Here is a 70,371-nt window from a genome sequence, read left to right as displayed (position 1 = left end):
ATATACAGCCTTGACGTACTCCTTTTCCTATTTGGAACCAGTCTGTTGTTCCATGTCCAGTTCTAACTGTTGCTTCCTGACCTGCATACAGGTTTCTCAAGAGGCAGGTCAGGTGGTCTGGTATTCCCGTCTCTTTCAGGATTTTCCACAGTTTATTGTGATCCACACAGTCAAAGGCTGTGGCATAGTCAATGAAGCAGAAATAGATGTTTTTCTGCTACTCTCTTGCTTTTTCTATGATCCAGCGGATGTTGGCAATTTGATCTCTGATTCCTCTGCCTTTTCTAAAACCAGCTTGAACATCTGAAAGTTCACAGTTCACGTATTGCTGAAGCCTCGCTTGGAGAATTTTAGGCATCACTTTACTTGCGTGTGAGATGAGTGCAATTGTGCGGTTGTTTGAGCATTCTTGACATTGCCTTTCTTTGGGATTGGAATGAAAACTGACCTTTTTCAGTCCTCTGGCCACTGCTGAGCTTTCCATATTTGCTGGCATATTGAGTGCAGCACTTTCACAGCATCATCTTTCAGGCTTTGAAATAGCTCAACTGGAATTCCATCACCTCTACTAGCTTTGTTCGTTGTGATGCTTTCTAAGGCCCACTTGACTTCACATTCCAGGATGTCTGGCTCTAGGTGAGTGATCACACCATCGTGATTGTCTGGGTCATGAAGAACTTTTTTGTACAATTCTTCTGTGTATTCTTGCCACCTCTTCTTAATATCTTCTGCTTCTGTTAGGTCCCTACCATTTCTGTCCTTTATTGAGCCCATCTTTGCATGAAATGTTCCCTTGGTATCTCTAATTTTCTTGAAAAGATCTCGTCTTTCCCATTCTATTGTTTTCCTCTATTTCTTTGCATTGATTGCTGAGGAAGGCTTTCTTATCTCTCCTTGCTATTCTTGGGAACTCTGCATTCAAATGGGTATATCTTTCCTTTTCTCCTTTGCTTTTCACTTCCTGTTTTTTCACAGCTATTTGTACGGCCTCCTTAGACAGCCATTTTGCCTTTTTGCATTTCTTTTTCTTGGGGATGGTCTTGATTCCTGTTTCCTGTACAATGTCATGAACCTCCATTCATAGTTCATCAGGTATTCTGTCTATCAGATCTAGTCCTCTAAATCTATTTCTCACTTCCACTGTATAGTCATAGGGGATTTGATTTAGGTCATAACTGAATGGTCTAGTGGTTTTCCCCACTTTCTTCCATTTCAGTCTGAATTTGGCAATAAAGAGTTCATGATCTGAGCCACAGTCAGCTCTCGGTCTTGTTTTTGCTGACTGTATAGAGCTTCTCCATCTTTGGCTGCATAGCATATAATCAATCTCATTTCGGTGTTGACCATCTGGTGATGTCCATGTGTAGAGTCTTCTCTTGTGTTGTTGGAAGAGGGTGTTATTGAATTCAGCTTGCTAATATTTTGTTCAAGGTTTTTGCGTCTATGTTCATCAGTGATATCTGCCTGTAATTTTCTCTTTTTGTGATATCTTTGTTGGGTTTTGATATCAGGGTGATGCTGCTGGTCTCATAGAATGTGTTCAGAAGTATTCCTTCCTTTTCAATATTTTGGAATAGTTTAAGAAGGATAAGTACTAAGTCTTCTATGAATGTTTGGTAGAGTTCACCTGTGAAACTATCTGGTCTTGGCAATTTGACAGACGAATTTTATATTCATTGATCAAATAGTAGAACATTTGGGTTTTTATTTTGTAACTGTTTTATTTTGTGAAAGTAGTAATCTGAGCAGATCAAAGACCAAAAGGTCTGGTCTTTCACCAAAGATAGTTTGGGAGGCACCGGATTTGACTAAGGACTGGCATGCTTTTCCTGCAGAAGGCCACACATTGTCTGTTGCAGCTCTTCAACTATGCAGTTGTAACATCTAAGCAGCCATATGAAATGAATTTTGGACAAAATGAAACCAATGAAACCATTTATTGCCACTAAAATTTAAATTTTATATCATTTTAATGTATCACAAATATTATTCTTCTTTTGATGTTTTTTCGACCATTTAAAAATGTAAAAACCATTCTTTGCTTGCAAGCTGTACAAAAATAGGCAGTAGATAGATTTGGCCAGGCTGTTTTCCAATCCCTGGATTAGACTGTATTGTCTCTAATAATTGGTGTTTGTCTTAGGGAGAGAAATGTTTGTATGTGTTTGATGATGCTAATTTTTAAATGGGAAATACTTTCATACTGCTAAAAAACAAAACAATATGAAACATTATTTATCGAGAGGTCGCTCCCCTCTGTGCCAACCACATTTCCCTCCCTGACAGCACTGATCTTTATAGGCAAGCATTGAAATTAACGTCTGGTCTTTTCTTTAAATGTTTGTGTCAATATTAGCAAACACATATTCATATTCCCACCTTTTCCTACGTAAATGTAGCACACCATTTATATTCCTCCACTCTGCTCTTTTTGCCTGCCACCATATCGTGGAGATTTTCTGTATTGTAACAGAGGAAATGTCTCTCATTAAACAGGTATATTGTATTCCATTTGAAGTTGTACCCTTGTTTATCTAAATCTTCCTATCTACATGGACACTTGAGGGTATTTCCATCCCAATTAAGAACAATGTAACAATGGAGAAGGAAATGGCAACCCACTCCAGTGTTCTTGCCTGGAGAATCCCAGGGACGAGGGAGCCTGGTGGGCTGCCGTCTATGGGGTCGCACAGAGTCGGACACGACTGAAGCGACTTAGCAGCAGCGATGACAAAAGTTGCTCACATTACTGCGCATGTGCTTGTGTACCTTCTTAGGGTATATTTCCAGAGGTTCTTTGCTGAGAAAGAGAATAACTGCATATCTAATTTTGATAGATATCAGCAACTTAGTCTCTGTAGGCATTGCCCTCTCCCACCAGCCATCAAGAGAGGCTGACTCCCCACACAGCCTTGCCAATAGAGCACTGTCATACTTTTGGATTTTTATCCATTCTAATAAATAAAAGTAGACCTCAGTATGGCATAAGCCCTCTTGGAGGAGGTCACCATTAACCCCGCCATAGAGCCTCCAGAATGCACACAGGCCTGCGGGAACACACTCTTGGAGGGCACAGACAAAAGTTTCTGCGCACCAGGACCCAGGAGAGAGGAGCAGTGACCCCATGAGACACTGACCCAGACTTGCCTGTGAGTGTTCAGGAGTCTCCAGCGAGGCGTGGGTCGGCACTGGCCTGCTGCAGGGTCGGGGGCACTGAGTGTAGCAGTGCCTGCGTGGGACCTTTTGAAGGAGGTCACCATTATCTTCATCACCTCCACCATAGTTTAGCCTCAGGTCAAACAACAGGGAGGGAACACAGCTCCGCCCATCAACAGAAAATTGGATTAAAGATTTACTGAGCATGGCCTTGCCCATCAGAACAAGACCCAGTTTCCCCCTCAGTCAGTCTCTCCCATCAGGAAGCTTCCATAAGCCTCTTATCCTTCTCCATCAGAGGGCAGACAGACTGAAAACCACAATCACAGAAAACTAACCAATCTGATCACATGGACCACAGCCTTGTCTAACTCAATGAAACTATGAGCCATGCTGTGTAGGGCCACCCAAGATGGATGGGTCATGGTGGAGAGTTCTGACAAAACGTGGTCCACTGGAGAAGGGAATGGTAAACCACTTCAGTATTCTTGCCTTGAGAACCCCATGAACAGTTCAAAAGGCAAAAAGATAGGACAATGAAAGATGAACTCCCCAGGTCGGTAGGTGCCCAGTATGCTATGGGAGGTCGGTGGAGAAATAACTCCAGAAAGAATAAAGCAACAGAACCAAAGCAAAAACAACACCTAATTGTGGATGTGACTGGTGATGGAAGTAAAGTCTGATGCTGTAAAGAACAATACTGCATAGAAACCTGGAATGTTAGGTTCATGAATCAAGGAAAATTGGAAGTGGTCAAACAGGAGATGGCAAGAGTGAACATCGACACTTTCAGAATCAAAGAACTAAAATGGACTGGAATGGGTGATTAACTCAGATGACCATTATATCTGTGGGCAAGAATGCCTTAGAAGAAATAGAATAGCCATCATAGTCAACAAAAAAGTCTGAAATGCAGTACTTGGATGCAATCTCAATAACGACAGAACGATCTCTGTTCATTTCCAAGCTAAGCCATTCAACGTCATGGTAATCCAAGTCTATGCCCCAACCAGTAATGCTGAAGACGCTGAAGTTGAATGGTTCGATGAAGACTTACAAGACCTTCTAGAACTAACACAGAAAAAAGGTGTCCTTTTCATTATAGGGGACTGGAATGCAAAAGTAGAAAGTCAAGAGATACCTGGAGGAACAGGCAAATTAGCCCTTGGAGTACAGAATGAAGCAGGGCAAAGACTAACAGAGTTTTGCCAAGAGAATGCACTGGTCATAGCAAACACCCTCTTCCAACAACACAAGAGAAGACTCTACACATGGACATCACCAGATGGTCAACACCAAAATCAGATTGATTATATTATTTGCAGCCAAAGATGGAGAAGCTCTATACAGTCAGCAAAAACAAGACCAGGAGTGGACTGTGGCTCAGATCATGAACACCTTATTGCCAAATTCAGACTGAAATGGAAGAAAGTGGGGAAAACCACTAGACCATTCAGGTATGACCTAAATCAAGTCCCTTACAATTATAGAGTGGAAGTGAGAAATAGATTTAAGGGATTAGATATGATAGAGTGTCTGACGAAATAAGGACGGAGGTTCGTGACATTGTACAGGAGGCAGTGATCAAGACCATCCCCAAGAAAAAGAAATGCAAAAAGGCAAAATGGTTGTCTGAGGAGGCTTTACAAATGGCTGAGAAAAGAAGAGAAACTAAAGGCAAAGGAGAAAAGGAAAGATATACCCATTTGAATGCAGAGTTCCAAAGAATAGCAAGGAGAGATAAGAAAGCTTTCCTCAGTGATCAATGCAAAAAAATAGAGGGAAACAATAGAATGGGAAAGACTAGAGAGCTCTTCAAGAAAATTAGAGATACCAAGGGAACATTTCATGCAAAGATGGTCTCGATAAAGGACAGAAATGTTATGGACCTAGCAGAAGCAGAAGATATTAAGAAGAGGTGGCAAGAACACACAGAAGAACTATATAAAAAAGATCTTCATGACCCATATAATCACAGTGGTGTAATCACTCACCTAGAGCCAGACATCCTGAAATGCAAAGTCAAGAGGGCCTTAGGAAGCATCACTATGAACAAAGCTAGTGGAGGTGATGGAATTCCAGTTGAGCTATTTCAAATCCTAAAATATGATGCTGTGAAAGTGCTGCACTCAATATGCCAGCAAATTTGGAAAACTCAGCAGTGGCCACAGGACTGAAAAATGTCAGTTTTCATTCCAATTCCAAAGAAAGACAATGCCAAGAATGCTCAAACTACCGCACAATTGCACTCATCTTGCATGGTAGCAAAGTAATGCTCAAAATTCTCCAAGCCAGGCTTCAACAGTACATGAACTCTGAAATTTCAGATGTTCAACCTGGATTGAGAAAAGGCAGAGAACCAGAGATCAAATTGTCAACATCTGCTGGATCATTGAAAAATTAACAGAGCCCCAGAAAAACATCTACTTCTGCTTTATTGACCACGCCAGAGCCTTTGACTGTGTGGATCACAATAAACTTTGGGAAATTCTTCACGAGATGGGAATACCAGACCACCTGACCTGCCTCTTGTATGCAGGTCAAGAAACAACAGTTAGAACTGGACATGGAATGATAGACTGGTTCCAAATAGGGAAAGGAGTACATCAAGGCTGTATATTGTCACCCTGCTTATTTAACAGTTGCAGAGTACATCATGTGAAATGCCAGGCTCGATGAGTCACAAGCTGGAATCAAATCGCCAGGAGAAATATCAATAACCTCATGCAGATGACACCATCCTATGGCAGAAAGCAAGGAACTAAAGAGCCTGTTGATGAAAGTGAAAGAGGAGAGTGAAAACGTTGGCTTAAAACTCAACATTTGGAAAACTAAGATCATGGCATCTGGTCCCACCTTCATGGCAAATAGATGGGGAAACAATGGAAACAGGGAGAGACTTGGTTTTTTGGAGGCTCCAAAATCACTGCACTTGGTGACTGCAGCATGAGATTAAAAGATGCTTGCTCCTTAGAAAAAAACTAGGACCAACCTAGACAGCATATTAAAAAGCGGAGACATTACTTTGCCAGACTTCCCTGGTGGCTCAGACTGTAAAGCATCTGCCTACCATGCAGGAGACCTGGGCTCAATCCCTGGGTCGGGAAGATCCCCTGGAGAAGGAAATGCCAACCCACTCCATTACTCTTGCCTGGAAAATCCCATGGATGGAGGAGCCTGGTGGGCTACAGTCCATGGGATTGCAAAGAGTCAGACATGACTGAGCGACTTCACTTTCACTTTACTTTGCCAACAAAGGTCTGTCTAGTCAAAGCTATGGTTTTTCCAGTAGTCATATACGGATGTGAGAGTTAGACTATAAAGAAAGCTGAGCACCGAAGAATTGATGCTTTTGAACTGTGGTGTTGGAGAAGACTCTTGAGAGTTCCTTGGACCGCAATAGATCCAACCAGTCCACCCTATAGGAAATCAGTCCTGAATATTCATTGGAAGGACAGATATTGAAGCTGAAACTCCAATACTTTGGCCATCTGATGCGAAGAACTGACTCATTGGAAAAGACCCTGATGCTGGGAAAGATTGAAGGCAGGAGGAGAAGGGTACGACAGAGGATGAGATGTTTGGATGGCATCACTGACTTGATGGACATGAGTTTGAGTAAGCTCTGGGAGTTCGTGATGGACAGGGAGGCCTGGCGTGCTGCAATCTATGGGGTCGCAAAGAGTCAGACGTGACTGAGTGATTGAACTGAACTGAATAAACAAAAATGGTATCCCAGTGGAGATTTCATTTGCAAGTCTCTTATTATGAGTGAGAGTAAATATGATCAGGGCTACCACTAGCAAAGGTAGCCTTTTTCTGCAGAATTACAAAAAGGCTCCCAGCTTTAGAAGATGAATTACAGAAAGGCACTCTCTCTGGCTGAATGCAGAACTTGCTAAACGTCAGCTCCCATCCATGCTCCATAAACCCGGTGCCTTTGTGGGACCCACAAAGGAATAATAAGGACAGATGGAGACAAGCTATACCTGGTACTTTACATCCATTATCCCTTTTGCTTCTCCATCAAGCCCATGAACTTGGGACCAAAGTCATCTCCATTTAGATGAGGGTGTTAACGCTTAGAGAAGTGGTGGTGTTGGGGATTTGACTCCACACACATACACATTTTGTCAAATGAATTGCTTTATTCAGAAGAGCCAACCAGAAATGTAGCTGCTACAGTTAAACATGACGTTGGACTTAATTCAAGAGTAGGAGTTGAGTAAAGTCTCTGGCTGCCCAAGGAAGCGGGGGGAAGGGGCCAGCATACATGCCAGAACTTTGAGCTTCTCATTCTGGACTGAAAACTTTAGTCAGGGAGGAGAAGGGTTCCTGGCTGGTCTCTAGGGTGGGCGAGGGGTTTTCCGTCATGTGCTGGCGACCATGGCTAGGGTAGGAAGTGGGGTGCAGAGAAGGAGACTCAGCACTGGTTGGCAGGGCTTCCAGGATGAGGGCCTGTCAGCATTGGGGGGCGCTCCCAGTGCACAGAAGGTTGTTGTAGTATTGGAGGTTTTTATTGTAGGTCCTCAGGTTTCTATCAAAACAATCGGCAGCTGCTTTATCACATTGACACAGTCCACGCTTACAGTAGTCCTGATCACCTGAAATCACAATAAAATAAATGTAGGATGGGGGGTTGTTAAAATTCTATGGATTCTTGTGTGAATTCTGGGGGAGAAGACACAGCCCCTGTTCTCCCAGGGTTTCTAGTCTGGGACAAGCACTGATGTCCAGATATTTCTGACTGATGGGGAGACAGAATTCCTGCCCTCAGGAAGCCCACACCCCGTCTCATGGGGACACAGCAGTCATGCACTGGGATTCTGTGAAAAGCCTTGCTGTTAGACACTGTCTCTTTCTTCTCCCCAGCAGATGTGTTCAGGTGCAAAGCCCCTGGCCCCTGGGGTCTGGGAGTGGGTCTTGATAGCTGTAAGCCAGTCATGGTCATCCCTGCTTCCTTTGTAGTGATTAGTGTAGGGGAAGCACGTGACCTTGCCCTGACCAATGAGCCACAAGGAAAGTCTGCTGGGGGCTTCCAGGAAGGATGAATTTCCTCTCTCAGGAAGAGAGAGGTGCGAAGGGAAAGCCTCTTCTCTAGAGTGAAGCCACAACTCTTGGAGCTCTAAGTGTGCCTTGGAATCACGTTGCTAACGTGGCAGAGCAGAAGGTTGGGAAAGGACTGGATCCTTCGCAACACAGCTGAGAAGCTGCCCCCACCCTGGCACTGCCCTCTTCCAGACTGTGTTTCAGGAGAGTCAGACTTCCTCACTCTCTGAGCCTCTGTTAGGTGGGCATCTTGTTGCTTGTCACCTAGAGCCTGCTAAAGACGCAGGACCTTATGGAAGATCATGATGGGAAGACATACTTCCTGATCTTAGAGACCTCAGGTGGTTGAGGAATAGTCCATGGTTTCTCAAAAGTTCCCCCATGGGGCAGCTGTCTGGGGCACCAGGCAATTCCTGCCAGCCAGCACCCATCCCTCTCCTCCCCTACACGGCCAAACTTGCTCCAGAACATCGTCTACACCTGAAACCTCTCTTCACCCCCCCCCCCACCTTCCAACCCATGCTAATCTGACTTTGCCCTCACAGATACATGGAGACAGCTCCCACTGAGGTCCTCAGTGGTCTTTCTGCCTCTAAACCCAAGGAGCCCGGTCAGCCCTTATCCTGGAGGTCTCCTTTCTTAAACCGGCTGCTGTTCATCCTCTCCTCCCGGCCAATTCCTCGGCCTTCTTGTCTCTTCCCCTCCTTCTCTGACTGTCCCTCCTCTGTCTCCTTTCTGGGCCTTTAAACACCGAATGGGTGGGTACCGCCAGCTCGCTCCTCTCTGCGGCCACCTCCTGAATCTGTGTCCAGACTCTCCCTTGAGCTGCCAGCTCCTTCATCCAGCTGCCTTCTGCCCATCTCCCTGGGTGTTCTGGAAGCTTCCAAACTCAACATGCTCTGAATGGAATTCCTCCTACCCTCTCCTACCAGGCCCTTCTCAGTAGAACCATCCCCACAATGGTATAGCCAATCCAGCAGCTCCCAGGCACCGTAACCAGTCCACCACCGAGCTCTACCGATCCGATCTCAAATGCTTCTTGATGGCACTCTCCACCCCTCGCATCCTGATCCACCATTGCTAAAGCTCAAGGGCTTCCTGTCTCTCCTCTGCCTCCCCTCCCCGCCTGCCCCACCCCTGTCAGCATCTACCCTCAGACAGAGCAAATGTGAAATGCAAGCATGATTATACCACTCCTTTTGTTAAGAGCTCCCTAATTCTTTAGGACTTAATCTAAATACAATATGGCCTGGAGACTTGACCTAGCCCCTTCCTGTCTCTCCAGCATCATCACTCACCACCCTGTCTCATCCTCACCTTTGCCTTCAGCAGCACAGAACTGTTGCAGTTCCCTCTGGACCCTTGTCCCTGATGTATCCTCATGCTCCTTCCCCTGACCCCTCTCAGCCTTGAAGACTCAGCTTGGGGATCACCACTTTCAGGAAGCTTCCAGACCTCCATGACCCTCAGGCTATGTTCAGAGCCCTGACCTTTTTCTTACTTCCTCTCTGAGACTATCATGTTAGATTTTGATTTTCTTTTCTTCTCAGTCCACAATGAACTCCTTGAGGTGGGGACACGGTCCCTTTTTTCTAGCTCGGATGCCCAGCACAGTGTCTGGCCCAGCGGACACGCAGTAAAATGAACAGAGGCGGCCGGGTGGTGTTGTAGGTCTCTTTTCTTACCACAAACGATGCGGCCCCGTTGGAAAACAAAGTTGTAGCTCTGGAAGCTGGTGCGGCATCCACGTTTTTGTAGGTTTACGTAGCAACAGTCATGTGCCCTGCAACACCTGTGACAAGGCTGAGCTATTGGGGCTGCCTCCCAGAAGCTCCAGGGAGCCCAGCGCCCTGTGGTCTCATCCCCTTGGCTCTGGGACATTGGAATAGTCTACAGCGGAGTTTCCAACAAGCTGGCTGCTTTTTAGGCCAGGATCTCCTGGGTTCTATGCTGATGGGACTAAAGCAGGAGGCTTCAGCTCCCACCCGCATTGGGGCTACAAGTGGGCAGAGGGCAGGGAGGGCTGAGGGTGGCCTCACCAATCTGTTGCATCCTTGGGGGTTCCTCTGCCACCCACACCACAGTAGCAACCATAGAAGCCATAACTGGTCACAGGTTCCTTTCCTGTCGTGAACTTGATCATTTTCCGGAAATCCAGCAAAGCTCCATGGACCTGCAGCAGGCCTGGAAGGACATCAGCTGGTGATGGCGCCTGGGGCCCTACGACCTCCCTCTGCCTCCCCCTGCCAGCCCCTCGCCCCCACTTCTGAGAGAGGGCCAGATGCGGTGGGAAGCGAAGCTGGGGATGAGGGTGCCTCCCTCCCTGGGCTGTCCCCCTCGTGGCCAGAGGTCAGGGTCAACTCTTACCGATGGCCATGGTCACTGCCAGCAGCAGGAGGGTCTTCATCTTGAGGGTTCTGTGGGGGAGAAATACAGACAGACCAGCCTAGATCCTCTGACAGGTGGTCCAGCTTCTGCTCCGGCCCCTGCTGTCCTGTTCACATTCAACGATGTTGATGAAGAGAGTCTTTGAAGGAGATCACAGACGTGCCCTTCCATCCCAGGCGGGTCCAGCATGGCTGCCTTCACTGGACACACAGGACATGTGGAGGGGGCACTTCCCAGCTTTGTCACACGAGTCACTGCTGAGACCGCCACGCTCCTCACCCTCCTGAGAGTTCCTGGGAGGGTGTGACCAGGCCATCCCAATAAACAACCGGGAGATCCCCGAGGTCATAGGCTGTGTGTCCCCCAGTATGTGTAGCTTGCTCACCCCCACACTGGAGTCAAGGCTTAGGAATTCTGCTCATGGGCCCATTTGCAGTGTTTTTCTCCAGAACTAAAGCAGCACCATCTCTTTCACCCTTACACTTGTATATGCACAAACACACACTCACACACACTTCATGCACACTCACACACACTTCTTGCACACCCACACCCACACCTACTCTGTGCTCATCTACTAGTGTGGACATCCTTTTATAGAATATATTCAAGTTCCAACACCACACACTTGTGCACACATACCCTCTTGTCATACCAAATCAGGCACGTGCAGGCTTGTGCTCATGGGTGCCCGCATGTGCATACACACACCTGTACACACGCACACACACTCACACACACACACACACACACTATAGCCACTCTTGAAGTCAGCCAGTGATCAGGGACTGGGTATTCATTTCTGGCTATTTACTTCTCAGAGGATCCCAAGTTAAAATCTCCAAGTGACCGCCTTGTTTATTCTGAACTCCAGTTAAATAGCTGATCCCTCTGGAAGCTTGGGGGTTGGTGAGATGGGAAATAGGGTGGCTGTATGGCCAGTTTTTGGTCTCAGAGTTTGGCATGCGCCTCCTCCTAGGTGATCCTCTCTTTTTCCTCTCAGCTGGCCTTATAGAGCTGAGGTTTTTCCATCCTTATGTGCCATTAGCTGATGGCAAAATTGTAGATTATTTTGTCATCTTTCCTGTGGGTCTTCCTCCTGAGTGAATAAATTCCCATAATCGGGTCCAGGTGTGACCCTCCTGAACCCACTTCCAGAAGGCAAGGGTCATCTGCTGCTGACCAAGGATTTCTCCTTTCTGCTGCTAAGCAGGTCCTTTGGGGATAAGAAACAAGGTATGTACTGGTATTCATTCATTCCATAAACCAGTCATTCACAGGAAGTATGCACTAAGGCTCTCCAAAGTGGCAGGAATCATGTAAGCGTCTCAGGAGGTGATGAGAGCTTGTCCTGTGACCCGGGACCCCGGCAGGGAAAGGACTGCAGGGAGCAGGTGGTCCCTTCCTCTGACTGGGACCAGCGCCTCCACCCTCTCTTCCTGCTCCTCTATCGTCTCCTCTCCTCACTGACACCCGCCCCCCCCAATCTGGAAAAAGCAGAGACTGCCCTGGAATTTCCCCTCCACGCACAGCTGCCCCTTTGTCTCCTGTCCTCACCTGTTTGGAGATGGAGCTGGTTGAGTCTCCTTGGATCTATTGCTTTTTCTTTTTCAGTCTCAGGGAGACAGTGACTCTAGTTTTCTTTCTAAAACTCTTCTCTGGCCCTTTAACCGTGCTCAAATTCAGCTCCCAAGGCCTTCAGTTAACACGTTCCAACACCCGTCCCCCAAAAGCGGGTGTGGCAGTGGCTATGTTGCCCCTCACCATTCTGCCTGCTCCTCCCTCCCCCACATTCTCCAGGGCCCCCTCCAGCTTAGGCCCAGAAGACTGAATCCGGCTAAGAAAATACGGGCATCGGTGCTGAGGGCCACTGCCAGGCTGCAATGAGGCAAACACGTGTGCCATGCCCCAGTCTTTCTCTGTCCCACAGGACGGGACCAGAAGATGGAGGCAGCTTGGATCCCTGAGTCACAGCGTGGAGGACACCCATCGGAGAAAGTCCCGCACACCCTCATTGGTCTTTGTCTGGGTGAGAAATACAAATTTCTTGTGTTAAACCACTGATCATTGAGATCAGTGATGAGCAAAACTGTTGCATGGTGATCTCAACCCTCAATAGTCAGAGTTGTAGCCAGACAAGACCATAGGGTTGTTACTACTGCAAGATGCCCTTCAGCAATAATCATCAGAAAACTTGGAAAGAATAAAGGTCTATTACTTACAGGATCTGAAAGTTACACGGCGTACCTGGGACCCTACAGGGAGGTCAGAGGTAGAGAGAAAGCTGGAGATCACTGGTCTGTGGTTCTGCTTTTATTGGGGTCGAAGGCGGGGCCTAGGGTTTTGTGTGGTCACCCTTTATTGGTGAATCTAAACTATGTGAGCATCAGTGTAAAGCATGGGAAGAGGATCAACAGGTGGCCCCAAAGAACCCAAATCTCCAATACAAAGGAGCCTTAGTGAGGGGAGGCGATAGAGCCCTGGCAAGGTCGCTGTAGGCATGTGGCTGGCAAGGTGTGTTTATTCTAGATAGTGGTCTTTGGAGTGGGTGGCTGGCAATCAGAGGGTATCAATCTCTAATCTAAGGTTATCAGGAACTTACTTTACCAAAAACTAAACAAACCCCAAACAACTGTCAGGATGTTATGGAACCAAGGTCCGGCTGCTCGCCACTTAAAAGGCAATAAAGAGGAGAGGTTGGTGGAAAGGAAAGTTTGTTTTATGTTGGATGCCGGCAAATGGGTGGGACAGGGTTGCGGAGGACAGCTGCCTGTCCAAAGCCAGACCCCTGAGAACAATCAGGTACAGGCTTTTACAGAAAGGAAAAGCGTTACATGTGTAAACATGTATGTCAGCTTTCAGAATCATCTTGAAACTGGTCATCAGTGGTTTAACCAGCATCATCTTGATTGTTTTAGGAACATTTTATCTTTACTGTTTTAGGAGCCCACAAGGGCTTCCCTTGTGGCTCAGATGGTAAAGAATCTGCCTGCAATATGGGAGACCTGGGTTCGATCCCTGGGTTGGGAAGATGCCCTGGAGAAGGGAAAGGCTACCGACTCCAGTATTCTGGCCTGGAGAATTCCATGGACTCTGTAGTCCATGGGGTCGCAAAGAGTCGGACACGACTGAGCGGCTTTCTTCTTTATTTTCTATAGTCAAAGCTATGGTTTTTCCAGTAGTCATATACAAATGTGAGAGCTGGACCATAAAGAAGGCTGAGAGCTGAAAAATTGATACTTTCAAATTGTGGTGCTGAGAGTCCCTTGGACTGCAAGGAGATCAAATCAGTCAATTCTAAAGGAAATCAACCCTGAATATTTACTGCAAACACTGATCCTGAAGCTGAAGCTTTGACCAACTGGTGGGAAGAGCTGTCTCATTGGAAAAGATCCTGATGCTGGGAAAGACTGAAGGCAGGAAGAGAAGGGGACGACAGAGGATGGGATGGTTAGATGGCATCACTGACTGAATGGACATGAATTTGAGCAAGTTCCGGGAGACAGTGAGGGACAGGGAAGGCTGGCGTGCTGCAGGCCACAGTATCACAGAGCTGGACATGACTTAGTGACTGAACCACCACAAGCGGCTCATCTTCAGTTCCCTGGTCGGTTTATTTCCCTTTCTGTGAAGCCAGATCTCGGAATTGTGGCGGCTTATGTCATAGGTACAGTCTGGTCATCGTGCAGGTAACTTCTCCCGCCTGGTGGGGTCTCAGTGTCTGTCAGAGCTCTCAGGAGATGACAGAGTGTTCACTACAGCCCTGGAGGAGGGACTAAAGACCCTTGACTTGCTTAATGACTACATTGTTATTATTTGGTCTCCTTTGACTGTTTTCCTTTGTTTCTGCACATTCTCCCTTCTCTGATTAAACTCATTTTTGGCTAAGATTTTTCCACAGACAAAAAGCAGGTAGAATACATAGAGGGGGCAAGGACCATAGGTTCCTTCTTGGGTTCAAGGCTTTACACTACAGTAACCTATCTACACTAACTCACAACCACCTCAGGCAGTATTCATCTTGAAAACACAGTTTGCTTGAAGAGCCAAACCTGTATTAAGCATTGACTTGTGTCCCTGCCAAATTCCTGTGTTGAAGGAATTTGTTTACTGGGTTTACTCTCCTCTGTCACCTTCATCAAGAGGCTCTTCAGTTCCCTCTTTGCTTTCTGCCATAAGGGTGGTGTCTTCTGCATACCTGAGGTTATTGATATTTCTCCTGGCAATCTTGATTCCAGCTTATGCTTCATCCAGCCTGGCATTTCACATGATGTACTCTGCAAATAAGTAAAATAAGCAGGGTGACAATATACAGCCTTGATGGACTCCTTTCCCAATTTGGAACCAGTCCATTGTTCCATGTCTGATTGTTGCTTCTTGACCTGCATACAGGTTTCTCAGGAGGCAGGTCAGGTGGTCTGGTATTCCAATCTCTTTAAGAATTTCCCACAGTTTGTTGTGGTCCACACAGTCAAAACCATCTGGGCGGTGGTCAAAACCATCCCCAGGAAAAAGAAATGCAAAAGGAAAAATGGAGGTCTGAGGAGGTCTTACAAATAGCTGAGAAAAGAAGAGAAGCGAAAGGCAAAGGAGAAAAGGGTAAGGTTTTATGGTGGGCCTAATGTGGTATGCCCTTCACAGATCACTGCCTTGTGGCAAAGGGGCTCATGTAATTCGAGGAAGCTATGAGCCATGTCATGCAGGGTCATCCCCGATGGACGGGTCATGGTGGAGAGTCCTGACGAAACGTGATCCTCTGGAGGAGGGAATGGCAAACCACCCCAGTACACTTGCTGTGAGAACCTCATGAACGGACAGAAAGATTTGACACCAAAAGATGAGTTCCCCAGGTCAGAAGCTGTCCAATATGCTACTGGGGAAGTGGAGAACAATTACTCATGGTCCCAGAAAGAATGAAGTGGCCAAAGCGGAAATGATGCTCAGTTGTGGGTGAGGCTGGTGATGAAAGTAAAACCCAATGCTGCAGAGAACAGTATCACATAGGAACCTGGAATGTTAGGTTCATGAATCAAGGTAAATTGGACGTGGTCAAGCAGGAGATGGTAAGAATAAACATTGTCATCTTAGGAATCAGTGAACTAAAATGGACGGGAATGGGTGAATTTAATTCAGATGACCGTTATATCTAATACTGTGGGCGAGAGTCCCATAGAAGAAATGGAGTAGCCCTTATAATCGACAAAAGAGACCAAAATGCAGTACTTGGGTGCAACTTCAAAAATGACAGAAGGAGATTGGTTCATTTTCAAGGCAAGCTATTCAACATCACAGTAATCCAAGTCCCCTTCCACCAATGCCGAAGAAGCTGAAGTTGATCAGTTCTATGAAGACCTAGAAGACCTCCTAGAACTAATACCAAAAAAAAGATATTTTATTCATCTCTGGGGATTGGTATGCAAAAATAGGGAGTCAAGAGATGCCTGGAGTAACAGGCAAGTTTGGCCTTGGAGAACAAAATGAAGCAGAGCAAAGGCTAACTGAATTCTGCCAAGAGAATGTATTGTCAGAGCAAATACCCTTTTTCAACAACGCGAGAGAAGGCTTTACACGTGGACATCACCAAATGGCCAATACCGAAATCAAATTGACTAGATTCTTTGTAGCTGAAGATGGAGAAGTTGTATACAGTCAGCAAAAACAAGGCCTGGAGCCGACTGTGGCTCAGATCATCAACTTCTCATAGCAAAATTCAGGCTTGAACTAAAGAAAGAGGGGAAAACCACTAGGCCAGCCAGGGATGACTTAAATCAGATCCCCTATGAATATGCAGCAGAGGTAGTGAATAGACTGAAGGGATTGGATCTGGTAGACAGAGTGCCTGAAGGACTGTGGGTGGAGGTCTGTAATATTGTACAGGAGGCAGCAAACAAAGCCGTCCCAAAGAAAAAGAAAAGCAAGGAGGCAGAGTGGTTACCTGAGGCTCCTCTGTCCATGGGATTCTCCAGGCAAGAACACTGGAGTGATTGCCATCCCCTTCTCCAGAGGATTGTCTTGACCCAGGGATCGAACCCAGGTCTCCCGCATTGCAGGAAGATTCTTAACCGACTGAGCTACAGGGAAGTCCTAGCCAAAGAAAGAAGAGAATTGAAAAGCAAGGGAGAAAGGGAAAGGTATATGCAACTAAATGCAGATTTCCAAAGAGCAGCATGGAGAGACAAGAAGGCCTTCAATGAACAGTGTATAAAACTAGAGGAAAACAACAGAAGGGGAAGGACTAGAGATCTCTTGGGGAAAATTGGAGACATCAAGGGAATATTCTGCCCAAAGATGGTCACAATAAAGGACATAAATGGCGGAAACCTAGTAGACACTGAAGAGATCAAGAAAAGATGGAAAGAATATACGGAAGAACCGTATAAAAAGGATCCAAATGAACCGGATTGCTACGATGGTGTGTTCAGTCACCCAGAGCCAGACATTCTGGAGAGCAAAGTCAAGCGGGCCTTAGGAAGCACTGCTGTTAATAAAGTTAGGGGATGAGACAGAATTCTAGTAGAACTATTCAAAGCCCTAAAGGATGATGCCATCAAGGTGTTGCATTCATTGTGTCAGCAAATCTGGAAGACCCAGCAGTGGCCCCAGAACTGGAAAAGGTCAGTTCTCATCCCAGTCCCCAAGAAGGGTAGTACTAAAGAATGTGCTAACCATCGGACAATTGCACTCATCTCCCATGCTAATAAGGTCATGCTTACAATCTTGTGTGCTAGGCTTCAACCTTATGCAAACCAAGAACTTCCAGATGTCCAAGCTGGCTTTAGAAAAGGACGAGGAACCAGATATCAAACTGCCAACATTCGCTGGATCACAGAGAAAACTAGGGAATTCTAGAGAGACATCTACCTGTTTCTTGACTACGCCAAAGCCTTTGACTGTGTGGATCATAATAAACTGTGGAAAGCTCTTATGGAGAGATGGCAATACCAGACTATCTTACCTTCTCCTGATAAACCTGTATGCAGGTCAAGATGCAACAGTCAGAACCCTGCATGGAACAACTGATTGATTTAAGGTTGGGAAAGGAGTATGACAGGGCTGTCTGCTGTCACCCTGTTTGTTTAACCTATAAGCTGAGCACATCATGAGAAATGCCAGGCTGGATGAATTACAAGCTGGAATCAAGATAGGTTGGAGAAATATCAACAATCTCAGATATGCAGATGATATCATCCTAATGGCAGAAAGCGATGAGGAACTAAAGAGCATCTTGATTAGGGTGAAGGAGGAGAGTGAAAGAGCTGGCTTAAAACTAAATATTAGAAAAACTAAGATCAGGGCATTTGGTCCCATTACTTCATGGCAAATAGAGGGGGAAAAGGTAGAAGCAGTGTCAGACTTCCTCTTCTTGGGCTCTAAAATCACTGCAGGTGGTGACTGCAGCCATGAAGTCAGAAGATGTTTGCTTCTTGGCAGGAAAGCTGCAACAAGCCTAGACAGTGTGTTGAAAAGCAGAGATATTTCTCTGCCAACAAAGGCCTGTACAGTCCTTTGTTGTGAGAGCTGGACTGGAAGGAAGGCGGAGCACTGAAGAATTGATGCCTTTGAACTGTGGTGCTGGAGAAGACTCCTGAGAGTCCCTTGGACTGCAGGGAGATCAAACCAGTCAATCTTAAGGGAAATCGACCCTGAATACACGTTGGAAAGACTGATGCTGAAACTCCAGTACTCTGGTCATCTGATGCTCACCGCTGACTCATTGGAAAAGACCCTGATGCTGGCAAAGATTGAGGGCAGAAGGAGAAGAGGACTTAAGAGGATGAGATGGCTGGACGGCATCACCGATGCAACGGACGTGAACTTGGACAAACTTCGGCAGATGGTGAGGGATAGAAAGGCCTGGTGTGCTGCAGTCCACGAGGTCACAAAGAGCTGGACACGACTGGGTGACTGAACAACAACAATGCGGGATGACTGGTGTCTCTAGAAAGAGGAGAAATTTGGACACACACACACATCTTCGCTGGGAGAATTCCAGGTGAAGGTGAAGGCAGAGATCGAGGTGGGGATGTTTTATAAACCAAGGAACCCTAAAGATGGACAGGACACCACCAGAGCCTGGGGAGAGGAAGGAACAGAGCCTCCCCCACAGACCTCAGAAGACACCAACCTCGCTGGCACCTTCTTCTGAGACTCCTGGCCTCCAGAACTGAGAGACCAGAAATTTCTATTGTAGCTTTCTATTAAGCTACTCAGGTTGTGGTACCTGGTACAAATTCCTACCAAACAAAAAAACCTCAGGTCATCTCTGTGGGTCTTTGCAATCTAGGATATGGTTGTGGCCATCAAACCATCAGCCGCCCCTGACAGTGCACCCTGAGGGGATTCAGGGTGGAGGAAAAAAGAGAGTGCCTGCCCTACCAGGTGAGGGGCGGATCACAGGAGTGATTGCATTAGGCCCAGACTCTTGCATCTTCCCACACATAGAAAAGTGCCAAATTCATTAATTTGAGATATCTGGTTCTCCTTTAGTTGGCAGTAATCTTTTGATGTTTGACTACCTGGGCTTTTTTGTTTGTTTGCTTGTTTTGCAAAAACTCCTACGTATCCTGGCTCCTCCGTTACCCCTGAGGACAGTCCTCAGACCTACCCGAGAGGCTGTATCCAGGCTGAAGTCCTCCGTAAGGCCCCAAATGAAACATAATTCTCAACATTTAGGTTCTGCATTTTTTTCCATCAACATATTTTTGCTTTTCATATCCATTTGTTTTAGGCCTGAATGAAGTTCAGAGGTGATGGGCTAGAACTTGGCCTATCAATAAGCACCTCAGCTTCACAATACCGTTGTCTCTGTACATCACCCCCATCCATCCTGGTGGCCCCTGGTATCATGTCCAGGTCCCCACACTCAAGGACTCTGGTGATGGCACACTGCCTCTCCTTTTCCATCTTTTCAGGATTTTCCCTAAGAATTCAAAGTCTATGGTTTAGCTTCCTGCTTTGCCACCTTTATCCAAGGACTAATTTAGCACTTGGAGTACATTACTGTAAAAAGAAATACTCTCACGGGGTTTACATTTTAGTGGAAAGAGACAGACAAGAAAACAAAAGATACAATAGGCGAATGATATACAATTGGTCCTTGAAGGGCTCGGGGGTTAGGGGCACTGACCCTCTGCACAGTCAGAAATCTGAGTGGGCCCTCAGTATCCACAGTTACCCATATATATGGATTCAACCAACCTCAGATTATGTATCACTGTAGTGCCTATGATTGAAAAAAATTCTATGTGTAAATGGACCTGTACAATTCAAATCCTTGTTGTTCAAGAGTCAACTGTGCATTCGAGAACGAGCTTATGGTTGCTGGGGAAGGTTGGGGAGAAGGGATGGTTAGGGGATTTGGGATGGACATGTACACTCTGCTATATTTAAAATGGATAACAGTGAGGGCTTACTGTATAGCCCATGGAACTCAGCTAAATGTTATGTGGCAGGCTGGATGGGAGGGGAGTTTGGGGAGAATGGATACATATATATGCATGGCTGAGACCCTTCGCGTTCACCTGAAACTGCCACAATATTGTTTGTTAGTCTGCTATACCCCTGTAGAAAATAGAAAGTTAAAAAAATAAAAGAGTCAACTGTGGAATGTTTGGTGAAGCTGAGAGAAAGGGACATCTCTGCTGGGGCAGTGGGAGCGTCATGGGGGAGGAAGGCTGCTACGTCACACGGGATGGACGAGCTCCAGTGGGGTAGTCAGTGCTCAGAAAAGTTTCCCTAAGTTTTAATAATTAGAAGAGTCAGCCTATTATCAGCGGCCACTTCCAATGGCAGGATTGTGGATGAACTTTTCCTGTAGTCCCTCTCCTAATCTTCCCTTTGTGAGGAAAAATTATTCATGACTCTTCTTCTTTTTTAAATCTTCTCATTTGAAAATACATTTACAAGAAAGTAAAGAAACTCTGGGCTTCCCTGGTGGCTCAGCTGGTAAAGAATCCGCCTGCAGTGTTGGAGACCTGGGTTCGATCCCTGGGTTGGGGAGATCCCCTGGAGAAAGGAAAGGCTACCCACTCCAGTATTCTGGCCTGGAGGATCCATGAACTGTATAATCCATGGGGTCGCAAAGAGTCGGACAGGACTGAGCGACTTTCACTCTGTAAGAAAAGAATCAACAGACGCCTCATTGAAATGCAGTCAGGGGACCAGAAGGGGGAGCCCTCACATCATGTAAGGATAGAAGAGCCCAATGGAAAGAAGAAAACTCCCTTCTCAGAAAAGACTCAGCCAATGAAAAGACATGGACTCTGCTTGCTAGAGCCCTTCCCCACAGTACACAGCCAGCGGCTCTGATGACAGTAATTAAAGAATTCTGGCCCAGGTGGGAATATCTTAGAGGAACCCCAGATAACAAGAGGGGAAGTAGCATCCAGGTGAGGGCAGGACCAGCTACGTGCTTTCTGGGTCCCAGTGCAGAATGAAATGCAGGATTCCACGTCATTAACAACTTTGAGGGGGCTGGGACAGAGCAGTAAGCTAGGGGCAGTGCCCCCTGGGGCTCCGCAGGGTCACAAGCCCAGGACGCCAGCCCTGCGTGAGGGGATACATGCCCCGAGAGTCCAGGCGGTGCTCTGAGTTCCTAGTACATTGACCCACCTTCAGCAGGCTGGCAACAGGGAGAAGAACCTACCTTACAGGAGACAGGACTGTACCTCCCTCCAATCAAGAGCAGTCTTGCTGTTTGCCCCCAGCTGGCCAGCAGGAGCGGCTCTTGCCCAGGGAAGGAGGGTGGAAGGCTGGGTCTTATTCGCAGTGAGAAGCACAGATGCTGACACGCCGGGCCCAGAGTTTCACACTTAGTATCCCTTTTCCATCTCTAACAAGCCTGTGCACTTGGTACCACAGTGCTGTCTACTTAGATAAGGGCTCTGGGCTTATGGAAGCGGAGGCGGGGATCTGTCTCAGCCATTCGGACTCTATTGCTGGTACTTTTAACCCTTTACACTCGATTGCCTTGCACTAGCTTGTTCTTGCACTAGAAGAGCCAGGGAGCACAACACACACCACACACTCACACACATGCATGGTTTGTCAAATAAATTGCTTTATTCTAAATAATCAGGCAGGAGTGTAGCTGCCACAGCAAAACATGAGGTTGAACTTGAAGAGGAGTGGAACGGGGGAAAAACTGCCTGCTTCCCACGGAAGCAGGGGAAGAGGCTGGGCATCCACGTCCAGACTTGAGCTTCTTCTACTGGACAGAAGCTTCTGTTTGGGGAGAGAAGAGCTCCTGGCTTGTGCCTAGGATGGGAGAGGAGGTTTCCTTCATTTGCCAGGGAGCCTGGCTAGGCTAGGGAGTGGGGTGCTAAGTGGAAACTCAGCTTTAGGAGGCAAGGTGTCCAGGCTCAGGGGCTTCTCAAGCACTTGGATGTGCTCCCTTTACACTGACGGTTGCTCTAGTATTGGAGCTTTTTATTATAGGTCTTCTTGTTTCTTGCAAAACAAATGATAGCTATTTGATCACATTTGCACCATTGACATTTAAAGTAGGTCCGATCCTCTGAAATCACAAGAAAATAAACATGGGATGAGTGTGTGCATGCCAAATGACTTCAGTTGGGTTCAACTCTTTGCGACTGTATGGACTGTAGCCCACCAGGCTCCTCTGTCCAAGGGATTCTCTAGCAAGGATACTGGAGTGGGTCACCATTCCCTCCTCCAGGGGATCTTCCTGACCCAGAGATGGAACCCAAGTCTCTTATGTCTCCTCTATTGGCAGGAAGGTTCTTTACCACTGGTGCCACCCAGGGAGACCAAACACCAGATAGGGGTTCGTTAATATTCTAGGGTTTACTGTGGGAAATCTGGGTGAATAGACACAGCCTGTGTTCTCCCAGGGTTTCTAGTCTGGGACAAGCACTGATGTCCAGATATTTCTGACTGATGAGGAGACAGAATTCCTGCCCGCAGGAAGCCCACACCCTGTCGGATGGGGACAGCAGCAGCTGAGCACGGGGATTCTGAGAAAAGCCTCTCTGTTAGTCCTTGTCTTTTCCTCTCCGTGGCCGGCCGTGTTTTCAGATGCAAAGCCCCTGGCCCCTGGGGTCAGGGAATGGTTCTCGATGGGTGAAAGCCAGTCATGGTCGTCCCTGTTTCCTTTGTAGTGATTAGTGTAGGGGAAGCGCCCTGACCAGAGAGCCACAAGGGAAAGTCTGCTGGGGGCTTCCTGGGATGGTTAATTTCCTCTCTCAGAAAGAGAGACGTGCAAAGGGAAGGCCTCTTCTGTAAGGTGAAGCCACAACTCTTGGAGCTCTGAGTGTGCCTTAGCGTCGCATTGCCAACGTGGCAGAGAAGGCTGGGAAAGACTGGACTCTTGTCAACACAGCTGAGAAGCTGCCCCAGCCCTGGCACCGCATCTTCCATTCTTCTGTTACAGGAAAATCAGACTTCCTCATTGTCTGAGCCTCTGTAAGTTGGGAATTTTGATGCTTGCTAGCTAGATCCTTCCAAGGGCACATAACTCTATGGAAAGGTCACGACGGGGAGATAAGATTTCTGATTTCAGGGCACTCAGGCTGTCGGGGAAGAGTCCATGGTGTCTGAGCGCTGCACTCATGGGTCAGCTGTCTGGGGCACTGGGAAACCCCTTGCAGCCAGCAGCCACCCCCCTTCTCTCCTTCGTGGCCAAACTTGCTCTAGACCGTGGTCTACATTCCTTAGCTCTGCTTCACTTCCCACCCACCTTCCCACCCGCTCTAATCTGGCTTTGCTCTCACTGTTTCATGGAAGCAGCCCCCACTGAGTCCTCAGCAGTCTTCCTGCCTCTAAATCCAAGGCGCTCAGTCAGCCCTTATCCTGGAGGACCCCTCTGTTAAACTGGCTGCTGTTAATCCTCTCCTTCTGGCCAACTCCTTGACCTTGTTGGCTTGTCTCCTCTTTCTCTATCTTCTCTCTCTCCCTCCTGGGCCTTTAAGCATCAAATGAAGCATCAAATGCGGGGTATAACCAACTCTCTTCTCTCTGCAGCCGCCTCCTGATCTGTGTCCAGATCCCTCCTTGAGCTGCCAGTTCCTTCATCCAGCTGCCTTCTGCCCATCTCCCTGGGTGTTCTGGAAGCTTCCAAACTCAACATGCTCCCTATGGAACTCCTCCTGCTCTCTCCTACCAGGCCCTCCTCAGTTCTACGACTGATATAGTCGTATATCCAACCAACAATCCCACTCAACCACCAAGCACTGTTGATTCTATCTCAAAGATATCTTGATAGTACTTTCCACCTCTTGCATCCTGATCACCATCGCTATAGGCCAAGCTCTTCCTGTCTCTTTTCTGCATCACGACAATGCCACCTTCCCCTTCTGTTTCCATTCCCCCTCAGCCAGAGCAAGTCCTCTGAAATGCAAGTCTGATCATGTCACTCCTTTCCCCAAGAGCTCGCTAATTCTTTAGGACAGAATGTAAATGGAACCCGACACCTTTCTCGCTCTGCAGCATTATCACTCACCAGTCCGTCTCATCCTCACGTTTCCCTTCCGCAGCACAGAGCTGTCACAGCTCCCTCTGGCCCCCTGGCCCCTGCTGTGTCCTCTTGTTGGGGCGCCCCACCCCTCCTTCCCTGACTCCTCTCCGCCTTGAGGACTCAGCTTGGAGGCACCGTTCTGGGGAGACTTCCTTGACCCTCAGGCTGTGCTCAGAGCCCCGCCCTTTTCCTTACTGGTATCAGAGTCTGCGTGTTGAACTTTCCTTTCCTTTCTTCCCACCCAGCTGTGAGCCCCTTGAGGCAGGGACCCTGTCCCTTTGCATCTAGCTCTGGTACCTGGCACAGCGAATACACAGGAAAATGAACAAAGGAGGCTGGGTGCAGTTGTAGAACTCGTTCTTACCACAGATGGTTTGGCCCCGGCAATAACTTCATATTTCAGGAACTTGGTGCCACACCCACGATTCTGCAGCTTTCTGTTCCATCAGTCAGTCATGCGCCCAGCTGTGACAAGACTGAGCTACTGGGGCTGCCTCCCCAAGCTCCAGGAAGCCTGGCGCCCCGTGGTCTCTGCCCCCCTTGAGCGAGACCCAGGGACCTGGGAATAGTTTAGAGCAGCTTCCACCAGGGTGGCTGGCTTTTCAGCCGGAACTCCCTGGAGTTCTTTGACGATGGCATGAGCCTTTAGCTCCCACCCAGCTGGGGCCACAGGTGGGCAGAGGGGTGGTCTCACCGTCTGTTGCGTCCTTGGGGGAGTCTCTGCCTCCCGCTCCGCAGTGGCGGCCGTAGGCACCGTAAGTGAGCGGGGCTCCCTTTCCTGTTGTCTGCTTGATCATCTTCCCCAAATCCACCGTATCTCCACGGACCTACTGGAGGCTGCAAGGAGCGTGCTTGGTGATGGGGCCTGGGGCGCGCGCCCTCCTCTGCCTCTCTCTGCCAAGCCCTCCCCCCCCCAGAGCGGGCCGGAGGCAGCAGGAAGAGAGCCTTGGGGTGAAACTGCCTGCCTCCCTGGGCTGCTCCCCTTCTGGTGAGAAGTAGGGTCAACGCTTACCGAAGGCCGTGATCACTGCCAGTAGCAGGAGGGTCTTCATGTTGAGGGTTCTGTGGGGGAGAAGTACAGACAGGCTGGCCTAGACCCCTCTTCCAGGGGATGCTGACTTCCGGGCCCCTACTGTCCGGTTCACATTCAACAGCTCGGATGAAGAGAGTATTTAAAAGAACCCGCAGACATGCTTCAATCCAGGCAGGTCCAGTGTGACTGCCTTCATCAGGCACAGAGGACGCGAGGAGAGGGCACTTCCCAGCTTTGGTAAACATCTCACTGTTCAAGACCACCCCTTGCCCCATGAAACACTAATGAGACCTTCATGCTTCTCGTTTGAATAAGTGTTCCTGGAAGGCTGCGACCAGGTCATCAGAAGAAACTTGGAGATCTCTGAGGTCTAAGCTGTGTGTCTCCCATTAGATATGTGTTACTCACCTTCCACACTGGAGTCAAGGCTTGGGGATTCTACTCATGGAGTCAGATCTGTAGTGTTTTTCTCCAGAAATAAAGCATCACCCTCTCTTTGAACCCTTTCACAGGTACACACACAAACACACACCTACTCATGCACACACACATGTGTACACACACACACAGTCTTGAGCTCATCTACTAGTGCAGACATTCTTTTACATCATTTATTCACATACGCTCACAACACACTTATGCACACCATGCCCTCTTGTCTCACCAAATCAAGCACGTGCAGTCTTATACTCACATGTACTCACATGGACACCATAGCCACCCTTGAAGGCGGCCAAATATCAGGGACTGGGTATTTGTTTCTGGCTATTTACTTATCAGAGAATCCTGAGTTGATGGCTCCAAGTGACTGCCTTGTATATTCCTAACTCCAGTTAAATAGCTGATCTTCTGGGAGTTTGGGATTGGTAGGCTGGGGAATGGGGTGAGGATACCACCACTTGTTGGACTCAGAGTTTGGCATGCCATTCCCCCTAGGCAATCTTCTTTTATTCCCCTCTCATCACCAGTACAGAACTGAGGTTTTTCCATCCTTATGTGCCATTAGCTGATGCCAAAACTGTAGATTATTTTGTCATCTTTCCTGTGGGTCTCTCTCTGAGTGAATAAATTCCCATAACTGGGTCTGGGCGTGACCCTCCTGAACCCACTTCCAGGGGAGGGCAAGGGCCATCAGCTGCTGACCAAGGATTTTTCCTTTCAGCTGTTAAGTACACCAGTTGGGAATAAGAAGCAGGGTAGTTAGTGTTATTCATTCGTTCCATAAACCAGTCATTCACTGAAGTACATACTAAGCCTCCACAAAGTGCCAGGACCTCCGTGAACCTCTCAGAAGGTGACGAGGACTTGTCCTGTGACCAGGGACCTGGGGACCCCAGCAGGGAAAGCACTGCAGTGGGGCAGGTGGCCCCTGTCCTATGACTTGGACCAGCACCTCCACCTTCTTGCTCCTCCTTCTTTTCCTCTCCTCCCCTGCCCCCCACCAATCTGGAAAAAGCTAGAGAGGGTTTTGGAGTTTCTCCTTCAAGTATTGCTGCCACCTTGTCCCCAGTCCTTACCCTTTTGGAGATGGAGCTCCTTGGAAGGAAAGGATCTATTGCTCTTTCTTCTTCAGCCTCAGACAGACAGTGACTCTCTTTCCAGAACAGATGACTTTTTCAAGCCCTTCACCACTACTAACAATTTAGCTGTGACGGCTTTCAGTTAACACTTCCCAACACCCATCCCTTAAAAGGCAGAGAGCAGAGCCTGTGATGCCCATCACCTTTCTGGCTGGTTTCCCACATTCTCCAGCCCCTGCTCCAGGTTAGGCCCTGGAGACTGAGTCTGGTCAGGAAAATGTGGGCATCAGTGCTGACGGCCATGCCAGGCTACAGTGAGGTAAATATGTGTGCAATGCTCCAGGCTTTCTCTGCCCCCTCATGTTGGAACCAGAAGATGGAGGCAGCTTGGATCCCTGAGTCGCAGCATGGAGGACACTTGTCGGAGAAAGGCCTGCAGACCCTCAGTGATCTTTGCCCTGGCAAGAAATACAAGTTTTCTGTGTTAAAAGACTGATCTTTGATATCAGTGACTAGGAAAACTGTTGCATAGCACTCTTAACCCCTTAATAAGCAGTGTTGTGGCTGAACCAGACTGTACAGCTGCTATTACTGCAAGATACCCTTCAGCCATGATCATCAGAAAACTTTGAGAGAATAAAGTTTTATTACTTATAGGACCTGGAAGTTACACGCAGAGCTGGGACCCCCCAGGGAGGTCAGGGGTAGAGAGATTGCTGGAGATCTTGGGTCTGGGTTTCTGTGTTCTCACTCTTTGCTGGTGAATTTAAAACACGAGAGCATCACTGTAAAGTGCTGGAAGAGGAAAAACAAGTGGCCCCAAAGAGTCAAATTAACCAAACTCTCCAATATGGCCCTTTATGTAGTCATGTGGCTGGCAAGGTGTTTATTCTAGATAGCCATCTTTGAAGTGGATGCCTGGCAATCAGAAGATATCAGGCACTAATCAAAGGTTGTCAGGCCCCAATCAAAGGTCATCAGGCATTTAGTTTACAAAAAACTAAATAAATCCTGAAACAACTGTCAGGATGTTACAGAACCGAGGTCCGGCTGCTTGCCACTTAAAAGGCCACAAAGAGGAGAGGTTGGTGGAAAGTTTGCTTTCTGTTGGATGCTGACAACTGGGTGGGGGTAGGGTGCAGAGGGCAGACGCCTGTCCAAAGCCACACTCACCCCTGACAGACAATCAGGTACAGGCTTTTACAGAGAGAGGGAGAGGGCTACATGCAGAAACTGTACAGTCAGCTCTCAGAGTCATCTTGAAATCGGTCATTGGTGGTCTTACCAGCATCACCTTGATTGTTTTAGGTACAGTTTATCTTTTATAGTCAAAGAGATAGTTTTTTCAGTAATCATGTGTGGATATGAGAGTTGTACCATAGAGAAAGCTTGAGTACTGAAGAATTGATGCTTTCAAAATGTGGTGCTGGAGAAGACTCTTGAGAGTCCCTTGGACTTCAAGGAGATCAAACCAGTCAATATTAAAGGAAATCAACCCTGAAGATTCACTGGAAGGACTGATGCTGAGGTTGAAGCCCCAGTACTTTGGTGACCTGGTGCAAAGAGCTGTTCAGTTCAATTCAGTCACTCAGTTGTGTCCGACTCTTTGCAACCCCATGGACTGCAGCAGACAGGCTTCCCTGTCCATCACCAACTCCTGTAGTTTACTCAAATTCATGTCCATCGAGTCAGTGATGCCATCCAACCATCTCATCTTCTGTCGTCCCCTTCTCCCACCTTCAATTTTTCCCAACATCACAGTCTTTTCAAATGAGTCAGTTCTTCACATCAGGTGGCCAAAGTAGTGGAGTTTCAGTTTCAGCATCAGTCTTTCCAATGAATATTCAGGACTGATCTCCTTTAGGATGGACTGGTTGGATATCCTTGCAGTCCAAAAGACTCTCAAGAGTCTTCTCCAACACCACAGTTCAAAAGCATCAATTCTTCGGTGCGCAGCTTTCTTTATAGTCCAACTCTCACATCCATACATGACTACTGGAAAAACCATAGCTTTGACTGGATGGACCTTATTTGGCAAAGTAATGTCTCTGCTTTGTAATATGCTGTCTAGGTTGGTCACAACTTTCCTTCCAAGGAGTAAGCATCTTTTAATTTCATGGCAGCAATCACCATCAGCAGTGATTTTGGAGCCCAAAAAAATAAAGTCTGACACTGTTTCCATTGTTTCCCCATCTATTTGCCATGAAGTGATGGGACTAGATGTCATGATCTTAGTTTTCTGAATGTTGAGTTTTAACCCAACTTTTCTACTCTCCTCTTTCACTTTCATCAAGAGGTTCTTTAGTTCTTCTTCACTTTCTGCCATAAGGGTGGTGTCATCTGCATTTCTGAGGTTATTGATATTTCTCTCAGCAATCTTGATTCCAGCTTGTGTTTCATCCAGTCCAGCATTTCTCATGATGTACTCTGCATATAAGTTAAATACAGCCTTGATGTACTCCTTTCCCGATTTAGACATGTTGTTCCATGTCTAGTTCTAACTGTTGCTTCTTGACCTGCATACAGATTTCTCAGGAGGCAGGTCAGATGGTCGGGTATTCCCATCTCCTGAAGAATTTTCCAGTTTGTTGTGATCCACACAGTCAAAAGCTTTGGCATAATCAATAAAGCAGAAGTAGATGTTTTTCTGGAACTCTCTTGCTTTTGTGATTATCCAACGGATGTTGGCAATTTGATCTCTGGTTCCTCTGCTTTTTCTCAATCCAGCTTGAACATCTGCAAGTTCACGGTTCACGTATTGCTGAAGCCTGGCTTGGAGAATTTTGAGCATTACTTTACTAGCGTGTGAGATGAGTGCAATTGTGTGGTAGTTTCAGCATTCTTTGGCATTGCCTTTCTTTGGGATTGAAATGAAAACTGACGTTTTCCAGTCTTCTGGCCACTGCTGAGTTTTTCAAATTTGCTGGCATATTGAGTGCAGCACTTTCATGGCATCATCTTTTAGGATCTGAAATAGCTCAACTGGAATTCCATCATCCACTAGCTTTGTTCGTAGTGATGCTTCCTAAGGCCCACTTGACTTTGCATTCCAGGATGTCTGACCCTAGGTGAGTGATCACACCATCGTGGTTATCTGGGTGATGAAGATCTTTTTTGTAAGAAAGCCTTCTTACCTCTCCTTGCTATTCTTTTGACCTCTGCATTCAAATGGGTATATCTTTCCTTGTCTCCTTTGCTTTTCACTTCTCTTCCTTTCACAGCTATTTGTAAGGCCTCCTCAGACAGCCAATTGCCTTTTTGCATTTCTTTTTCTTTTTTCAGCAAGATGGTAGGTGCTGGAGTTGCAGCTGCGCGGTGCTGGAGTGACTTTGAGGAGATACCCCATGTCCATGGGCAAAGGAGAAGCCCTAGAAAGAGAGTAGGAGGGGCAAAATCGCAATTAGAATCACCCCATACCCACCAGAGATGCTCAGAGGGCTCAAACATACCTTGTGCACACCAGGACCCAGAGACCCCACAGAGTCTGAGCCAGAACTGTGTTTGGGTGTCTCCTGAGGAGGTCAGGGTCAGCAGTGGCCTGCCGCAGGGGCAGGGGCTCTGGGTGCAGCAGACCTGGGTATGGCATAAGCCCTCTTAGAGGAGGTCACCATTAACCCCACCATAGAGCCACCAGAACTTACACAGGACTGGGAAACAGACTCTTGGTGGGCACAGACAGAAACTTGTGTGCACCAGGACCCAGGAGAAAGGAGCAGTGACCCCACAAGACACTGACCCAGACTTGCCCTGAGTGTCCAGGAGTCTCCGGCAGAGGCGTGGATCATGGTGGCCTGCTGCAGTGTAAGGGGCACTGAGTGTGGCAGTGCATGTGTGGGACCTTTTGAAGGAGGTCGCCATTATCTTCATTACCTCCACCTTAGTTTGGCCTCATGTCAAACAACAGGGGGGGAACACAGCCCCGCTCATCAATAGAAAATTGGATTAAAGATTTACTGAGCAAGGTCTCACCCATCAGAACAAGACCCAGTTTCCCCCTCAGCCAGTCTCTCCCATCAGGAAGCTTCCATGAGCCTCTTATCCTTCTCCATCAGAAGGCAGACAGAATGAAAACCACAATCACAGAAAACTAACCAATCTGATCACATGGACCACAGCCTTGTCTCACTCAGTGAAACTATGAGCCATGCTATGTAGGGCAAAGATCTGACTCATTGGAAAAGATCCTGATGCTGGGAAAGATTGAGGGCAAGAGGAGAAGGGGCTGGCAGAGGATGAGATGGTTAGATAGCATCACCAACAACAGAATGGACATGAATTTGAGCAAACTCCAGGAGATAGTGAGGGACAGGGAAGCCTGCTGTAGTGCCCTGGGATCACAAAGAGTCAAACATGACTTAGCTATTGAACAACAGCAAAGAAGTTAATCTTTAGTTCCATGGTTGGTTTGTTTCCCTTTCTCTGAAGCCAAATCTCAGAATTGGGGAAAATTATGTCATGTCAACCAGTCCATCCTAAAGGAAATCAGTCCTGAATAATCATTGGAAGGACTGATGTTGAAGCTGAAGCTTCAATACTTTGGCCACCTGATTCAAAAAGCTGACTCATTTGAAAAGACCGTGATGCTGGGAAAGATTGAAGGTGAGAGAAGGGGAAGACAGAGGATGAGATGGTTAGATAGCATCACCAACTCAGTGGACATGAGTTTGAGTAAACTCTAGGAGTTGGTGATGTACAGGGAAGCCTGGCATGTTGCAGTCCATAGTTCAGTTCAGTCACTCAGTCGTGTCTGACTCTTTGCAACCCCATGAATCGCAGCACGCCAGGCCTCCCTGTCCATCACCAGATCCCGGTGTCCACCCAAACCCATGTCCATCTAGTTGGTGATGCCATCCAGCCATCTCATCCTCTGTCGTCCCCTTCTCCTCCTGCCCCCAATCCTTCCCAGCATCAGGGTCTTTTCCAATCAGTCAACTGTTCGCATGAGATGGCCAGAGTATTGGAGTTTCAGCTTCAACATCAGTCCTTCCAATGAACACTCAGGACTGATCTCCTTTAGGATGGACTGGTTGGATCTTCTTGCAGTCCAAGGGACTCTCAAGAGTCTTCTCCAACACCACAGTTCAAAAGCATCAATTCTGTGGTGCTCAGCTTTCTTCACCGTCCAACTCTCACATCCATACATGACTACTGGAAAAACCATAGCCTTGACTAGACGGACCTTTGTTGGCAAAGTAATGTCTCTGCTTTTAAATATGCCATTTAGGTTGGTCATAACCTTCCTTCCAAGGAGTAAGCGTCTTTTAATTTCATGGCTGCGATCACCATCAGCAGTGATTTTGGAGCCCCCAAAAATAAAGTCTGACACTGTTTCCACTGTTTCCCCATCTATTTCCCATGAAGTGATGGGACCAGATGCCATGATCTTAGTTTTCTGAATGTTGAGCTTTAAGCCAACTTTTTCACTCTCCTCTTTCACTTTCATCAATAGGCTCTTTAGTTCTTCTTCACTTTCTGCCATAAGGGTGGGTCATTGCATATCTGAGGTTATTGATATTTCTCCTGGCAATCTTGATTCCAGCTTGTGTTTCTTCCAGTCCAACGTTTCTCATGATGTACTCTGCATATAAGTTAAATAAGCAGGGTGACAATATACAGCCTTGACGGACTCCTTTTCCTATTTGGAACCAGTCTGTTGTTCCATGTCCAGTTCTAACTGTTGCTTCCTGACCTGCATACAGGTTTCTCAAGAGACAGGTCAGATGGTCTGGTATTCCCACCTCTTTCAGAATTTTCCACAGTTTATTGTGATCCACACAGTCAAAGGCTTTGGCATAGTCAATAAAGCAGAAATAGATGTTTTTCTGGAACTCTCTTGCTTTTCTGATGATCCATTGGATGTTGGCAATTTGATCTCTGGATTCTCTGCCTTTTCTAAAATCAGCTTGAACATCTGGAAGTTCACGGTCATGTATTGCTGAAGCCTGGCTTGGAGAACTTTGACCATTACTTTACTAGCGTGTAAGATGAGTGCAATTGTGTGGAAGTTTGAGCATTCTTTGGCATTGCCTTTCTTTGGGATTGGAATGAAAACTGATATTTTCTACTCCTGTGGCCACTGCTGCATTTTCCAGATTTGCTGGCATATTGAGTGCAGCACTTTCATGGCATCATCTTTCAGGATCTGAAATAGCTCAACTGGAATTCCATCACCTCCACTAGCTTTGTTCATAGTGATGCTTCCTAAGGCCCACTTGACTTCACGTCCCAGGATGTCTGGCTCTAGGTGAGTGATCACACCATCGTGATTATCTGGGTCACGAAGATCTTTTTTGTATAGTTCTCCTGTGTATTCTTGCCACCTCTTCTTAATGTCTTCTGCTTCTGTTAGGTTCCTACCATTTCTGTCCTTTATTGGGCCCATCTTTGCATGAAATGTTCCCTTGGTATCGCTAATTTTCTTGAAGAGATCTCTAGTCTTTCCCATCCTGTTGTTTTCCTCTATTTCTTTGCATTGATCACTGAGGTAGGTTTTCTTATCTCTCCTTGCTATTCTTTGGAACTCTGCATTCAGAGGAGGGCCGAGAGGTGTTACTACACATTCAAGGTCAGGAGGGGCTGCTGTAAGTAGATACCCCTTGTCCAAGGTAAGGAGCAGCGGCTGCACTTTGCTGGAGCAGCTGTGAAGAGATACCCCACGTCCAAGGTAAGAGAAACCCATGTAACATGGTAGGTGTTGCATGAGGGCATCAGAGGGCAGACACACTGAAACTATAATCACAGAAAACTAGCCAATCTGATCACATGGACCACAGCCTTGTCTATCTCAATGAAACTAAGCCATGCCATGTGGGGCCACCCAAGATGGACAGGTCATGGTGGAGAGGTCTGACAGAATGTGGTCCACTGGAGAAGCGAATGGCAAACCACTTCAGTATTCTTGCCTTGAGAACCCCATGAACAGCAAGAAAAGGGAAAAAGATAGGACACTGAAAGATGAACTCCCCAGGTCTGTAGGTGCCCAATATGCTACTGGAGATCAGTGGAGAAATAACTCCAGAAAGAATGATGGGATGGAGCCAAAGCAAAAACAATACCCAGCTGTGGATGTGACTGGTGATAGAAGCAAAGTCCAATGCTGTAAAGAGCAGTATTGCATAGGAACCTGGAATGTTAGGTCCATGAATCAAGGCAAATTGGAAGTGGTCAAACAGGAGATGGCAAGAATGAATGTCGACATTCTAGGAATCAGTGAACTAAGATGGACTGGAATGGGTGAATTTAACTCAGATGACCATTATATCTACTACTGTGGGCAGGAATCCCTTAGCAGAAATGCAGTAGCCATCATGGTCAACAAAAGAGTCCGAAATGCAGTACTTGGATGCAATCTCAAAAACGACAGAATGATCTCTGTTCGTTTCCAAGGCAAACCATTCAACATCATGGTAATCCAAGTCTATGCCCTGGCCAGTAATGCTGAAGAAGCTCAAGTTGAACGGTTCTATGAAGACCTACAAGACCTTTTAGAACTAACACCCAAAAAAGATGTCCTTTTTATTACAGGGGACTGGAATGCAAAAGTAGGAAGTCAGGAAACACCTGGCATAACAGGAAAATTGGGCCTTGGAGTACAGAATGAAGCAGGGCAAAGGCTAATAGAGTTTTGCCCGGAGAATGCACTGGTTATAGCAAACACCCTCTTCCAACAACACAAGGGAAGACTCTACACATGGACATCACCAGATGGTCAACACCAAAATCAGATTGATTATATTCTTTGCAGCCAAAGATGGAGAAGCTCTATACAGTCAGCAAAAACAAGACCAGGAGTGGACTGTGGCTCAGATCATGAACTGCTTATTGCCAAATTCAGACTTAAATTGAAGAAAGTATGGAAAACCACTAAACCATTCAGGTATGACCTAAATCAAATCCCTTATGATTATACAGTGGCAGTGAGAAATAGATTTAAGGGACTAGATCTGATAGACAGAGTGCCTCATGAACTATGGACAGAGGCTTGTGACATTGTACAGGAGACACGGATCAAGACCATCCCTATGGAACAGAAATGCAAAAAAGCAAAGTGGCTGTCTGAGGAGGCCTTACAAATAGCTGTGAAAAGAAGAGAAGCAAAAAGCAAAGGAGAAAAGGAAAGATATTCCCATCTGAATGCAGTCCATAAGGGTTGCAAAAAGTCAGACACAACTGAGCGGCTGAACTGGACAGAACTGATGCGATGGCTGTAGTCTGGTTATCATGTAGTTAACTTCTCCAGCTGGTAGGGGGTTTCAGTATCTATAAGAGCTCACAGGATATGGCTCAGAATATTTACTACAGCCTTTGAGGAGGAACTAAAGATCCTTGACTATGCTTAATGATTACATTATTATTATTTGGTCTCTTCTGACATCTTTCCTTTGTTTCTGCATGTTCTCACTTCTGATTAAACTTATTCTTTGGTTCCCCACAGATCTCAGAAGGAGCCAGCCTCACTGGCACCTTGATCTTAGACTTCAGGTCTCCAAAACTGAGAGACCAGAAATTTCTATTGCTTAAGCTACTCAGGTTGTGGTACCTGGTACAAATTCCTAGGAAATAAAAAAAACCTCCAGGGATCTCTGTGAGTCCTTGCAATCTGGGGTTTGAAGACAAAGAAGGCCCCCTGCCATCTCAGTAAACAGAAGATGGTGTGGCCATCAAGCCAGCAGCCGCCACAGACAGTGCCCCCTGAGGGGATTTGGGTTGGAAGAAACCAGGATACAGGCCCTAGGTGGGTAAGGTGTATATCACAGGAATGATTGCATTAAGCCCAGGTTCTTGCCCCTTTTAATACATAGAAAAGTGCCAAATTGATTAACTTGAGATATCTGGTTTTCCCTTAGTTGGCAGCTATCTTTTGATGTTAACTACCTGGGCTTTTGGGGAGTTGTTGTTTGTTTCCCTTTTTTGCAAAAATTCCTATATATCCTGGCTCCTCCCTTACCCCTGAGGAGAGTCTTCAGACCTACCTGAGAGACTGTATCCAGGCTGAAGTCCTCAGTAAAGCCTCAAATAAAGCATAATTCTGAAGGTTTAGGTTCTGCATTTTCTCCATCAACATTTTTGCTCTCACGGCCATTTGTTTTAGGCCTAAATGAAGTTTAGAGGTGATGGGCTAGACCTTCGCCTTTTATTAAGCACCTCAATTTTGGAACACTGTTGTCTCTACGGTAGGCAAACTGCCCCATGCCCATGTATCCTGGTGGCCCCTGGTATCATGTCCAGGTCCCAGCACTCAAGGACTCTGGCGATGTCACACATTGCCTCTCCTTTTCCATCTCTCAAGGTTTTTCCTAAGAATTCAAAATTCATTGTTTCTTGTTCAGCCTCCTTCATCCAAGGACTAATTTTAGCACTTGGAGTACATTAGTGAAAAACAAAAATACTCTCATGGGGCTTACATTTTAGTGGAGAGAGACAGACAATAAAACAAAAGGCACAATAGGTGAATGATATGCAGCTGATCCTTGAGAGACACAGTGGTTGGAGGCACTGACCCTCTACACAGTCATAAATTTGCATGTAACTTTACAGTTTGCTCTCCGTGTCAACGATTCCCCATAGATGTCAATTCAACTAACCTTGGATTATGTATTACTGTAGTGCCTATTTATTGAAAAAAAAATCCTAGCATAAATGGAATCCAAATCCATGTTGTTCGAGAGTCAACTGTGATTTTGAGAATGAGCTTACGGTTGCCAGGGGATGGATGAGGGGCAGGGACAGTTAGGGAGTTTGGGATGGACAGGTACACACTGCTGTGTTTAAAGTGGGTAATCAACAGGGACCTCCGCTATAGCACACGAAGCTCAGCTCACTGTTATGTGGCAGGCTGGCTGGGAGGGGAGCTTAGGGGGAGAATGGATACATGTATATGTAGGGCTGCTCACCTAAAGCTCTCACAACATTATTTATTCATCAGCTATACACCTATAGAAAATAGAAAGGTTTAAAAAGAGTCAACTGTGGAATATTAGGTGGTGATGAAGCAAGAGGAACAAGGCAGCAGGGGATGGGTGGGGGGTGGCGGGAGTGTCACGGGGAAGATGGCTGCCACTTTCCACGGGACGGACTTGCTCACACGGGACAGTCAGCGCTCAGAAAAGTTTTCTGAAGTTGTTGGTAAGGAGAAGTGTCAGCCAGTGTCAGCCTATTATCAGTGGTTGTTTCCAATATCAGGATCATGGTTGAACTTTTTCTATACTCTCTGTTTCCTAATTTTCCCAGTACTCTGCTTTAAAAAAAAAAAACGAATTTGAAAATACATTTACAAAAGGAAGTGTTAGTCACTCAGTCATGTCGGACTCTTTGCAACCCTGTGAACTCTAGCCTGCCAGGCTCCTCTGTCCATGGAATTCTCTAGGTAAGAACGCTAGAGTGGGTAGCCTTTCCCTTCTTCAGGGGATCTTCCCAATCCAGGGATCGAACCCAGGTCTCTCGCACTGAAGGCAGATTCTTTACCATCTGAGGCACCAGGAAAGACCCAAATTGAAAGTATTAGGTGCTCAGTCATATCTGACTCTTTGCGACCCCATGGACTGTAGCCCACCAGGCTCCGATGTCCACGGCATTCTCTAGGCAAGAATACTGGAGTGGGTAGTCATTTCTTTCTCCAGGGAATCTTCCCAACCCAGGGACTGAACTCGGTTCTCCTGCATTGCAGAAAGATTCTTTACAGTCTGAAGCACCAGGGAAGCCTACAAAAAGCAAGTTATGTAATAAATGAATAAACAGAAACCTCAATCAAATAGTGTCAGGGGACCAGAAGGGGAATTATCACATCCTGTAAGGATAGAAGAGCCCAGTGGGAAGAAGGGAAGACTCCTCATCCTTCCTGGTAAGGACTCAGCCAATGAAAAGCCACGGACTCTTTATTTCCTAGAGCCCTTCCCCACTGTACACAGCCAGCAGCTGTGGTGGAGATTTTTAAAGACTTCTGGTCCAGATAGGAATATCCTAGAGGTACCCTAGATTAGAAAAGTGGAAGTAGCTGGTGAGGGCAGGACCAGCTACCTACTTTGTGGGTCCCAGCGCAGAATTAAATGCTGGATTCCATATCATTAACAATTTCGCATTGGCTGGGACACAGCAGTAAACTAGAGCCCACTGGGACTCCGCATGGGTCACAAGCCCAGGAAGCCAGCCCTGCGTGAGGTGATAAATGCCCTGAGAGTCCCACTGGTGGCCAGTATTACCCTGACCCACCTCTGGGCTGGCAACATAGGAGAAGAACGTACCTCACAGGAGGCTTGGACTATAGATCCCCAAACATCAGGAACAACACTTCTGTTTTTCCCCAGTAGGTCAGCAGGCGTTGCCCTTACCCAGTGTAGGAGAGGTGGAAGGCTGGGTTTTGCTTGTAATAAGGACAGAAGCAGACATGCCAGACCCAGTGCTTTATCCATTATCCCTTTTACTTCTGCAACAAGCCTGTGCACTTGGTACCAAAGTGATCTCTACTTGGATGAGGTTGCTAAGGCTCAGGGAAGTGGTGGTGGTGGGGATTTGACTCAGCCAGTCTGACACTTAAGTTTGTGTTTTCAAGTCCTTACACTTGTACCACTGTACTAGCACTAGTTTGTTCTCACACTAGAAGGGCCTGGGGTAGTGTGTGGATGGCTACACCCAGGTGTGCATGAGTACATATGCAAACACACACGTGCATATAGTTTGCCAAGTGAATTGCTTTATTCAGAAGAGCCAACCAGGGGTGTAGCTGCTGCAGTTAAACATGACTTTGAACTTGAAGAAGAGTGGAAAATAGGGAAAAATCCTGCTGTCCAAAGAAGCAGAGGAAAGGGGCCGGTATACACACCCAGATTTTGAGCTTCTCATTCTGGATGGAAGGTTTCTATCTGGGTGGAGAAGGACTCCTGGCTGGTCTCTAGGGTGGGAGAGGGGTTTTCCTTCATTTGTCAAGGAACATGGCTAGGGTAGGGCGAAGGGAAGGAGATAGCATTTGGTGGGAAGGCTTCCAGGATGAGGGGCCCTCAGCACTTGGGGGTAGTCCCTCGGCACTGAAACCTGCTGTAGAGGTGGAACTTTTTATCATAGGTCTTCAGGTTTGTTGCAAAGCAATCGGCAGCTATTTTATCACATTGACACAGTTGACTCTTGCAATCACCTGTATCCTCTGAAATCACAATAAATAAACATAGAATGGATGTTTGTTAATATTCTACGGATTTTTATGGGAATTCTGGGGGAGAAGACACAGCCCCTGTTCTCCCAGGGTTTCTAGTCTGGGACAAGCACTGATGTCCGGATATTTCTCACTGATGGGGAGACAGAATTCCTGCGCTCAGGAAGCCCACACCCCATCTCATGGGGACACCAGCAGTCATGCACTGGGATTCTGTGAAAAGCCTTGCTGTTAGACACTGTCTCTTTCTTCTCCCCAGCAGATGTGTTCAGGTGCAAAGCCCCTGGCCCCTGGGGTCTGGGAGTGGGTCTCGATAGCTGTAAGCCAGTCATGGTCATCCCTGCTTCCTTTGTAGTGATTAGTGTAGGGGAAGCACGTGACCTTGCCCTGACCAATGAGCCACAAGGAAAGTCTGCTGGGGGCTTCCAGGAAGGATGAATTTCCTCTCTCAGGAAGAGAGAGGTGCGAAGGGAAAGCCTCTTCTCTAGAGTGAAGCCACAACTCTTGGAGCTCTAAGTGTGCCTTGGAATCACACTGCCAACATGGCAGAGTAGAAGGTTGGGAAAGGACTGGATCCTTCGCAACACAGCTGAGAAGCTGCCCCCACCCTGGCACTGCCCTCTTCCAGACTGTGTTTCAGGAGAGTCAGACTTCCTCACTCTCTGAGCCTCTGTTAGGTGGGCATCTTGTTGTTTGCCAGTCAGAGCCTGCTAAAGCTGCAGAGCCTTGTGGAAGGTCATGATGGGAAGACATACTTCCTGATCTTAGAGACCTCTAGGTGTTGAGGAATAGTCCATGGTTTCTCAAAATCTCACTCATGAGTCAGTAGGTCTGGGGTACTAGGCAATTCCTTCCAACCACCACCCATCTCTCTCCTCCCCTCCACAGCCAAACTTACAGTAGAATATTGTCTACACTTCCTACCTCTGCTTCACTTCCCACCAACCTTCCAACATGCTCTAATCTGGCTTTGCCTTCACAGGTCCATGGGAACAAATCCCACTGAGGTCCTCAGTGGTTTTTCTCACCTCTAAATCCAAGGAGCCCGGTCAGCCCTTATCCTGGAGGACCCCTCTGTTAAACTGGCTGCTGTTCATCCTCTCCTCCCGGCCAACTCCCCAACCTTCTTGTCTCTTCTCTTCCTTCTCTGACTGTCCCTCCTCTGTCTCCTTTCTGGGCCTTTAAACACCAAATGGGTGGGTACCTCCAACTCTCCTCTCTCTGCAGCTGCCTCCCAAATCTGTGTCCAGACCGTCCCTTGAGCTGCAAATTTTTTCACGAGCAGCCTGCTGCCCATCTTCCTGGATGTTCTGGAAACTTCCAAACTCAACATGCTTCCAGTGGAACTCCTCCTGCCCTCTCCTACCAGGCCCTCCTCAGTTATACCACCAACGCAGTAGTGCAGCCAACCAACAACTTCCAGTAACCCTACCCAGTCAACCACCAAGCCCCACTGATTCTATCTCAAACATATTTTGACAGGACTTTCCACCGCTTCCATCCTGACCGCCGTTGCTATAGGTCAAGCCCTCTCGTCTCTTTTCTGCATGATGGCAATGGCCTTTTCCTGGCTCCCCCTTCTCTCTATCTCCGTCCACACTTGCCCAGAGCCTCTGAAATGCAATTCTGGGTTCTATCTCCTTTCCTTAAGGACTGTCTACTGCTTCAGGACAAAAATCTAAGTACAACATGGTCTTGGGAACTTGACCTAGCCCCTTCCCGTGTCTCCAGCATCATCACTCATCACTCTGTCTCATCCTCACGTTTCTCTTCTGCAGCCCAGAATGGGTGCAGTTCCTTCTGGCCCGTGGGACTCTGCTGTGTCCTCTGGTTGGGATGCTCCCAACTCTCCTTTCCCCTGACTCCTCTCAGCCTTGGAGACTCAGTTTAGAATTCACCATTTTCAGGGAGCTTCCTTGAACCACAAGCTATACTCAGAGCCCCGCCAGTTTTCTTACTTCCTAGTGGAGTCTACCATGTTGTATGTTGATTTTCTTTACTTCCCAGGCCACTGTGAGATTCTTGAGGCAGGGACACTGTCCCTTTGTATCTACCTTTGTTGCTCATTGGAGTGCCCAGAAGGAGAAAATGATCAAGGAGGCTGAGAGGAGTTGTCAGACTCTTTCTTACCACAAATGATTTGGTCCTCTTGGTAAGTAACGTTGTATTTCAGGAAGTTGGTGCGACACCCGCGACTCTTCAGATTTCTGTAGCAACATTCATGTGCTCTGCAACACCTGTGACAAGACCATGCTCTTGGGGCTGCCTCCCCAGGCTCCAGGGAGCCCAGTGTCCTATAGCCTCAGGCCTGTGCTCTGGGCAGGGACCCCCAGACATTGGTATAGTCTAGAGCAGAATTTCCAACAGTCTGCTTGCTTTTTCAGCCGGGACTTCCTGTGGTTCTGTGCAAATGGGATAACAGGAGCTTTCCAGCTCCAGGCCGCCCCGGGGCCACAAGCGGGCAGAGGGCAGGGAGGGCTGAGGGTGGCCTCACCAATCTGTTGCATCCTTGGGGGTTCCTCTGCCACCCACACCACAGTAGCAGCCATAGCGACTATAACTGGTCAGAGCTTCTTTTCCTGTCGTAAACTTGATCATTTTCCGGAAATCCAGCAAAGCTCCATGGACCTGCAGCAGGCCTGGAAGGACATCAGCTGGTGATGGCGCCTGGGGCCCTACGACCTCCCTCTGCCTCTCCCTGCCAGCCCCTCGCCCCCACTTCTGAGAGAAGGCCAGATGCGGTGGGAAGCGAAGCTGGGGATGAGGGTGCCTCCCTCCCTGGGCTGTCCCCCTCATGGCCAGAGGTCAGGGTCAACTCTTACCGATGGCCATGGTCACTGCCAACAGCAGGAGGGTCTTCATCTTGAGGGTTCTGTGGGGGAGAAATACAGACAGACCAGCTTAGATCCTCTGACAGGTGGTCCAGCTTCTGCTCCGGCCCCTGCTGTCCTGTTCACGTTCAACGATGTTGATGAAGAGAGTCTTTGAAGGAGATCACGGACACGCCCTTCCATCCCAGGCGGGTCCAGCATGGCTGCCTTCACTGGACACACAGGACATGTGGAGGGGGCACTTCCCAGCTTTGTCACACGAGTCACTGTTGATGCCTCCACACTCCTCACCCTTCTGAGAGTTCCTGGGAGGGTGTGACCAGGTCATCCCAATAAACAACCGGGAGATCCCCGAGGTCGTAGGCTGTGTGTCCCCCAGTATGTGTAGCTTGCTCACCCCCACACTGGAGTCAAGGCTTAGGAATTCCACCCATGGAGTTGAATCCGCAGTGTTTTTCTCCAGAACTAAAGCAGCACCCTCCCTTTGAACCCTTACACGTGTACACAGAACACACACCTACTCGTGCACATATGCATGTGTACACACATACTCTACACTCATCTACTAGTGCGGACATTATTTTACACAATATCTTCATGTTCCCACACAACACGCCTGTGCACAGGTCCCTGCTTGTCACACCAAATGAGGCACGTGCAGGCTGGTGCTCATAGGCATGTGCACACACACACCTGTACACACACACAGGACACAGCCACTCATCAAGGCGGCAATCAGGGACTGAGTCTTCATTTCTGGCTATCTGCTTCCCAGAGGATCTCAAGCTGACTTCTCCAAGTGACTGCCTCGTCTATTCTGCGCTCTAGTTAAATAGCTGAGCCCTCTGGGAGCTTGGGGTTTGGTGGGATAGGGGATGGGGTGGGGATACCGCCGGTTACTGGACTAAGAGTTTGGCATGCCTCGACCCCTAGGCAATCCTCCTTTTTCTTCTTATCAGCTGGCAGGACAGAGCTGAGGATAGAAAAAAACTTATGTGCCATTAGCTGATGCCAAAATTTTAGAATATTTTGTCATCTTTCCAATGGGTCTCAGTCTTGGGTGAATAAATTCCCATAATAGAGTCTGGGTGTGACCTTCCTGAAACCACTTCCAGGAGAGGGCAATGGCCATCTGCTGTTGAACAAGGTTTTTTTTTGTTTTTGTTTTTGCTAAATATGCCGTTTGAGAATAAGAAACAGGGCATTTACTGGTATTCATTCATTCCATAAACCTGCCATTCACAGGAAGTACATTCTAAGCCTCAGCAAAGTCCCAGGAATCATGGAAGCCTCTCAGGAGGTGATGAGAACTTGTCCAGCAGGGACAGGACTGCAGTGGGGCAGATGGTCCCTTTCCCCTGACTTAGGACAGCGTTCCTACCTTCTCTTCTTGCTCCTCTTTCTTCTCCTCTCCTTCCCGCCCCCATTTGAGAAAAGCCAGAGACTGTCCTGGTGTCCCCTCACCCCCCAAACTGCTCCCACCTCATCCCCAGTGCTTGCCTGTTTGGAGACGGGGCCGGCTGCTCTCTCTTCCTCAGCCTCAGGGAGACAGTGATTCTAGCTTTCATTTTGAAAACAGATGCCCTTTTCCTGCCCTCTGATACTGCTAAGAATTTAGCTCCCATGACCTTCAGTTAACTCTCTCCAACACACATCCCCCCAAAGCCAGTGTGCCAAAGCTATGGTGCCCATCTCCATTCTGCCTGCTCCCCCCACATTCTCTGGGTCCCCCTTCAGGTTAGACCCAGGAGACTGAACCTGGCCAGAACACACATGGGCATCAACGCTGATGCCCACTGTCAGGCTGCAATGAGATGAAAACCATATGTGAAGCCTCAGTCTTTCTCCACCCCTCCTGGTGGAACCAGAAGATGCAGGCAGCTTGGATCCCTCAGTGATGCCTTGGAGGACACCTGTTGGAGAAAGTTCTGCAGACCCTCAGTGGTCTTTGCCTGGGCAAGAAATACAAGTAGGTTGTGTTAAACCACTCATCACTGAGATTGGTGACTAACAAAACTGTTGCATGGCGATCTCAACCCCTCAATAACCAGTGTGGTGGCTGGACCACACAGCAGGGTTGTTACTACTGCAAGATGCCCTTCAGCAATAATCAGCAGAAAATTTTGAAAGAATAAAGGTCTATTACTTACAGGACCTGGAAGTTACACGGCGTACCTGGGACCCCACAGCAGGTCAGGGGCAGAGAGAAAGCTGGAGATCAGTGGTCTGTGGTTCTGCTTTTATTGGGGTCGAAGGCGGGGCCTAGGGTTTTGTGTGGTCACCCTTTATTGGTGAATCTAAACCATGTGAGTGTCAGTGTAAAGCATGGGAAGAGGAACAACAGGTGGCCCCAAAGAACCCAAATCTCCAATACAAAGGAGCCTTAGTGAGGGGAGGCGATAGAGCCCTGGCAAGGTCGCTGTAGGCATGTGGCTGGCAAGGTGTGTTTATTCTAGATAGTGGTCTTTGGAGTGGGTGGCTGGCAATCAGAGGACATCAAGCACTTATCAAAGCTTGTCAGGCACTAATTGAAGGTTATCAGCAATTTACTTTACAAAAACCCAAACAACCCCCCCCAAACAACTGTTAGGATGTTACGGAACCCAGGTCCCGGCTGCTAACCGCTCAGAAGCCAACAAAGAGGCCAGTTGGTAGAAAGGAAAGCTTGCTTTATTTTGGATGCTGACAACCTGGTGGTGGGTGGCGCAGAGGGTGAATGTCTGTCCAAATGCCTGCTGTCCCCACTAGACAATCAGGCGGCAGGAGCTTTTATGGACAGAGGAACCCAGCAGTGGTGCTTTAGTCACTAAGTCGTGTCTGACTCTTGTGACCCCAACGGCTGTAGCCTGCTCAGCTGCTCTGTCCAGAGAGATTTCCCAGGCAAGAATACTGGAGTGGGTTGCCACTTCTTTCCCCAGAGGATCTTCCCAACCCAGAGATTGAACCTGGGTCTCCTGCATTGCAGGCATGTTTCTTTACCGACTGAGCCACCAGTGGAGCCCATAAGGCAGAGGGACGGGGCTACATACAGAAACAGTCCGGTCAGCTCTGACGGCCATCTTGAAATTGGTCATCAGTGGTCTAACCGGTGTCATCTCAATTGTTTTAAGTACAAGACATCTTCAGTTCCAGGCTGGGTTGGTTTCCATTTCCGTGAGGACAGTTCTCAGAACTGTGGCAGCTGATATCACAGTTGGACTTAACCTCTTCCACCTGGTGGGGATTTCAGTATCTGGACATTAGCGTCCAGGAGACGGCTCAGAATCTTGTCTATAGCCTTGAGGAGGAACTGAAAGTCCTTGGCTATGCTTACCGACTACATTGCTATTATTTGGTCTCCTTTGACTGTTTTCCTTTGTTTCTTCACGTGCTCACTCCTCTGATTAAACTTATTCTTTGGCTAAGATTTTTCCACAGACAAAAGGCAGGCAGAGGATGTAGTGGGGCAAAGACCAGAGGGTTCTGCTCGGGTTCAGGGCTTTACACTACAGTAACCTATCTATACAGACTCGCAGCCGTCCCAGGCAGCATTCATCTTGAAGATACAGTTTCCTTGAGGAGCGAGGCCTGTGTTAAGGGTTGACTTGTGTTCCCACCAAATTCCTACATTGAAGTCCTGACCTCCAATACGACCTCAGGATGTGACTCTGTTTGGAAAGAGGGTCTTTGTGGAGGTGATGAGTTAGGATAAGTTTAGGGCATGGCAACCCACTCCAGTATTCTTGCCTGGAGAATCCCATGGAAAGAGGAGCCCGGTGGGCTACAGTCCATGGGATCACAAAGAGCTGGACATGACTGGGTGACTAACACTATTAGGGTGGGCCTAATGCAGATGACTTAGAAGAAGGGGAAGTTTGGACACAGACAGACACACATCTTCACTGAGAGAATTCCACGTGAAGGTGAAGGCAGAGATCGAGGTGGGGGTGCTTCTATACTCCAAGGAACCCTAAAGATGGCCAGGTCACCACCAGAGCCTGGGGAGAGGAAGGAACAGACCCTCCCCCACAAACCTCAGAAGGAACCAACCTCGCTGGCGCCTTGACCTTAGACTTCTGGGCTCCAGAACTGAGAGACCAGAAATTTCTGTTGTTTAAGCTACTCAGTTAGGGGTGTGTGTCTAAGTCACTCAGTCGTGTCCAACTCTTTGGGACCCCATGGGACCCCACCAGTCCCCTCTGTCCTTGGGATTCTCCAGGCTAGAATACTGGAGTGGGTTGCCATTTCCTCCTCCAGGGGATCTTCCTGACCCAGGAACTGAACCCACGTCTCTGATGTCTCCTGCACTGGCAGGCGGGTTCTTTACCACTGACACCAGTTTGTGGTACCTGGTACACTACCCTAGCAAATAATAAAACCTCTGGGGATCTCTGTAGGTCTCTGAAATCTGGGATGTTGGACAAAGAATGCCCCCCGCCATCTCAGTAAAATAGGATGCGTGCCCATCAAGCCATCAGACACTACTGACAGTGCACCCTGAGGGGATTCACGGTGGAGAAAAACAGGATACTGGCCCTAGGTAGTAAGGTGCACATCACAGGACCGATATCCTTAAACCCAGACTCTTGCCTCTTCCCATATACAGCAAAGCACTAAGTTCATTAACTTGAGATGTCTGGTATTTCTTTAGTTGGCAGAATCTTTTGAAGATTGACTACCAAGTTTTCTTTGTTGTTGTTTATTTATTTATTTTGCAAAACCTCTTATATATCCTGGCTCCTCCCTTACCCCTGAGGACAGTCCTCAGAGCTACTGAAAGACTGTATCTGGGCTGAAGTCTTCAGTAAAGCTCCAAATAAAACATAATTCTCAACGTTTAGTTTCTACAGTTTTTTTTTCCATCAACAGGTTTTTGCTCTCGTGGCCATTTGTTTTAGGCCTAAATGAAGTTCAGAGGTGATGGGCCAGACCTTGGCCTTTTGATGAGCACCTGAGCTTCAGGATACTGCTGCTTCTGTGGCAGGCAGACCGCCGCACCTCCACTCCTCCTGGTGGCGCCCGGTGTCGTGTCCGGGTCCCCGCACTCAAGGACTCTGGTGACATCACACATGCCTCTCCTTTTCCTCATCTTTTCAGGGCTTTCTCCTGAGAATTCAAAGTCCATGGTTTGGCATCTTATTCAGCCACCTTCATCCAAGAGCTAATTTAGACACTTGCAGTACATTAGTGGAAGAACAAAAATACTCTCATGGGGCTGACTTTTTAGTGCAGAGAGGCAGACAGTGACACAAAAGCCATAATAGGTGAATGATATACAGTTGATCTTTGAAAGACACAGGGGTTAGGGTCACTGAACTTCTGCACAGTCAGGAATCTGTGCATAGCGTTACAGTGGGCTCTTGGTGTCCACGATTCCCCAGATAAATGAATTCAACAAACCCCGGATTATGCGTTACTGTAATGCCTGTTCATTGAAAAAAATCCTGGTATAAATAGACCCGCACCATTCAAATCCGGTTGTTCAAGAATCACTTGTGATTTCGAGAATGCGCTTACGGCTGCTGGGAGGAAGGATGGGGAGAAGGGATAGTTAGGGAGTTTGGCATGGACACGTACACACTGCTCTATTTAAAATGGATAACCAACGAAGACCTACTGTATAGCACGTGGAACTCAGCTTAAAGTTATGAGGCTGGATGGGAAGGGATTTGGGGGAGAATGGGTACATGTACATGCATAGCTAAGACCCTTCACTGTTCACCCGAAACTGTCACAATATTGTTTGTTAACCAGCTGTACCCCTACGGGAAATAAAAGGTTAAAAAAAATAGAGTCAACCGTGGAACGTTAGGTGAAACAAGAGGTAAAGGGGCAGCGGAGATGGAGACGTGTAGCGAGAGCGTCACGGCGGAAGATGGCTGCTACTTTACAGAGGACGGCTGTGTTCACGCCTGACAGTCACCGCTCAGAAAAGTGTTCTTCAGTTTCCAATAATTCGAAGAGTCAGCCTGTTACCAGTGGTTGTTTCCATCATCAGGATTATGGCTGAACTTTCTCGGTACTCTGTTTCCTAATATTCCCTTTGTGAGGAAAAAATATTCATTATTCTTTAAAAAAAAAAAAGCACAAAGAAATCTTCTAATCTGGGAATATATTTACAAGCAAGTTATGTCAGAAACGAATAAACAGAAGCCTCATTGAAATGCGGTCAGGGAACCAGAAGGGGGAGCTCTGACATCCTGTAAGCACAGAAGAGCCCATGGAAAGCAGGAAAGACTCCCTTCTCAGAAAAGACTCAGCCAATGCAAAGACATGGACTCTGCTTGCTAGAGCCCTTCCCCATGGTACACAGCCAGCGGCTCTGATGACAATTATTAAAGAATTCTGGCCCAGGTGGGAATATCTTAGAGGAACCCCGGATAACAAGAGGGGAAGTAGCATCCAGGTGAGGGCAGGACCAGCTACGTGCTTTCTGGGTCCCAGTGCAGAATGAAATGCAGGATTCCACGTCATTAACAACTTTGAGGGGGCTGGGACAGAGCAGTAAGCTAGGGGCAGTGCCCCCTGGGGCTCCGCAGGGTCACAAGCCCAGGACGCCAGCCCTGCGTGAGGCGATACATGCCCCGAGAGTCCAGGCGGTGCTCTGAGTTCCTAGTACATTGACCCACCTTCAGCAGGCTGGCAACAGGGAGAAGAACCTACCTTACAGGAGACAGGACTGTACCTCCCTCCAATCAAGAGCAGTCTTGCTGTTTGCCCCCAGCTGGCCAGCAGGAGCGGCTCTTGCCCAGGGAAGGAGGGTGGAAGGCCGGGTCTTACTCGCAGTGAGAAGCACAGATGTGGACACGCCAGGCCTAGAGCTTCACGCCCAGCATCCCTTTTCCATCTCTAACAAGCCTGTGCACTTGGTACCAAAGTGCTGTCTACTTAGATAAGGGCTCTGGGCTTATGGAAGCGGAGGCGGGGATCTGACTCGGCCATTCGGACTCTAATGCTGGTACTTTTAACCCTTTACACTTGATTGCCTTGCACTAGCTTGTTCTTGCACTAGAAGAGCCAGGGAGCACAACACATACCACACACACACACACTCACACACACACACACTCACACGTGTGCACAATCTGCCAAATGAATGGCTTCATTCTGAAGAATCAGGCAGGAGTGTAGCTGCCACAGCAAAACATGAGGTTGAACTTGAAGAGGAGTGGAACGGGGGAAAAACTGCCTGCTTCCCAAGGAAGCAGGGGAAGAGGCTGGGCATCCACGTCCAGACTTGAGCTTCTCCTTCTGGACAGAAGCTTCTGTTTGGGGAGAGAAGAGCTCCTGGCTTGTGTCTAGGATGGGAGAGAGGGTTTCCTTCATTTACCAGGGAGCCTGTCTAGGCTAGGGAGTGGGGTGCTAAGTGGAAACTCAGCTTTAGGAGGCAAGGTGTCCAGGCTCAGGGGCTTCTCAAGCACTTGGGCGTACTCTCTTTGCACCAATGGTTGCTGTAGTATTGGAGCTTTTTATTATAGATCTTCTTGTTTCTTATAAAACAAATGGCAGCTATTTTATCACATTCACACACTTGATGCTTACAGTAGTCCTGATCCTCTGAAATCACAAGAAAATATACATGGGATGCATGTGTGTGCCAAGTCGCTTCAGTTTTGTGTCTTTGAGACCGTGTGGACTATAGCCCACCAGGCTCCTCTGTCCATGGAATTCTCCAGGCAAGAGTACCAGAGAGGGTGGCCCTTCCCTTCTCCAGGGAATCTACCCAACCCGGGGATGGAACCCGAGCCTCTTATTTCTCCTGTATGGGCAGGTGGGTTCTTTACCACTAGCACCACCCAGGAAGGGCAAACACTGGATGGTTGGTTAACATTCTCTGGTTTCTCATGGGAAATCTGAGGGAACAGACACAGCCCACGTTCTCCTAGAATTTCTAGTCTGGGACAAGCATCAATGTCCAGATATTTCTCACTGATGGGGAGACAGAATTCCTACCCTCAGAAGCCCATACCCAGTCTCATGAGGACACTAGCCGTGAACTTGGATTCTGTGAAATGCCTTGCTGTTAGCCTTGTCTTTTTCTCCTCCCCAGCATATGTGTTCAGGGGCAAAGCCCCTGTTCCCTGGAGTCGGGGAATGGTTCTTGATTGGTGTAAGCCAGTCATGGTCGTCCCTGTTTCCTTTGCAGTGATTAGTGTAGGGGAAGCACATGATTTTGCCCTGACCAATGAGCCACAAAGGAAAGTCTGCTGGGGGCTTCCAGGAAGGATGAATTTCTTCTCCAAAAAGAGCCATGTGTGAAGGGAAAGCCTCTTCCGTAAGGTGAAGCCATAACTCTTCGAGCTCTAAGTGTGCCCTGGAATCACACTGCCAATGTGGCAGAGCAGAAGGTTGGGAAAGGACTGGATCCTTGGCAACATAGCTGAGAAGCTGCCCCTGCCCTGGCACTGCCCTCTTCCAGACTCTGTTACAGGAGAGTCAGACTTCCTCACTCTCTGAGCCTCTGTCAGGTGGGCATCTTGTTGCTTGTCAGCCAGAGCCTTCTGAAGCAGAAGATATTAAGAAGAGGTGGCAAGAATACACAGGAGAACGATACAAAAAAGATCTTCACCACCCAGATAATCATGATGGTATGATCACTCACCTAGAGCCAGACATCCTGGAATGCAAAGTCAAGTGGGCCTTAGGAAGCATCACTACTAACAAAGCTAGTGGAGGTGATGGAATTCCAGTTGAGCTATTTCAAATCCTGAAAGATGATGCTGTGAAAATGCTGCACTCAATATGTCAGCAAATTTGGAAAACTCAGCAGTGGCCAGAGGACTAGAAAAGGTCAGTTTTCATTCCAATCCCAAAGAAAGGCAATGCCAAAGAATGCGCAAACTACTGCACAATTGCACTCATCTCACATGCTAGTAAAGTAATGCTCAAAGTTCTCCAAGCCAGGCTTCAGCAATACGTGAACCGTGAACTTCCAGATGTTCAGGCTGGATTTAGAAAAGGCAGAGGAACCAGAGATCAAATTGCCAACATCCAATGGATCATCGAAAAAGCAAGAGAGTACCAGAAAAACATCTATTTCTGCTTTATTGAATATACCAAAGCCTTTGACTGTGTGGATTACAACAAACTGGAAAATTCTTCAAGAGATGGGAATACCAGACCACCTGACCTGCCTCCTGAGAAATCTGTATGCGGGTCAGGAAGCAATAGTTAGAATCGCACATGGAACAACAGACTGGTTCCAAATCAGGAAAGGAGTATGTCAAGGCTGTATATTGTCAACCTGCTCATTTAACTTCTATGCAGAGTACATCATGTGAAATGCCAGTCTGAATGAAGCACAAGCTGGATTCAGTATTGCCAGGAGAAATATCAATAACCTCAGATACACAGATGACACCACCCATATGGCAGAAAGCGAAGAGGAACTAAAGAACCTCTTGATGAAAGTGAAAGAGGAGAGTGAAAACGCTGGCTTCAAACTCAACATTCAGAAAACTAAGATCATGGCATCTGGTCCCATCACTTCATGGCAAATAGATGGGGACACAGTGGAAACAGTGAAAGACTTACTTTCTTGGGCCCCGAAATCACTGCAGATGGTGACTGCAGCCATGAAATTAAAAGACACTTGCTCTTTGGAAGAAAAGCTTTGACCAATCTAGACAGCATATTAAAAAGCAGAGATATTACTTTGCCAACAAAGATCCGTCTAGTCAAAGCTATGGTTTTTCCAGTAGTCATGTATGGATGTGAGAGTTGGACTATAAACAAAACTGAGTGCCAAAGAATTGATGCTTTTGAACTGTAGTGTTGGAGAAGACTCTTGAGAGTCCCTTGGACTGCAAGGCGATCCAACCAGTCCATCCTAAAGGAGATCAGTCCTGGGTGTTCACTGGAAGGACTGATGCTGAAACTGAAACTCCAATACTTTGGCCACCTGATGGAAGAGCTGACTCACAAGAAAAGACCCTGATGCTGGGAAAGATTGAAGGCAGGAGGAGAAGGGGACGACGGAGGATGAGATGGTTGGATAGCATCACTGACTCATGGACATGTTTGAGTAAACCAGGGAGTTGGTGATGGACAGGGAGGCCTGGTGTGCTACAGTCCATGGAGTTGAACACAACTGAGCGACTGAACTGAACTGAGCCAGAGCCTACTAAAGACACATCACGTTATGGAAAGGTCATGATGGGAAGACATGATTTCTGATCTTAGTGAACTCAGGCTGTTAAGGGAAAGTCCATGGTTTCTCAAAATCCCACTCATGAGGCAGCTGTCTGGGGTATTAGGCAATTCCTTCCAGCCACCACCCATCTCTCTTCTCCCCTCCATGGCCAAACTTGCTCCAGAAAGTTGTCTACAGTTGCAACCTCTCTTCTTCCCATCCACTATCCAACCCACTCTAAATCTGGCTTTGCCCTCACAGATCCATGGGAACAGCTCCCACTGAGTCCTCAGTGGTCTTCCTGCCTCTAAATCCACGGAGCCCGGTCAGCCCTTATCGTGGAGGACCCCTCTGTTAAACCAGCTGCTGTTAATCATCTCCTCCTGGCCAACTCTTTGACATCCTTGCTTTCCTCCTTTCTGGGCCTTTAAACATCACATGTGTGGGTCCCTCCAGCTCTTGGCTCTCTGTGGCCACCTCCTGAATCTGTGTCCAGACCTTCCCTTCATCTGTGTGTTCCTTTATCCAGCTGCCTACTGCTCATATCCCTGGGTGTTCTGGAAGTTTCCAAACTCAACATATTCCCAATGGACGTCTTCCTGCCGTCTCCTCCCAGGCCCTCTTCAGCTGTACCCTCCACACGGTGGTAGAGTCATCCCACAGCTCCCAGCCCACCAGCAGGCTCAGGTGACCCTGTTTCGGGCCTGTCATAATGGCACTCCCCACCCTCGCGTTCTGACCCACCATTGCTAAAGGTCAACAGCTTTCTGTCTCTTGTCTGCATCTTGACGATGGTGCCCCTTTATCTGTCTCCATCCACACTCAACTAGAGTCAGTCCTCTGAAAGGTAAACCTGAATATGTCTCTTCTTTTCTTGAGGACTCCTTAATTCTTTCAGTCAGAATCTAAATACAATATAGTCTTGGAGACTTGACCTAGCCCGTTTCTTTCTCTCCAGCATCATCACTCACCACTCTGTCCCATCCTCACATTTCCTTTCATCAGCACAGAATCATTATAGTTCCCTCTGGCCCCTCGGAACCTGCTGTGTCCTCTTGTTAGCATGTCCCCACTCTCCTTCCCCCGACCCCTCACAGCCTTGAAGTCTCAGCTTGGAGGTCACCATTCTGTGTTCAGAGTCCTCTTCCTTACTTCCTATCAGAATCTACCACGTTGTATTTTCATTTTTGTTACTCCCCAGTCCTCCATGAGCTCCTTGAGGCAGGGCACTGTCCCTTTGAATTAATATCTAGCTCTGGTGCCCAGCACAGAGGACACTCAGGAAAATGGACAGCGGAGGCTGGGTGGAGGCATAGGGCTCTTTCTTACCACAAACGATTAGTGTCCAGCGGAGAGCAAAGTTGTATTTCAGGGATCCGGTACCACACCACATTCTTCAGCTTTTTGTAGCAGCAGTCATGCGCTGCGCAGCACCTGCAACGAGCTTGTGCTATTGGGGCTGCCCCCCCCACCAATCTCCAGAGAGCCCAGGGCCCCAGGTCACACCCCATTGACCCTGGGCAGAAACCCAGGCACATTCAAATAGTCTAGAGTGGAGTTTCTAGCAGGCTGGCTGCTTTTTTAGCGGGGACTTCTTGGGGTTCTTTGATCATGGAATACCAACACAAGACTTTGGCTCCCACCCCAGCCGGGGCCACAAGTGGGCAGAGACGGGAGGGCAGGGGTGGCCTCACCGATCCGTTGCGTCCTTGGGGGATCCTCTGCCACCGCACAGAGCAGCCCTAGAAGCCATCAATGGTCACAGGTTCTCCTTCTGTCATGTACTTGATCATTTTCTGAAAATCTGCCAGATTTCCCTGGACCTGCAGCAGGGCTGGAAGGGCACTGCCTGGTGACGGGGCCTGAGACGCTGCATCCTCCCTGTCTCTCCCCCACCCACCCCACAAGACAACCTCTCCTTCTCCCACTGAGAGAGGGCCAGGCGCAGTGGGAATGGAAGCTGGGGTTAGAGGTGCCTCCTTCACTGGGCTGTTCCCCTTCTGGTGAGAGGCCACTGTCCACTCTTACCAACAGCCATGCTCAACGCCAGCGGCAGGAGGGAGAATTACAGACAGACCCTCCCAGGTAGCACCGGCATCTGCCCTGGCCCCTGCTGCCCTGCTCACATGCAATCATCCTGATGGCGATGTCTTTAAGAGAACTCGCAGACGTGCTCCTCAGCTCCAGGCAGGGCCCAGCGTGACTGCCTTCATCAGGCACCCAGTACACGTGGAGGGGCCGCTTCCCAGCTTTGTTGAGTTTCACTGGCCAAGAACCCCATCCCCCCGAGATACACTGCTGAGACTTCCACGCTCCTCACCCACCTGAGCGTCCCTGGAAGGTTGTGACCAGGTCATCCCACCAAACTGGGAGATCCCCAAGTCTCAGGCTCTGTGTCGTGGTAGGTGTATCTTACTCCCCCGACACACTGGAGTCAAGGCTTGAGAATTCCACCCCTGCAGTCGGATCCGAAATGTTTTTCTCCAGAACTAAAGCAACACCCTCTCTTTCAATCCTTACACGTGTACATGCGTCCCTTGTGGCTTAGCCGGTAAAGAATCCGCCTGCAATGTGGGAGACCTGGGTTCGATCCCTGGGTCGGGAAGAGCCCCTGGAGAAGGGAAAGGCTACCCACTCTAGTATTCTGGCCTGGAGAATTCCATGGACTGGATAGTCTGCGGGGTCGCAAAGAGTTGGACACAACCGAGCGACTTTCAGTTTCACTTGTACATGCACAAATACACAACTACTCACACACACACTACACACACACAAATACACAACTACTCACACACACACCACACACACACAAATACACAACTACTCACACACACACCACACACACACAAATACACAACTACTCACACACACACTACACACACACAAATACACAACTACTCACACACACACTACACACACACAAATACACAACTACTCACACACACACTACACACACACAAATACACAAGTACTCACACACACACTACACACACACAAATACACAACTACTCACACACACACTACACACACACAAATACACAACTACTCACACACACACTACACACACACAAATACACAACTACTCACACACACACCACACACACACAAATACACAACTACTCACACACACACCACACACACACAAATACACAACTACTCACACACACACTACACACACACACTACACACACACAAATACACAACTACTCACACACACACTACACACACACAAATACACAACTACTCACACACACACTACACACACACAAATACACAACTACTCACACACACGCACACAATGGGCACCCTTGAAGGCGGCCAGTAATCAGGGACTGGATATTCATTTCTGGCTACTTACTTAACAGAGGATCCTGAGTTGGTGTCTCCAAGTGACCATCTTGTTTACTCTGAGCTCCAGTTAAACAGCTGACCCCTCTGGGAGCTTGGGGATTGATGGGCTAGGGGATGGGGTGGGGATACGCCCTTAGTTGGTGGACTCATAGTTTGGAATGCCACTCCCCCTAGGCAATCCTCTTTTTTCCCCTGCTCATCAACAGTACAGACTGAGGTTTTTCCATCCTATGTTCCATTAGTTGATGCCAAAACTGTAGATTTTTTGGTCATCTTTCCTGTGGGTCTCTCTCTGAGTGAATAAATTCCCATAACCGGCTCTGGGTGTGACCCTCCTGAACCCACTTCCGGGAGAGGGCACGGGCCATCTGCTGCTGACCAAGGATTTTTCCTTTCTGCTGCTAAGTACGCCACTTGGGAATAAGAATCAGGGCATTTGGTGTTATTCATTCATTCCATAAACCAGTCATTCAAGAAGTACATACTAAGCCTCCACAAAGTGCCAGGACCCCCATGAACCTCTCAGGAGGTGATGAGAACTTGTCCCGCCCCCAGGGACCCCGGGGACCCCAGCAGGGAAAGCGCTGCAGTGGAGCAGATGACACCTACTTGCCTGACCTGGAACAGCACCTCCACCTTCTCTTCCAGCTCTTTCCTCTCTTCCTCCTCCTTCCCTTCTAGAAAAATCAAGAGACTGTCCAGGGGTCCCAGTACTTTCACCCCAGGCATGTACGGCCGCCCCCTCATTCCCAGTCCTCACGTGTTTGGAGATGGAGCTGACTGACGCGCCTGGGATCTATTGCTTTTTCTTCCTCAGCCTCAGACAGACAGTGACTCTATTTCCAGAACAGATGCCTTTTTCAAGCCCTTCACCACTGCTAAGAGTTTAGCTTGTGTGACCTTCAGTTAATAGTCCCCAGCACCCACCCCCCCCAAAACCAGAGAGTGGACGCTACGGTGCCCATCCCCGTTCTGCCTGCTCCCGACATTCTCCAGGCCCCTCTCCAGGTTAGGCTCAGGAGATTGCATCTTGCCAGTAAAACGTGTGCATCAGTGCTGAGGGTCACTGCCAGGCTGAAGCGAGGTAAAGACCGCATCCTGTGCCCCAGTTTCTGTACCCCGAATGGTGGAACCAGAAGATGGAGGCAGCTTGGGTCCCTGAGTCATCTCAGGGTCCCTAAGGACCCTTGTCTGGGAGAGTCCTCAGACATTTAGTCGTCTTTGCATGAGTGAGAAATACACTTTGGTTTCTTAAACTACTGATCATTGAGATCAGTGAGCAGCAAGCATGGTGGTCTCAGACTATCAATAACCAGCCCTGTGGCTGGATTAGACCTCATGGTTGTTATGACTGCATGATACCCTTCCATGATAATTGTCAGAAATCCTTGAATAAAGGCTTATGACTTACAGGATGCGGAAGTTACACAGCGCAGCTGGAGCCCCACAGCGAGGTCGAGGGTAGAGAGAGCCTGAGATCTTGGGTCTGGGGTTCTGCTTTTATTTGGGTCGAGGGTGGGGGCCTAGGCTTTTGTTGGCTCACTCTTAACTGGTGGATTTAAAATACATGAGCAGTAATGTAAAGCGCAGGAAGAGGAAAAAAAAACGGATGGCCCAAATAATCAAATTAACCAAAATTTATAAAATAAAGGTGTGGTTGGCAATATGTTGGTTCTAGATAGCTATCTTTGACATGGATGCCTGGCAACCAGAGGTTATCAGGCATCAATCAAAGGTTATCAGGAAAATACCTTACAAAAAAACAACACAATTGTCAGGCTTTACACTACAGTGACCTATCTATTCAGAGAAGGCAATGGTACCCCACTCCAGTACTCTTGCCTGGAAAAATCCCATGGACGGAGGAGCCTGGTGGGCTGCCGTCTATGGGGTTGCACAGAGTCGGACACGACTGAAGTGACTTAGCAGCAGCAGCAGCAGCAGCAACCTATCTATTAACAGCCATCCCAGGCTGCTTTCATCTTGAATATAGTTACCTTGAAGAGCTAGACCTGCATTAAGGGTTGACTTGTGTTGCCATCAAATTCTTACATTGAATCCTGACCTCCAGTAAGACCTCAGGATGTGACTCTATTTGAAAAAGAGGGTCTTTGTGAAGATGATGAGTTAGGATAAGTTTATTAGGGTGGACCTAATGCAGGATGCTGCTGCTGCTGCTGCTGCTGCTGTGTCGCTTCAGTCGTGTCTGACTCTGTGCAACCCCATAGACGGCAGCCCACCAGGCTCCCCTGTCCCGGGATTCTCCAGACAAGAACACTGGAGTGGGTTGCCATTTCCTTCTCCAATGCATGAAAGTGAAAAGTGAAAGTGAAGTCGCTCAGTCGTGTCAGACTCTTAGTGACCACATGGACTGCAGCCTACCAGGCTCCTCCGTCCATGGGATTTTCCAAGCAAGAGTACTGGAGTGGGGTGCCATTGCCTTCTCCGAATGCAGGATGACTGGTGTCTTTGGCAAGAGGGGAAGTTTGGACAAAGATGCACATGCATCTTCACAGGAGAATTCCACGTGAAGGTGAAGGCTGAGATCGAGGTGGGGATGCTTCTATACACCAAGCAATCCTGAAGATGGCCAGGTCACCACCAGAGCCTGGGGAGAGGAAGGAACAGACCTTCCCCCAGAGACCTCAGAAGGAACCAACCTCAGTGGCACCTTGATCTTAGACTTCTGGGCTCCAGAACTGAGAGACCAGATATTTCTGTTGTTTAAGCTACTCAGGTCATGCTTCCTGGTACAAATTCCTAGCAAATAACACAGCCTCCAAAAATCCCCAAGAGTCTTGGCAATATGGGATCTGAGGACAAAGAGTTCCCCTGCCATTTCAGTAAACAAAGATGTTGTGGCCATCAAGCCATCAGCCACCCCTGACAGTGCCCCCTGAGGGGACTCAGAATGGAGGAAAACAGGGTACCAGCCTAGGCAGGTAAGGTGCGTATCACCAGAATGACTGCATCAACTCCAGACTCTTGCATCTTTTAATACATTAAAAAGCGTCAAATTTATTAACTTGAGATATCTGGTTTTCCTTAGCTGGCAGATACCTTTTGGTGTTTAACTACCCAGGCTTTTTTGGTTTTTGCCTATTTTTGCAAAAACTCCTACATATCCTGGCTCCTCCCTTACCCTTGAGGACAGTCTTCAGACCTATCCAACAGTATGTATCCAGGCCGAAGTCCTCCGTAAAGCCCCCAATAAAGCATAATTCTCAGTGTTTAGGTTCTGCATTTTTTTCCATCAACAGAGTTTTGCTCTGACATCTATTTGTCTTAGGCCTAGACACAGTTACAGAGGTGATGTGCTAGACCTTGGCCTTCTGTTAAGCACCTCAGCTTTGGAATACTGTTGTTTCTATGGCAGGCAAACTGCCCGTATATCCTGGTGACCCCTGGCATCATGTCCAGGTCCCAGCCCTCAAGGACTCTGATGACATCACACACTGCCTTGTCTTTTCCCATCTTCTCAGGATTTTTCCCAATAATTCAAAATCAGTGGTCTGCCTTCTCAACAGCCACCTTCATCCAAGAACTAATTTAAGCACTTGGAGTACATTAATAGAAAAACAGAAGTATTCTCATGGGGTCTACATTTTAGTGGCGAGAGACAGGTTATGAAACAAAAGATACAACAGGTGAATGATACACAGGTGATCTTTGAATGGCATGGGGCTTAGGAGGACTGACCCTCTGCACAGTCAGATATCTGCCTGTACCTTCGCAGTGGGCCGCCAGTATCTGTGACTCCCCATATACATGGCTTCAGCCAACCTCAGATTATGCAGTCCTATTGTTGTTCGGTCACTCAGTTGTGTCTGACTCTTTGAGGCACCATGGACTGCAGCATGTCAGGCTTCCCTGTCCTTCACCATCTCCTGGAGTTTGCTCAAACTCATGTCTATTGAGTCAGTGATACCATCCAACCATTTCGTCCTCTGTCGTCCCCTTCTCCTCCTGCCTTCAGTCTTTCCCAGCATCAGGATCTTTTCTGATGAATCGGCTCTTTGCATCAGGAGGCCCAAGTATTGGAGCTTCAGCTTTAGCATCAGTCCTTCCAATGAACACCCAGGACTGATTTCCTTTAGGATGGACTGGTTGAATCTCCTTGCAGTCCAAGGGACTCTCAAGAGTCTTCTCCAGCACCACAGTTCAAAAGCATCAGTTCTTTGGTGCTGAGCCTTCTTTATGTTCCAACTTTCACATCCACACATGACTACTGGAAAAACCATAGCTTTGACTATATAGACCTTTGTCACCAAAGTGATGTCGCTGCTTTTTAATATGCCGTCTAGGTTGGTCATAACTTTCTTTCCAAGGAGTAAGCATCCTTTCATTTCATGGCTGCGTCACCATCTGCAGTGATTTTGGAGCTCAAGAAAATAAAATCTGTCATGGTTTCCATTGTTTCCCCATCTATTTGCCATGAAGTGATGGGACCAGATGCCATGATCTTAGTTTTTTGAATGTTGAGTTTTAAGCCATCTTTTTGTAGTACTGTAGTGTACGTGTCTATTTATTGAAAACAATGCATGTATAAATGGGCCTGAGCGATTCAAATCCTTGTTGTTCGAGAGTCACCGTGGGGTGTTAGACGGTGAGGAAGCACGAGGGAAGAGGCAGCAGAGATGGACGAGGGGCGGCGGGAGCGCCCTGGGGGAGGTCCCGTTACTGTCCATGGGACGGACGTGCTCGAACAGGACAGTCACCACTCAGAAATGTTTTCATTTATCAATAACTGGAAGAGTTAGCCTCGTATAAATGATTGTTTCCAACATCAGGATTATGGCTGAACTTTCTCTGTACTCTCCTAATCTTCCTTTGTGAGGAAAAATTATTCAATACTCTTTTTTAAAAAAAAAAAACAAAAAACCTTCTAATGTGGAAATACATTTATAAGAAAGTTACATAAGAAACAGATGAACAGAAATCTCAATGAAATATAATAAAGGGGCCAGAAGGGAGAGGTCTCACATCCTGGAAGGTTAGCAGAGCCCGGTGGACAGAAGGGAAGACTCCTCATCCTTCCTGGTAAGGACTCAGCCCATGAAAAGCCACGGACTCTTGGTTTCCTAGATCCCTTCCCCACCGTACACAGCCAGCAGCTCTGGTGGAGATTTTTGAAGAATTCTGGCCCAGGTGGGACTATCTCAGAGGAGCCTTGGATGACAAGAGGGGAAGTAGCATCCAGGTGAGGGATGGACCAGCTACCTACCTTGTGGGTCCCCGTGCAGAACATAATGCAGGATTCCACGTCATTAACAATTTGAGGGGGCTGGGACAGAGCAGTAAACTAGATGCAGTGCCCACTGGGACTCCGCAGGGTCACAAGCCCAGGAAGGCAGCCCTGTGTGAGGGGATAAATGGCCCGAGAGTCCCATCGGTGGCCAGCATTACCCTGACCCACCTCTGGACCGACAACATAGAAGATTGTGCCTCACAGAAGACTTGGATTATAGATCCCCCCCAAACATCAGGAACAACACTTCTGTTTTTCCCCAACAGGCCAGCAGGAGTTTCTCTTGCCCAGGGTAGGAGAGGTGGAAGGCTGGGTTTTTCTTGTAACAATAAGGACAGAGGCAGACATGTCAGAGCCGGTGGTTTATGTCCATTATCCATTTAACTTCCCCGATAAGCCAGGGCACTTGGGACAAAGCGGTCTCCATTTCGATAAGGGCGCTAAGGCTTAGGGAAGTGGTGGTGGGGATTTGACTCAGCCAGTCTGACACTAAGTGAAGTGTTAGTCCCTCAGTCGTGCCCAGCGTTTTGGGACCCCGTGGACCCCATGGAGCCTGCCAGGCTCCTCTGTCCATGGGATTTTCCAGGCAAGGATACTAGAGTGGTTTGCCATTTCGTTCTCCAGGGGATCTTCCCCAACCAGGCATCGAACCTGAGTCTTCTGCATGGCAGGATGATTCTTTACCAACTGAGCTACCAAGGAAGCCCATATTTTTAACCTCTTACATGCTATTCCCTTGTACTACTTTGTTCTCACACTAGAAGTAACACACACACACACACACACACATACACACACACAAACACACTCACATACAGTTTGCAAAATAAATTGTTTTATTCAGAAGAGTCCAGCAGGAGTGTAGGTGCCACAGCTAAACATGACTTTGGACTTGAAGAAGAGTGGCAATGGGAGGAAAAAAGCCTCTGGATGTCCAAGGAAGCAGGGGCAAGGAGGTTGGCATGCATGCCCAGATCTGTGCTTCTCTTTCTAGACAGAAGGCTTAGCTTGGGGGAGAGAAGGGCTCCTGGCTGGTCTCTAGGATGGAAGAGGAGATTCCCTTCATCTGAGAGGGAATATGGCTAGGGCAGGGAGTAGGGTGCTGGAGTGGAAGCTCAGCACTGGCTGGTAAGGTGTCCAGGATCAGGGGCCTCTCAGCACCGGGGGGTATGCCCTGTGCACAGAGAGTTTTTGTAGTATTGGAGCTTTTTATTATAGGTGTTCTGGCGTTTTGCAAAACAGATGGCAGCTTTTTTATCACATTCACAGAGTAGACGTCTACACACACCTTGATCCTCTGAAACCACAAGAAAATAAAAACAGGATGGGGATTTGTTAATATTCTATGGTTTCTTCTGGGAATTCCAAGGGACAAGACACAGCCCCTGTTCTTCCAGGGTTTCTAGTCTGGGACAAGCATTGACGTTCAGATGTTACTGGCTGATGAGGAGACAGAATTCTGCCCTCAGGAAGCCCACACCCAGTGTCCTGAGAACACCAGCAGCTGAGCACTGGGATTCCGTGAAAAGCCTTTCTCTTAGCCACTGTCTCTTTCTTCTCCCCAGCAGATGTGTTCAGGTGCAAAGTCCCTGGCCACTGGTGTCGGGGAATGGTTCTCGATAGGTCATGGTCGTCTCTGTTTCCTTTGTAGTGATTAGTGTAGGGGAAGCACGTGACCTTGCCCTGACCAGTGAGCCACAAGGGAAAGTCTGCTGGGGGCTTCCGGGAAGGATGAGTTTCCTCTCTCTGAAAAGAGGCTGGTAAAGGATAGCCTCTTCTGTAGGGTGAAGCCACAGCTCCTGGAGCTCCAAGCGTGCCTTGGAATCACACTGCCAACGTGGCAGAGCAGAAGGTTGGGGAAGGACTGGATCCTTGGCAACACAGCTGAGAAGCTGCGCCAGCTGACCACCATTGCTATAGGTCAAGGGCTTCCTGTCTCTTGTCTGCATCATGACAATACACCCCCTTCCATCAGTCTCCATCCCCCCTCAGCCAGAGCAAGTCCTCTGAAATGCAAGTCTGATCATGTCACTCCTTTCCCCAAGAGCTCGCTAATTCTTTAGGACAGAATGTAAATGGAACCTGACACCTTTCTCACTCTGCAGCATTATCACTCACCAGTCCGTCTCATCCTCACGTTTCCCTTCCGCAGCACAGAGCTGTCACAGCTCCCTCTGGCTCCTGGCCCCTGGCCCCTGGCCCCTGCTGTGTCCTCTTGTTGGGGCACCCCACCCCTCCTTCCCTGACTCCTCTCCGCCTTGAGGACTCAGCTTGGAGGCACCGTTCTGGGGAGCCTTCCTTGACCCTCAGGCTGTGCTCAGAGCCCTGCCCTTTTCCTTACTGGTATCAGAGTCTGCGTGTTGTACTATCCTTTTTCTTTCTTCCCACTCAGCTGTGAGCCCCTTGAGGCAGGGACCCTGTCCCTTTGCATCTAGCTCTGGTACCTGGCACAGCGAACACACGGGAAAAAGAGCAAAGGAGGCTGGGTGCAGTCGGTAGGACTTGTTCTTACCACACGTGATTTGGCCCCGGCGGAGAGACACATTGTATTTCAGTAACTTGGTGCCACATCCATGATACTTCAGCTTTTTGTAACAGCAGTCATGCTCCCAACAGCACCTGTGACAAGACTGAGCTATGGGGGCGGCCTCCCCGCGCTCCAGGGAGCCCGGTGCCCTGTGGTTTCGCCCACCTTGACCCCGAGCAGAGCCCCAGGGACGTGGGACTAGTTTAGAGCACAGTTTCTACCAGGACGGCTGCTTTTCCAGCTGAGCCTCACTGCTGTTCTCTGACGCGGGGACCCCAGCACCAGCCTGCGGTTCCCGCCCCAGCTGGGCCACCAGTGGGCAGACACGGGAGCGCCGGGGGCGGCCTCACCAGTCCGTTGCGTCCTTGGGGGCTCCTTTGCCGCTCACTCCGCAGTGGCAGCCGTAGGCACCGTAACTGAGGAGGGCTACCTTCCCTGTGGTGTACTTGATCATTGTCGCGAAGTCCCACAAATTTCCGTGGACCTGGAGAAGGGCTGGGAGGAAACTGCCTGGTGATGGGGCCTGGGACCGCGTGTCCGCCTCGGCCTCTCTCTGCCACTCCCCCTCCCCACAAAGGGCTTTGTCTTCCTCCCGCCGAGAGGGGGACAGACATGGGGGAAGGGAGCCTTGGGAATGAAGGAGCCTCCTTCCCTGGGCTGTGGCCCTTCTGGTGAGTGATAGTGAAAGTGTCCGACTCTTTGTGACCCCATGGACTGTAGCCCACCAGGCTCCTCTGTCCATGGGGATTCTCCAGGCAAGAAAACTGCAGTGGGCTGCCATGCCTTCCTCCAGGGGATCTTCCCGACCCAGGGATTGAACCTGGGTCTCCCGCACTGCAGGCAGACTCTACCCTCTGAGCCACCAGGGTGAGAGGTAGGATGAACTCTTACCAAAGGCCATGATCACTGCCAGCAGCAGGAGGGTCTTCATCCTGAGGGTTCTGTGGGGGCGAAATACAGATAGAATGGCCTAGACCCCTCTCCCAGGTGAAACTAGCTTCTGCCCTGGCCTCTGCTTTCCTGCTGGCATTCGGCAGTTCTGACCAAGAGAGCCTTTCGAAGGACTCGCAGACGCGCTCCTCAGCGCCAGGCGGGGTCCAGCGTGACCGCCTTCATCAGGCACCCAGTACACTGGAGGCGGCACTTCCCAGCTTTGTCGAACTTTCCACTGGTCAAGACCACCCTTCCCCCAATATGCAGCAATGAGACCCCCGCGCTCCTCACCCACCTGAGAGTTCCCGGAGGGCGGTGACCAGGTCATCGCACGAGACTGGCAGATCTCTGAGGTGTTAGGCTGCGTGTCCCCCAGTAGATGTTTTTTACTTACCCTCCACACTGGAGTCAAGGCTTGCGAATTCCACCCATGGAGTCCAGTCTGCAGTGTTTTTCTTGAGAACTAAAGCAGCACTCTCACTTTGAACACTTACACTTGTACATGCACAAACACACACCTACTCACACCCAAGTGAATGCATAAAACATACATTCTTGTGCTCACCTACTATGGTGGACATCCTTTATCACAATATATTCATGTATGCACTCAACACTTTGTGCACACATACCCTCTTGTCTCACCAAATCAGGCACGTGCAGACTTGTGCTCATTGGTGCCTGCATGTGCATGCACACACATGTACACACATGCACACTATAGCCACTCGAAGGCAGCCAGTGATCAGGGACTGGGTATTCATTTCTGGCTATTTACTTCTCAGAGGATCCCAAGTTAACATCTCCAAGAGATCGCCTTTTTTATCACGAACTCCAGTTAAATAGCTGATCCCTCTGGGAGCTTGGGGTTTGGTGGATTAGCAGAGAGGGTGGCCTTATGGCCACTTGCTGGACTCAGAGTTTGGCACGCCTCTCCCTTAGGCAATCCCCCCGTTTTTTGCCTGTCATCAGTCAACTGGCAGGACAGAGCTGAGGATGGAAACACCTTATGTGCCGTTAGCTGATGTCAAATTTTACATGATTTTGTAATCTCTCTCTCCCGAGTGAATAAATTCTGATAATCAGGTCTGGGTGTGAACCCATTTTCAGGAGAGGGCAGGGGCCACCTGCTATTGATCAGTTCCTTTCCTCTGCTAAATACTCCATTTGGGAATAAGAAATAGGGCATTTAGTGTTACTCAATCAGTCACTCATCCACAGGAAGTACATATTAAGCCTCCACAAAGTACCAGGACCCAGGTGAGGCTCTCAGGAGTGGTGGGATTTGTCCTGCCCCCAGTGGCCCCGGAACCTCCGCAGGGACAGACGTGCAGTGGGGCAGATGGGCTTCCCACTGATGCGGACAAGCATCTCCACGTGCTCCTCTCCTTTCTCTATCTTCTCCTGTTCTTCCTCCGCTCCTTCTAGAAAAAGCTAGAGGGTGTCCTAGCTTCCGTCCACCCCGACTCCAGGCATGTACCGCTGACACTTCATCCCCAGGCCTCCCCTGCCTGGAGATGGAACTGACTGATGCTCCTTGAATCTACTGCTCTTTCTTTTTCAGTCTCAGGGAGACTGTGACTCTATTTCTAAAATAGATGCCTTCTCCATACCCTTCACCACTGCTGAGGATTTAGCTCCTGGGGCCCTCAGTTAACACTTCCCAGCACCCATCCCCCAAATGCCAGTGTGCAGAGGCAATGTTGCTCATCATCATTCCACTTGCTCCCCACATTCTCTGGGCCCCTCCAGGTTAGGCTCAGGAGGCTGAATCTTGCCAGCAAAATGTGTGCATCAGTGCTGAGAGCCACTGCCAGGCTGAAGCGAGGTAAAGACCACCTACAATGCCCCAGTTTTTCTGTGCCCCTCCTGGTTGAACCAGATGAAGGCAGCTTGGATCCCTGAGTCCCAGCATGGAGGACACTTATTCAGAGGAATCCTGCAGACATGCAAGTTTTTGCATGAGTGAGAAATACACTTTGGTTTCTTAAACTGCTGGTCATTGAGATCAGTGAGTAGCAAACCTATCTCACGGTACTCTCAGCCTACCTCTAACCAGTGCTGTGACTGGATCAGCCGGCATGGTTTTTTTTTACGTTTGCAAGATGCTATTTAGCAATAGTCATCAGAGATCTTTGAAAGAATAAAGGTTATTACTTACAGGACCTGGAAGAACACAGCACGCCGGGAGGCCCACAGCACCGTTGAAGGTAGAGAAAGAGACTGAGATCTTGGGTCTGGGGTTGCACTTTTATTGGGGCCAAGGGTGGGGGCCTAGGCTTTTTTCTGTTCACTTTTTATTGGTGGATTTAAAATACCTGAGCCGTAATGGAAAGTGCATGAATAGAAAAAAAACAGGTGGCCCAAATAGTCAAATTAACTAAAATCTCTAAAACAAAGGTGTGCCTGGCAAGGTGTTTATTCTAGATAACCGTCTTGGACGTGGATGCCTGGAAATCAGAGGTTATCAGGCATGAATTGAAGGTTATCGGAAACTTATTTTACAAAAACCCAAACAGACATCCAAACAACTGTCAGGGTTTACAGTTCAATAACCCATCTATACCGACTAACAGCCATCCCAGGCCACTTTCATCTTGAAGATACAATTTCCTTGAAGAGCTAGACCTGTATTAAGGGTTGACTCGTGAACCCGCCAAATTCCTACGTTGAATTCTGACCTCCAATAAGACCTCAGGATGTGACTCTATTTGGAAAGAGGGTCTTTGTGGAGGTGACGAGTTAGGATAAGGTTATTAGGGTGGACCTAATGCAGAATGACTGGCGTCTTTAGAAGGAGGGGAAGTTTGGACAGAGAGACACACATACGTCTTCACTGGAAGAATTCCATGTGAAGGTGAAGGCAGAGATCGAGGTGGGGGTTCCTTCTATACTCCAAGGAACCCTAAAGATGGCCAGGTCACCACCAGAGCCTGGGGAGAGGAAGGAACAGACCCTCCCCCACAAACCTCAGAAGGAACCAACCTCGCTGGCACCTTGATCTTAGACTTCTGGGCTCCAGAACTGAGAGACCAGAAATTTCTGTTGTTTAAGTTACTCAGGTCATGGTACCTGGTACACATCCCTTGCAAATTAATATAACATCTGGGGATCTCTGTGGGTCTTGGCAATCTGGCGTCTGTGGACAAAGAATGCCCGCTGCCATCTCAGTAAACAAAGGATGACGTGGCCATCAAGCCATCAGCCACCCCTGACAGAGCATCTGGAGGGGACTCAGGATGGAGACCAAAAGAGGATACTGACTCTAGGCTAGGTAAGGTGCATACCACAGGAGTGATTTCATTAAAGCCAGGCTCTTTTTAAGTTAATTAGTTAGTTTACTGGCTGTGTTGGGTCTTCTTTGCAGGGCGCGGCCTGTCTTAATCGTGGTGAGTGGACACTGCTCTTGGCTGGGCGCGGGCTTCTTGGTACAGTGCCTTCTCTGGTTGCAGAGCGCAGGCTCCAGGCAAGTGGACTCTGGAGCTGCGGCTCATGGCCTCGCGAGGGATTGATCAGTCGTTGCGGCGGTGCTCAGGCTTGGTTGCTCCCAGGTATGTGGGGTCTCTGCGGACCAGGGACTGAACCCGCATCCCTTGCTTTGGCAGGTGGACTGTAACCAATAGACCACCAGAGAAGACCAAGGCCAGACTCTTGCGTCCGCCCACCCAGAGAAAAGCACTAAATTCATTAACTTGCGACGTCTGGTTTTTCTTTAATTAACAGTAATTTTTTGATGTTCTGCTAACTGTTTGGGGTGTGTGTTTTGTTTTGCTTTGTTTTCCAAAAGCCCCTATATATCCTGGCTCCTCCCTCATCTCTCAGTATCATCCTCAGAGCTATCTGAGAAGCTGCATCCGGGCTGAAGCCCTCAGTACTGCCCCAAGTAAGACAAATTCTCAAGGTTTGCTGCTGCTGCTTCAGTCGTGTCCGACTCTGTGCGACCCCATAGACGGCAGCCCACCAGGCTCCGCCGTCCCTGGGATTCTCCAGGCAAGAACACTGGAGTGGGTTGCCATTACCTTCTCCAATGCATGAAAGTGAAAAGTGAAAGTGAAGTCGCTCAGTTGTGTCGTTTAGGTTCCGCCTTTTTTTTTTTTAAGTCAACAGATTTTTACTTTCATGGCCATTTGTTTTAGGCCTAAATGAAGGTTCAGAGGTGGTGGGCTAAACTGAGAGTAAAATATTACTCTCAATGGCAGGCAAACTGGCTTCCCCTCCATATACCCTGGTGGCCCCTGGAATCATGTCCAGGTCCCAGTCCCCAAAAACCCTGGTAATATCACATATGTCTTTCCTCATCTTTTCAAGATTTCCCTGAAGAACTCAAAGTCCATGATTTGGCTTCTTGTCTAGCCACCTTCATCCAAGTGGCTGAAGACGGTAAACAACCTCCTTGCAATGCGGGAGATCTGGGTTCGATCCCTGAGTTGAGAAGATCCCCTGGAGAAGGGAATGGCTACCTAATCCAGTATTCTTGCCTGGAGATTTCCATGGGCAGAGGAGCTCGGTGGGCTAAAGTCTATTCAGTGACAAAGGGTTGGACATGACTAAGCAACTAACACTTTCACTTTCCAGCCACCTTCATCCAAGGACTAATATATTTACTTATGTTTATTTAGAAAGATATCTTTTAAAAATTCATTTTAAAAATATTTGTTTTTATTTATTTATTTGGCTGTGCCAGGTCTTGGTTGAGGCGTACGGGATCTTTGTGGCGGCGCAGGCAATCTTTTTATTTGTAGCACGGGAACACTTACTTGAGGCATGTGGGATCTAGTTCCCTGACCACGGATTGAACCTTGGCCCCTGCATTTGGAGGGTGGAGTCGTAGCCGCTGGACCACCAGGGATATCCTCCAAGGATTACTTTAAGCACTTGGAGTGTATCACTGAAGAAACAAAAATTCTCTGCTCCCATGGCACTTATATTTTAGTGGAGAGAGACAGACAATAGAACAGAAGACACAATAGACAAGTAATACACAGCTGATCCTTGGACAGCACAGGGATTAGGCGTGCTGACCTCTGCACAGTCAAAAATCTGGGCGTAACTTTACAGTTACTGTGCATAAATTTTAATATCTTATATTCCCCATATGTACAGATTCAATCAACCTCAGATTATGTATTACTGCCGTGCATTTACTTAATTTACATATTTTTATGGAAAAATAATCCATGTGTAACTGGACCTGCAGAATTCAAATCTTTGTTGTTCAAGAGTCAGCTGTAGAAATTTAGCTGGCGATGAGCAAGGGGAAAGAGATGGATGAGAGGAAGCAGGAGTGTGAAGATGGTTGCTACTTTACGTGGGATGGATGTGCTCAAATGGGACAGTCAGTGCTCGAGAAGTTTTCTTGTGTTTAATAATTAGACGAGTCAGCCTTTCATCACTGGTTGCTTCCCATATCAGGATTATTTATGGCTGGACTTTTCCTGTACTCTCTGTTTCCTAATCTTTCCTTTCTAAGGAAAAGTTACTTGTTACTCTTTTTTTAAAAAAATAATAATTTGGAAATACATTTACAGGAAAGTTGTGTAAGAAGTGAATAAATAGAAACCTCAATGAAACGGGGTAGGGTAACTAGAAGGGGGAGCTTTCACACCCTGTAAGGAAAGCGGAGCCAGATAGGAGGAAGGAAACGCTCCTCTTCCTTCCTGGTAAGGACCCAGCCAAGGAAAAGCCATGGACTCTTTGTTTCCTGTAGCCCTTCCCAGCTCCCCTTTTTCCTCTGTGGAAGAGTTCGCCTTTCCTTACCGTGGAGGGACTCGCAGGTGGTGCATCAAGGCTGCAGACCCCAAGTTACTCTCTGCTGATCCCAAATAAGCTCCTCACTGCTGGAGAAATTCCTCACAGGCCAGGCATTTGTTTCAGATCAACAGCTGCAAAAGTACAATTCTTATACCCCCATCATCCCCTGAGTGTTAACATTCTTCATATAGCCATGGTACAATTATGGAAACCAGAAAATGGACATTTTTAGCTAATCTGCAGACCTGATTTGAATGTCACCTGTTTTCCTACTGACATCTTTTTTTTCTAGTCCAGATTTCCACCCAGGATCTCCTAGCACATGTAATTTTTAGGTCACCAATGTCTCTTTTGACCCATGACAGCTCCTTTGTCTTTCTTTGCTTTTTGTGACCTTGCAATTGCTGAAGAGCACTGCTTAGGCATTTTAGAGTGTTCCTCAGATTGGGTTTGTCTGATATTGTCTCATGATCAGAATGAAGTTATGCATTTTTTGGCAAGAATATCACAGAAACAATATTGTACCCTTCTCAGGAGATCCAATCTATGGTAAGTGATACTGAGAGCTCTCATTACCATTTTTTAAAAATATTTCTTTATTTTTAATTGATTAATGATTACCTTACAATATTGGTTTGATTTCTGTCATACATCAACATGAATTAACCATAGGTGTACATATGTCCCCTCTCTCTTGAACTTCCCTCCCACCTCCCGCCCAGTCCCACTCCTCTAGGTTATTACAGAGCCCCGGTTTGAGTTCCCTGAGTCATGAATCCCAAAGAAAGGGAATGCCAAAGAATGCTCAAACTGCCGCACAATTGCACTTATCTCACATGCTAGCAAGGTCATGC

General features: G+C 48.0%; 3 protein-coding genes across 4 annotated transcripts; all 3 read right to left on the bottom strand.

Annotated features, from left to right (window-relative positions):
• Positions 1-7,617: 7,617 nt before the first annotated feature.
• On the bottom strand, positions 7,618-10,612 carry LOC145543287 (phospholipase A2, membrane associated-like). Its single transcript, XM_081584332.1, has 4 exons — positions 10,573-10,612; positions 10,245-10,389; positions 9,891-9,997; positions 7,618-7,760 (listed from the first exon to the last, which is right to left on the bottom strand). The coding sequence occupies exons 1-4, from the start codon at positions 10,610-10,612 to the stop codon at positions 7,618-7,620; spliced, it is 435 nt and encodes a 144-aa protein (XP_081440458.1).
• Positions 10,613-38,289: 27,677 nt separating this feature from the next.
• Positions 38,290-52,392, bottom strand: LOC145540349 (phospholipase A2, membrane associated-like). 2 transcript variants are annotated; one of them, XM_081574888.1, is made up of 5 exons: positions 48,239-52,392; positions 41,588-41,637; positions 41,260-41,404; positions 40,896-41,002; positions 38,290-38,756 (listed from the first exon to the last, which is right to left on the bottom strand). In XM_081574888.1, exons 2-5 carry the CDS (start codon positions 41,625-41,627, stop codon positions 38,614-38,616), a joined length of 435 nt encoding a protein of 144 aa, XP_081431014.1. In that variant the 5' UTR covers positions 41,628-41,637; positions 48,239-52,392; the 3' UTR covers positions 38,290-38,613. The 2 variants fall into 2 exon arrangements, with proteins under 2 accessions (XP_081431014.1, XP_081431012.1); XM_081574886.1 differs by lacking the exon at positions 48,239-52,392 and adding an exon at positions 43,097-43,653.
• Positions 52,393-61,460: 9,068 nt separating this feature from the next.
• LOC145543280 (phospholipase A2, membrane associated-like) lies at positions 61,461-63,764 on the bottom strand. The gene is made up of 4 exons (XM_081584325.1): positions 63,725-63,764; positions 63,184-63,328; positions 62,819-62,925; positions 61,461-61,603 (listed from the first exon to the last, which is right to left on the bottom strand). Exons 1-4 carry the CDS (start codon positions 63,762-63,764, stop codon positions 61,461-61,463), a joined length of 435 nt encoding a protein of 144 aa, XP_081440451.1.
• Positions 63,765-70,371: the final 6,607 nt, after the last annotated feature.

This window comes from Giraffa tippelskirchi, chromosome 3 (assembly GCF_054371585.1).
Source record: "Giraffa tippelskirchi isolate mGirTip1 chromosome 3, T2T-mGirTip1v1.2.pri, whole genome shotgun sequence".
NCBI classification, from domain to species: Eukaryota; Metazoa; Chordata; class Mammalia; order Artiodactyla; family Giraffidae; genus Giraffa; species Giraffa tippelskirchi.
This window is presented reverse-complemented; position numbering and strand designations above follow the sequence as displayed.

What these genes read in the sequence shown, in the direction of transcription:
- LOC145543280 (XM_081584325.1), bottom strand. Translation starts at nt 63,764, where the DNA reads ATGAAGACCCTCCTGCTGCTGGCAGTGATCATGGCCTTTG. An exon ending in CCCAAGGACGCAACGGACTG is followed by an intron (nt 62,926 to 63,183) that starts GTGAGGCCGCCC and finishes GTCTTGTCACAG; the next exon opens with GTGCTGTTGGGAGCATGACT. An exon ending in CCGGGGCCAAATCACGTGTG is followed by an intron (nt 61,604 to 62,818) that starts GTAAGAACAAGT and finishes TTGTGGTTTCAG; the next exon opens with AGGATCAAGGTGTGTGTAGA.
- LOC145543287 (XM_081584332.1), bottom strand. Translation starts at nt 10,612, where the DNA reads ATGAAGACCCTCCTGCTGCTGGCAGTGACCATGGCCATCG. An exon ending in CCCAAGGATGCAACAGATTG is followed by an intron (nt 9,998 to 10,244) that starts GTGAGGCCACCC and finishes GCCTTGTCACAG; the next exon opens with GTGTTGCAGGGCACATGACT. An exon ending in ACGGGGCCGCATCGTTTGTG is followed by an intron (nt 7,761 to 9,890) that starts GTAAGAAAAGAG and finishes TTGTGATTTCAG; the next exon opens with GTGATCAGGACTACTGTAAG.
- LOC145540349 (XM_081574886.1), bottom strand. Translation starts at nt 43,221, where the DNA reads ATGGGAGCTAAATTCTTAGCAGTATCAGAGGGCAGGAAAAGGGCATCT. An exon ending in GGCAGTGACCATGGCCATCG is followed by an intron (nt 41,405 to 41,587) that starts GTAAGAGTTGAC and finishes ATGTCCTTCCAG; the next exon opens with GCCTGCTGCAGGTCCATGGA. An exon ending in AGAGGACCAAATCATTTGTG is followed by an intron (nt 38,757 to 40,895) that starts GTAAGAAAGAGT and finishes TTGTGATTTCAG; the next exon opens with AGGATACAGGTGATTGCAAG.